This window comes from Lygodium microphyllum, chromosome 2 (assembly GCF_053477565.2).
Source record: "Lygodium microphyllum isolate KBCC chromosome 2, Lygodium_microphyllum_v1.1.10, whole genome shotgun sequence".
Classification (NCBI taxonomy): domain Eukaryota; kingdom Viridiplantae; phylum Streptophyta; class Polypodiopsida; order Schizaeales; family Lygodiaceae; genus Lygodium; species Lygodium microphyllum.
In genome coordinates this window covers 2,784,377-2,856,465 of record NC_141136.1, presented here as the reverse complement: position 1 = coordinate 2,856,465, position 72,089 = coordinate 2,784,377, and positions in this window count along the sequence as shown.

Here is a 72,089-nt window from a genome sequence, read left to right as displayed (position 1 = left end):
CATGATCTCTTCTCATCTTTTTCAATCATTACTTAATGCTTGTGTTGCAATGGTTTCTTTTTTTGGTTGCATGCTATAAGCAAAGCAAATATACTCGTATGCAATTTTCTTCATGATTCTGACTAAAACATACAATAAACAAATATGAACATGATCCAATCTCTTGGAATGGAGCCTTCGGTATCAGGAGGTGCGTGGTCTTCTGGTAATGGCGGATCTCGCAAAGAGCCAATGTGGTTGGCCTCCATCGAGACTTGTGATGTTGGTGTGGTAGTGGTGGAGCTAGGAAAGGTGACTTATGCATGGGATTTCTAGGAGGTGCCTTCGGGCTGCTTGCTTGGTGCGTGCCATGTCTTCTAAGAGAGAAAACTCAAAACTCAAAAGTGAAATATGTAAAATGAGGTGAAACTTTAAACTTATAGCCAAACTTTTTAAAAACCCTTAAACTTGAATTAATATATCCAGGCTTGGGAAAAATATGACTAGTGATCTGATTGATGTGAAATTTTACTTGTGGACTCCTCTAGGATACATCAACCACCAAAAAAAAAAATGGCCCCATTAGAAGCCTTTGGGACACCTGTCCGGAGGCTCGCCGTTTGGGGCCGTGAAGAGCTTTTATGATGCCCAACATATGGGTGAAGTTTCACCAGATTTTAATTTATAAAATTGACGATTCAATTATTTTTTGAAAATACATTAACTGGATTATACTTCATTGATAACAGAAAAACTCACCACTGAGTGTGCATAATTGCATATTAAACGTGTTGTCAACCAAACTACATGAAACATTGGAAACTTAAAAATTCACAAAAAATAAGTCATGGGTAAAATGAAATATCACATATCAGATATAGTGTTGCCAAACCACTAAATACAATAAAGATATAGTGCATTGACCCATGTACAACTGATCACTGACGTGTGCATGATTGCGCATTGAATTTATCCTCAACAAAACTACTTACAAAATTAGAAACTTAAAAATACGTACAATGTAAATCATGGTCAAAATAGAATATCACATATCGGATGATTTAGCAATACGAAATCATGAAATACATGGTAGATAGGGCAACACACCAAGTACAACTAGAGGTAGGCAAAATTTAGCTCCATTTTGTAGGCCACTGCTATCAAATACTTGAAGGTCTACTGGAAAGATATCCCCAAACTAAGCTCCTTATAATCTACAACCAAACATGAGCTAAAAACATAGATCCAATTACAAGGTAGCTTCTCAAAGCATATTGTTGACATTAAAATTAAATGCATCCTTGTTGTTGCGGATTCTACAAATAAGAGCCATATCTATGGGCTTAATAGTGATACGTTGGGCATGAATGGCTAAAAGTTGACAATCTCTCATTAGATCAATCAAGTAATTTTTAGCTGCTTCTTGGAGAGCAATCAAGGCTTGTTCGTGGCTCAGTTAGTATGATACCTTAGTTAGTTGAGTTTGGTTTGAGACCCATATATAGGGTTCTTCTATTTCTCTGTACGAGTGTTCTTTTTGGCTTACACACAACTAAGAAGAGGAAACTGTTTTCAGCCTCCACTTGTGTGTGTATTCCCCCATTGTGCAAGTAAGAAAGCTACAAGTGAGACTCCTTCCTTCTCTCCCACAATCTTGACATGGTATCAGAGCGTGGTTCGTGGTAAGGAGCTCAAGAAAGCAAACCAAGTTCGCGGTGTTCTGGTAAGAGGACCAATGTTGCTTTCATTTTTCGAGTTTGGGAGCAAGTCTCTGCAAGTAGCACAGTCGGAAAGTGCAAGAGTGCATTGTCTCGTATTGAGACGCACTTCGCGGTGTAACAAAAGGGCAGTATATGCTGTGGGACAGGGCTTTAGCCCTAGGTTGCCCTGTTTTTTTTATTGGAGGCCATTTTGGGGCCTATTTTGGAGGCAGAAGTTTTCCACACGCACTCAAGAAAAGGCCCTGTTTTTTGCTGTGTGACCACTGTTCTACAGGTCGGTGAAAAGTTACCGTAGAAATTGCATCGTATGCCTGTGCGCAGAGACATTGGGAGTTACAGAATCATCCTTGTTGCCTGTTGATGCAAAATCGTCACTAGGAAGTGGCTGTGTGGTCAAATACCACTTTCGTCAGTTTTGCAGATTTGCCCTTGTGAAGCTGAAGCTGTGTATTTTGCAGTGACAGAATTCTTTGCAATGTTCTATAATGGCGTCTGATTCTCTTTCACAGTTTGTCACTGAAAAGCTTGACAAAAACAACTTCCAAGCATGGAAGTTTAGAATGACGAATTTCCTTATGGGAAAAGGATATTGGGAATTCGTTACAAGAAATGAAGAAGAACCAGTTCTTCCTTATGTTCCCAATCAATAGCAAATGCAGGTATTTAAAGGATGGCATGAGAGAGCCAGAAAAGTTATGTACTGGCTGTCTATCAGTATTTCAGACTCTATGATTGTGCATATTCAGGATGCAAGTACACCAAAGGAGGCATGGGATACTTTGTCAAAAATGTATAGCACAAATACGCAAGCCAGGAAAATGCAGCTCAAGCAAGAGTTGCACAATGTGCAAAGAGAAAGTATGAGCATCAATGACTACCATATGAAGGTGAAAAAGATTGCAGATGCACTTGCTTCCATTGGGTCGCCAGTGGAAGATAATGATTTAGTTTCTGTGACCTTGAATGGTCTAGGAAAGGATTATGCACAGTTCCGAACATCCATTTCCGTTTGTGAAATATTTCCTGATTTTGAGAAGTTGATTGCTCTTCTAATTTCTGAGGAGCAGAGAAATGGTGGTGCATCTTCTTCAGGAGGAACTTCAAAAGAAGCTGTCTTCTACTCAAATGCTGGAAGAGGTAGAGACAGAGGTAGAGGAGGCCGATCTGGAGGCCGTGGTAGAAATCAGAATATGCAGCCAACTCAAGAAAACCAGTCCTATGGAGGAGGACGTGGTAACTCTAGAGGCAGGGGGAGCCAAAGAGGTCGTGGTGGATGGCAAAGAGGCCAAAATGCAAACAGCAATGTTGAATGCTACTACTATGGTAAAATGGGTCATATGGCTAAACATTGCTATAAAAAGCAGAATGACATCATGAATGGAAAATTGCAACAAGGGAATTATGCATCTTCTAGTAGACAGGGTGATGATAGAAATGAGCATTTGTTTATGGTGCAGCACATGACCAATTGTGTGACAAGTGCAAAAGAAAGCAACGATGTGTGGTATGTTGACTCATGTGCATCAAACCACATGACAGGTCATGCAGAATGGATGCAAGATGCAAGGAAAATGGAAAAACCAGGATTTGTGGAGACTGGTGATGATACTGCACATCCTATTGTGCAGATTGGAAAAATTCCTTTGTCTATGCAGGATGGAAAAAAGAAATACCTATCGGATGTATTTCATGTCCCGAATATTACCAAGAACCTGATTTCTGTTGGTCAAATGGTTGAGCAGGGCTTGCAGGTCAGATTTAATCCTCATGGATGATTTGTTGAGGATATGAAAAATAAAGATTGCTTGATAGCAAAAGGAAAGAAGAAGGGCAGAATATTTACGTTGAATGCAAACATGCCTGAATTGAGTGCAGCAATGTTTGCACATGGGACTGGTGTAGTTGCAAATATTGATATCTGGCATAAACGTATTGGTCAAGTTAATGTACAGTGACTTAAATCAATGCAAGCCCAAAATATTGTTGGAGGATTGCCTAAATTCAAGGTTGCAGAAATGCATAAGGTATGTGAAGCCTGTCAATTTGGAAAATAGGCAAGGCAATTGTTTCCTAGACATGTTCAAGAGAGTAAGAAGCCGTTGGAATTAATCCACTCTAATGTGTAGACTACTAAAGCTGCATCTATTGGAGGCTGTCATTATTTTATCACTTTTATTGATGACTATAGCAAAAAAGTTTGGGTGTATTTTATGAAAAAGAAAAGTGAAGTGTTTGGGCATTTCAAAACTCTTAAAGCTATGGTTGAAAAAGAAACAGGCCTGCAAATAAAATGCCTAAGGTCAGATGGAGGGGGAGAGTACCTCTCAAACGAGTTTGCAAGGTTCTTGCAAGAGCATGGCATAAAGCAGAAATATTCATGTAGTCATACCCCACAGCAAAATGGAATTGCAGAAAGAAAAAACAGGCATATTGGAGAGGTATCTCGTGCCATGCTTAATGAAAAAGACCTGCCATATTTTTACTGGGCTGAGGCTACAGCAGTCTACATAATGAACAGGACTCCCACTGCAGCAATACATGGCATGACTCCAGAGGAGAGGTATACTGGTAGGAAACCAGATATTTCTCATTTGAAAATTGTTGGTTGCATTGCCTATGTTCATGTGCCAGATGAGTTGAGATCCAAGTTGGATCCAAAAGCTGAGAAGTGCATCTTTATTGGTTACTCTCTACAGAGCAGAAAGGGTATAGATGCTATAACCCTTCTACTCATAAGTTTACAGTGAGCAGAGATATTGTTTTTGATGAGATGAGTAACTGGTATAAACCAGTCAATGTGATTGATAATGTAGATGCACAAAATGGTAATGCTGCACAGAATTCACAGTAGCAGTCACAAGATATTAGTGGACCTGGAGTGTCCTCTAGCAGTGGTTCACATTCTTCGCCATGGACAGGGAGATTGAGATCATGAGAATCTCCTCAAAGCAATGTAGATAGTGGTATGCAGGTATCACAAAAAGGAAAAGAGAAGGTAGATCAGCCCATGTTTGATGTGAATGCAGGTCACTCTTATGTGGATGGTGAATCTAGTGGCTTAGAATAGAGCATTGATGATGAGTTGGGTATTCCTTCTATTGTTACACCTGGAGTAAGGAAGACCAGGGATGTTTTGAGAGCACCTGGGAGTGAACCTACTTTGTGCAGGTCTACCAGAGCTAGGTATCCTGTGGATAGGCTGAAATATGATGGATTTACAGCCATTCACTATGCCTATATGGTCAAAGTGATACAGGAACCAGAACTCACTTCTTTTGAGCAAGCCATGGGAAAAGAAAAATGGGAGAAAGCCATGGATGAAGAAATGGATGCGTTGGAAGCAAATGCTACATGGGAATTGGTACCTTTGCCTAAAGGTAAGAATGCAATTGGCTGTAAGTGGGTTTATAAGGTGAAGCACAATGCAGATGGTTTTGTGAATAGATACAAGGCAAGATTAGTAGTCAAGGGGTATGCACAAACATATGGCATTGACTATGAAGAAACATTCAGTCTGGTTGCAAGGATGGCAACCGTAAGAGCAGTCATTGCTATGGCTGCATCAAAGGGATGATTTTTATATCAGATGGATGTAAAGAATGCATTCTTGCATGGTGATTTGCAAGAAGAGGTCTATATGGAGCAGCCACCAGGTTATGTGCATGCTGTTCATCCTGAGTTTGTTTGCAGGTTGAAGAAAGCATTGTATGGCTTGAAGCAAGCACCTAGAGCATGGTCTGACAAGATAGGACAATATCTTGTCACTATTGGCTTTCAGATTTCCAAGTCAGACTTCTCACTTTATATGAGAAAAACAGAGAAAGGTATTATGCTACTTGTCATTTATGTTGATGATTTGATTATGACAGGTGACAGTGATGAAGATATCCTTCATGTGAAAATGCTATTGAAGCAGAAGTTTGAGATGAAGGATTTGGGAGAGCTGCGTTATTTCTTGGGCATTGAGGTGATTAGATCACCAAGTGGGATATGGCTCTTGTAGAGGCAGTATGGATTGGACATGCTATCCAAATATGGGATGACAGGCTGTAAGCCTATTTCAGTTCCTTTTGAGCAGAATGTGAAGCTGAGTACAGATGCAGGTGAGCTTCTGGAAGACCCTACTGTGTACAGACGCATAGTAGGAAGTTTGATTTATATGACTATTACCAGGCCAGATTTGAGCTATGCTATTGGATTGGTAAGTCAGTTTATGCAGGCTCCAAGGAAATCGCATTTGGATGCGGCTAGACGCATACTCAGGTATGTGAAGTCCACATTGCAGTATGGACTATTTTATGAGACTGGGGTTCAGATACAGTTGCATGGATACACTGATGCTGATTGGGCTGGTAGTATTTCTGATAGACGATCTACTAGTGGATATGTATTCTCTTTTGGGAGTGCTGCAGTCACTTGGAGCAGCAAGAAATAGCCTACAGTTGCCTTGTTGAGCACAGAGGCTGAGTACAGGGGTGTAGCAATGGCTGCATGTGAGGTAGCTTGGTTGCATAAGCTACTTTATGATATGCATCAGTCTACAGATGGGCCAGTTGTCATTTATTATGACAACGTGAGTAGTATACACTTGGCAAATAACCCAGTCTATCATGCTAGAACAAAGCACATTAAGGTGCATTATCACTATGTGCGGGAGAGGGTTTTACTATGTCTTATTGATCTAGTTTATGTCAGCACAGAGGATCAGGTAGCTGACATATTTACGAAGGCATTGGATGCAGAGAAGCTATGCAGGTTCAGAGACCTGATTGGTGTGCAAGAATTGGGATTGAGCTCGAGGGGGAGTGTTGAGATATCGAGCTCCACTCGTGATATGCCAGGGTGACCGTTGTGCATTTATGTCACCGACTTGTTAACTGTAGATGCGGTTGGTACACCGCCCATGAATAATAGCTAGATAACAGCTATCCTTATCTACTCTAGTTCGTGGCTCAGTTAGTATGCCACCTTAGTTAGTTGAGTTTGGTTTGAGACCCATATATAGGGTTCTTCTATTTCTCTGTACGAGTGTTCTTTTTGGCTTACACACAACTAAGAAGAGGAAAACTATTTTCAGCCTCCACATGTGTGTGTATTCCCCCATTGTGCAAGTAAGAAAGCTACAAGTGAGACTCCTTCCTTCTCTCCCACAATCTTGACAAGCACTTGTTTGTGGAATAGACTTTCCCTCACTGGATTCTCCTCACTCGATGAGAAGACTCCCCCATGAATAGCCCAAACACCCCCCCCTCCCCAACCACCACCATCAACCCCTCCCCTTCCTTCCAAGCTACACCTTGGCAACCCTTCTTCATCTACAACTTTCCTCCCTCTTTTCCCTTTCCCTCACCAGGGTGGGTGGGGGGATGCCAAGGGTTAGTCGAAGATGAGAAACCACCTGTAATAGAAAAACCATCAATTGAATCTTCAGAAGCTGTAGCGTTTTTGAAGATCACATCCTTGCTCACCTCCATATGCCGAGTTGTCGGGTCATAGAGCTAATAGCCCTTCGTGGTTGTACTTTATCCAACGTAGAAAAGCTTTTTTGACTTGGAATTGAGTCCACTACGCCTTTAATTCTTGTTCACATGGACATATGCCTTACATCCAAAGATGCAAAAGTGGAAAACTGAAGGCTTCTTACTAAAGAAGAATTGTCCACACGGACATATGCTTTCATTATTGCGGTTAATACTATGTTCTATGCAGAAAATGCCTGTGGGCAATGGTGCATTAATCAACACAAGAACAATAATAATGGTTTTATTAAGGTTTAGAGGAGGGGGGAAAGGAAATGAATTAAAGGAAAAATTAAAATTAGAAAAAGAGAGGCCGTTGTAGGACGTCGTGGGAAAGGGGGGACTTGTGAAACAAGAAGGGGATGCCAACAAGTAGGATCTTCCAAATGCAATGAATGCTGTAGAGATTACAGATAAGCTCGGACAACATTCTCTATGATAGTGACATTGGTACATTCAGAGCACGTGTGCAACATCTGGAGAAGGCCTATATGAAGGCTTGGATTAGGCATGCGATGAGCTTTATAGAATGCTGAATGAGGATGAGCTACGGGATGATGTACTTATCGTGTTTGCCAACAAGCATGATCGAGAGAGCGAGAAGAGAGAGGGGGAAGGCAAGAACCAGCTGTAGCTAGTAAAAAGAAAAGGAGGGAAACCATTTCTATCATCTTCCATCATCGTCGCCCTTCTCTTCAATGGATGGAGTAGATGCCAATTGCTACATCAATTTCAAGATTTCGATTGTGATCTTAGATCCTCCCCTGATCAAGGCGATCATATTTTAGGTATCTGAGTACATTCAAGGATCATGGCGACGAAACCCATTGATCAAATGGCCAATATTCCCATTAGGAGCAATCTTCTTTTAAGGTTTAAAAGATTTAACTTTTAACCTTATTAAGCCCAATTCACATGTAATTATCAAAATTTGCATTATCAAAATGTGGCAAATTTGAGTTTTGAGCATGGAGAATCATCAAACTGAATGTGTACTGGGATGGGAAGAGCTGATAGATTGATTTCCTTCGCCAGACTGCAAAGGCACAGCTTCCAAAGATGTAATAGCGACTCTCGTACAATCATGTAAGTGTCTTACATCGTTTAACAAAAATAAGTGATTCAATATAAATATTTATTTGGTTTATAATTTTTATTAAATGTCTTACAATCTCATTTTCAACTCTGAATAGTTTTTAGTATTTATGTATGTCTAATTTTATATTTTAAAAATAAAAAACTATTAAAAATGCTTTAAAATAGCATAGATGAAATTTTATAAATTTTTTGATTGCGTAATTATGAGTTATAATATTTTTTCCATAATTCTTATAATTTTAAAAGTTTATAAATTTTTAAATAATATTTTTAGATTATTTAATATGTTGGAAAATTCAAAAATTGTTATTTTTTAATAGAATTTTTAGTTTTTATTTAAAAATTATGTTTTGCATCAATAAAAATTATGATCTTTCCATGGAAGAGGTGAAAGTAAAATTTTTGATGATTTATTAAATTTCTTTAAAAAACAATTTAAGGTTATTCTTGTTTTAAAAAATATCCATATAAACATGGTGTTTTTTATTTAACATAATTAAGAGTATGTGTTGTGTGTTAATCTACTACATGGGGTGAAAAAAAGAAATGTAAGGGTATTTTATGATAGTTGTTAAGTTATAAAATAACTAAAATCATTAATCGAATTATAAACAACATAAAATTAATAATTTATTTATAGGATGGCTTAAGGGGACATCTCAGGATCTATATTAAACTTTTATAGGTTATTCATTTTAAAAAATGCTTAGATGATCGTTAAGATAAAGAGTGGAGAGCCACTAGGATAATTGATAATTAAGGGGAGATATGGGGGTTTAAAATAAACAATGTATGAGTACACATAAGAGTGCAAAGATAAAAATTTTAATCCTGGTCGATGTTTAGTAATGAAGAGGAAAGAAGAATGTTTGTTGATTAATAAATAATAAAAGGAATTTATTATATAGAGGCAGAGAAGACATAATTTAAAAAGAATTTAAATGGAGATGTGTAGATATATCCATTAGATCTATGCCCTGAAACCAATTCCCTTAGAGATAAAAATCCTAGGTTTAGTATCCTAGTGTCTAGTATAGAGACATAGCCATGAAGGTTAAAAACAAAAGCGAAGTGCAATAATAAGTAAGCTTATTGAATTCTAGGTATTATGTTAGTTGGACTACTACGAATGAGTGTTGTAACTATCAAGGAAGGCTAGATAAATCATAAGAATTAGTTACCAATATCACCTATTTGGTGCAACAACTCACAGGAGTTGGCTTGGCAACCTAATTAAAAGTGACTTGGTCATGCTTGGAGCTTTGCTTCTCACCATGAAACCTACAAACACACCTCTCTTACCATGAATACACACACATAAAAGACCCAAGACACACCCTCACCAATCAAGAAACAAGATCAGGAGGCTCCTCTTTCAAGCTCACACACCAAGAATCCATAGTTGCAGTACAAAGGTAGAGCAAGAAGAAGGATGGAAAAAAAAGAGTTTGGAAAAAAAGAAAGAGAGAAGTTAAAGAGACACCACAATCTGTCGTGCTCCAACATCCTCAACCACTTTTTCCCAAGAACCTCAATTGCACCCTTTTGAACCTTTATTAAATCAAATATTTTTTAGCATACATAAAGACTAAGGTAGGAGCCTTATGTGTTGCATGTATTCTAGGCAAGATTCCTAAGGTTTGAAAAATAAATAAACCTATGCAATTGGATTTTATAACTCCAAGCCAAGCATTTACAACACATAAAAATATCAATGAAGTACAACTTAGATGCAATAGCACAAACATTTTTTATAAAGTGAATAATTTGTTGATGTAGAGCCCCAAATCTTGTAGCCTTTTTTATGACAAAATTGAAGGCTATCATTACTCCCACACTTAAGTTGGTGAGCTCCCACAAACCAAAGAACCATAGCACACTTCCATTGTAATCTTTAAGAAACACTTTTGTCTTCTTCTTCTCATTTCCTCACACTTCCATGGATCATTTGTCCACTTCTTCAACAACCACTATCTCTTCACATCAATATTTTTTCTTGATTTTAAACACCCATAAATGACTAATACATTGATATGGATTAATACCACAACACTTTGGTTTTGAGAGACACATTATCTCCGTGAAGAAAAAATATTGAAGATATGCCAATTTGACACAAAAAATGTGACCATCTTTTTCTCTTTCTTCTTTTGGTAATCCTTATTCTTTTTCTTTTCTCTCTCTCTCTCTCTCTCTCTCTCTCTCTCTCTCTCTTTCTCTCTCTCTCCCCTTCTTCTATCTCCCTCTCAAAGTGTATTAAAAATTATATTAAAAATTTTAAATAAAAAGCTTTTAAAAATGTTTAATTAAAATAAAAGTTGTAAAGGGATCTCTTGCTTAATTGCCAAGACCCACGAACTGCTTATTCCTTCAAACGTTTCAAGTCGAGCACTAATGGCTACCTCTCACATAGTCGATGTGTATCCCTCTCTACGAGTGTAGTAAGCTTATCTTGATGCTCGATTGAGTTACTTCCTCTCTCAAGCACTCTGATAGCTCTACGATTCGTGATGCAAGCTCAAGCATACTCAAGTCTCTTCCTCCAAGCTTCATCGTCCATAGCCACAAGTGAGACGAGAAAAGAGAAGAGAAGAGAAGAAGAAGAGAGGAGATGGTGGAGGGCTTCACCTCCAAGATCCCTCACCCTCACACACTTACTCCCTCACTCACTCACACTCCCTCCCTGAAACACTCACAAGCAAGCAAGCAAGAGAATAGAAGGAGAGAAGAAGAAGAGTCCACTTTGCCACACACCAAAGAATGAGTTCTCATTCACTTTTTGAACTTTATATACATGCCCTAAAATCTCTTAGGCATCCCTCCATTTTTACATGACCGGCCATTATGGTAAGGTCCTCTTTTCTATGTCCTTCTACTTGGCCTATTTCTTTAGTCTATGCTCGTCTATCCTTTTACAATTTGCACAAGAGGGAGCCTGGTGCTCTTTTACAAAAGTTTTGGGGCACCTTTTATTTAAAAATGTGCTTTTGCCTTTAACTTGACTTTTGAGGCTGCCCTTGTGCCTTTACTTGTTCTCCGTCTCGCTTCTTCCATTGCATCCGCATTTTAACTTGATTTTAGAGGCCACCCTTGTGCCTTTGCTTGTTCTCCGTCCTACTTCTTCCATTACATCCACATTTTACTCCTTTTTCTTATGTTTCAAGTTGGGGTTAACATTACCCCCTTTAGCAATCCCATGGCACTTGTTGCTGGGCTTTGTTGATGAGGGTTTAGTGCTTCGGAGGGTGGTTGCTTAAGTGGAGGATGGGACCTTGTATGGGTTGGTAGTGGTTGAGAAGCTTGGCAATGATTGCATTGTTAGAGACTGAGGGCATGTTGAGTGGATGGTGGGGCCTCCGATGTTGGTGGTTGCAACATCCATGATTACTTAAAAAGAGAAGACGTGCTCTACCTAGGGGGAGTGACTACCTCACCGTGTAGTGCATCGTGCTCGTGCTAGTGGAACAAGGAGTTCGGTCCCCCACAAGCAAGCCTGAGGCAAGCTTGGGTAATGTTCCACACTTGAGGACCCCATTTGTGCGGAAGGGAGGTGCGATGGGTGCGGCTTAGGGAGACAGGTCTAACCACGAGGTGAGATCCCTAGGTATGTCCTGCCCTTGATGTGCCCTAAGCATAATGGCAGGAATCAAAATGGGTTGGTGGGCTAGGGATAGAGCCAGCAGACCGAAGCCCCTGGGTGCACCGAACTTGAGAACCCTTAGGCGCAGTGACTATGACCTATTTGGAGTTAAGTGCTTTTCTGGTGTTTGCTTCTCTTTCATCCAGATTTGTTTCTTCCTTTTCTTTCTCTATTTTCTTCTTTTCTTTTTCTTTCTTTTCTTTCTTTTATTTTATTTTCTCCTTTTTTAAGGATTCTTTCTTTGTTTTGGATTTAAATAGTTATGATGAAAGCTAAGCTTCATCCTCAGAGTCGTTATGAGGTGGAGGAGAGGGTCTAAGAGTTTTATTGAGGAATGGGCGAGAGCTAAGCAAAATGAAGGAAGTAGTGTAGCTCGCATCATTAGTCGAGCCGTTGTGCAACTATCTATAGTATTAGGGTCAAAATAGAGGGTCAAAAGGCCACGCTCTTGTGGGGTGAGGGCTTGCCTAAGCAGTATTCTAAGTAATCTAATATAAATACAGGTGGTAATAAAGGTGGGGTCAGGGCATGAAGAGAATTCTTCGTGGAAGAGGACTAAGGAATCGTAGAGGTCTTCTGAGGTGAAGACAAGGGCATCTTCAGGAGTAGTGCAATGCACATTGTAGATTATAGGGAAGTCGTACTACCAGTTGTGGACATTGGGGTCAATTTCCACTCCTATCCTTTGAGGGTATGGCATGAATGTAGGACTATTTTGCTCGTAGGGCATGATGTTACAAAAAGCCATCCAAGTGTCCATATTTACATCACAGATATAACTCCTCCATGTAGGCTGGCACTCATAGCATGGCACTAATCTTGGGACTTCAAAAACCCTTTTTTTGCTAAAATTTCATTTCCTCAATGCCCTAGAGGGTGGGGTTCTACTCTCTCTCCTTCAGATCTGTCTCCTAGCCTGCTTCCAATGGCAATCACCTCTTCCACCACTTGAATGGGCAAGACTCAGCGCAAGTTCGTGGGAAAGTGGAAATTAAGATCAAAGGGTTGGCATGCATTCTTGTGTTGCTCCCATGTGATGAGATCTGCATGGAAGTTTGCTGGGAGTTCATCTGAGGTTGGTGGAACGGATGTAGTTGACCCTATTACTAGTCTAGCATTCAATCTTGTCCTAGCTTCCTCCACCATCTATTTCCTCTTTTCTTTTAGTGTTGCTCTCCTCTTGACAGAGGTGTCCATTGGTTGATAGTCTTCTATGGGTGGAGAAGGAGGCGGTGGGACTAATTCCTCTTCATGAGGTCCCATCTCAAAGTTCAATCCAGCCTCTTCCTCTTGCTCTTGGGTTTCCTGCTGCACCCCTTCGATGAGCCCTAATGCATTCACCTCTTGTGGGGTCAAGCCTACTTGCAACATATACTTTCTTTGTTCTTTGGAGCTTAGGCGGACTCCCACTTGTTGTGTCGACATCTGAAGGCCAGTCTTCAAGGCCCTGCATGTAGTCCCAAGATTCTTCTTGATTGCTTCAATGGCCTCCCTTTCCTCCATCTGAGTGACATCAAGTAGCGTATTAAGGAAGGTGCGTTGCTGGGCCTCAAAACTCATGTGGATGGCCACTGCTCTGCTTCCAGCCAATACTTTTTCTCCACCTGAGCTAGACAGTGCGCCAAAGTTTTAACTCTTCTTGCATTCTGATTGGCTCATTCTTTTGCTCTCTTCTTCATGCCTTCGAGGCTTTCCCCTTGCCTCTGGGCCAACACTGTGAGCCTTTGCTCCAGATTCTCCATTCTCTTTTTAACCTCTATTTCTCCTCCTGCTCTGAGGATACTTTTTTTTCAATGTCCCCACCTCTTCATATCTACATGCTCTTTCCTCTCTCACAACTTCTAGTTTCCCTGAGGCTTTTTGGAGTTTTTCTGTATATTCTTGCATGTCTTCACAAAACCCTAGAAGCTCATCATTATGACTTTACATGCTCGCTAAGGCTTCCGTTTCTTCATCTAATCTTGCCTGTCATTTAGCTTCCGTCTCCTCTTTAGCATGTAGTTGCTCTTTTAGCTCATTAATTTCCCTTTGGGCCATGGCTATTTGGCGTGTTTTCTCCAACTGCAATGCATCCATGGCCTCCTTTTCAGCTTCGAGCTCTGCTACTGCTATTTTCTTTTCTTCCTTGGCTTTTTACAACTGCGACAACAGATATTTTACATATTCATCATACTTCTTAGTTGGCAGCTCTGTTGTGGGTACGGAGGTGGTAGAGGCTTCCACCTTCTGCCTCTTCAAATCTTGCCTGGACTCGGCATTAGCTGCAGCAATCTCTTGGTCCTTGTCATTGGGGTATCCTCTCCGGTCCCTTGGGTCATATCCTTATCTACAAGGTACTGCACCCAAGCTAAGACATTGCTGGAGTCGACTTTTGGTGTGGAGCCCTGGGTGGTTGTGACTGTGGGTGTGGTTGGCACTAGGAGGGTAGGAATGGGAACAATTGGTTTCTTGCCCTTGCCTTCTTTTGGAGGAGGCAGTGTGACTTTCGGCACATGGGTGCTCAAGCCTGCTCTTTCTCTATTTGTGGGCTCATGGTATCTAGCTCATCTCTCCTACTCTATTGCTCTATTGATCGGCACGTAGCTAGAGCCATATCCTCATCCTCCTTTCTTTTTAGCTATGCCTCTTCTTCGGTTGCCTTCCTTTTTCTTTCTTCCTCAGACCTTCTTGATTCTTCCCTCAACCTTTCCGCCTCTTCTTCTACTTTCTTCTTTGGTCTTTTTAAACTCCCTGAGATCCCTCTGCAAATCTACTTTTTCATTTTTTCTCCTTTCTTCTTCCGTCATTCCCTGTGAAGCTTTCATCATTTGCTTCATTTTCCTCTGTCGGCTAGGTCTACATCTCTCCTTCCTCTTCATCATCAGTCTCCGTCTCTTCACTTGTTTGTGTCTGCTACTCTTGTTGAGGAGGTGATGTTAGTGGTGTCTCTCCAGCTCCTTCTTCTTCACCTTCTTTTTGCCCTTGCCCCAAGGCTTCTCTGATAATGGCCATAAGGACCCCACTGAATCTAATGGTTGAGGCCTTAGAAGATGAGGCTTTCCTTTTGGCCTTGGTAGCTGGGGACTCTCCTCTTGCTGGCCCTCCTCCTATTACCAGGGCCTTAGCCGAGGTCTTGATGGTCTTTCTCATGAAACCATTAAGATTTACCTCATCTAGTGATCGTGCTGCTATGCTCTCTAGCAAAGGGACATTAATGTGGCTCATGATGGTGTTGTACTTGTGACTAGAGAACAACGCATGCACCGCTTGGACTTGAATCTCAGGGTCGGGGATATCTGCCAAGCTGATGCCATCGTTGGTATGGACCTTCATCCTGTCCACTCCCAGCATGGTGCACACATCTCTCTTTGGCTTCTGTTCCACCTTAATGGCCAATCCTAGGGCCCTTTCTACCAGTTATGGGGTTAGCTCAATCTGTACTTGGCGAGTCTCTTTCCCCTCTTGCACAGTGATGGTGCCATGATTTATGCTAAAAGTTCTTAGAAAATCTTCATAGCGGGTATAATCGACTCCTTGACTCACTGCTTCCATGTATTTCTGCAAATGGCATTGGTCTATGATCTACCTTAGATCATGTTCCTCGATGGCCACGTCTTCTAGGTTGAAGACATGCTTGAACTTAAACTAGTAAAAGACTTGTGTTTCCACCAAAAGGCCGTATTTTTCCTACTCTTCTTCTGAAAAAGGCAAATTTTCAACCTTTTCTTGGCCTGCCATAATGGGTGCCTCTCATAAATCCATATTCACCATTAGTGCTTTTCAAAATAATTACAAGCAGAAGGAAACAGCTACATACTTGCTGAACTGAAATGTTTGAGTGCAGAAGTAGACTTTTCCTTCAAGTAGTCTATAGATTTCAAATTTTATTGATATTTTTCTCAATCACAAATTGTTTCATCCTTCCATTTCTATTTTTAGGCATTGATTGAGGTTTCTAATGTGTACTTTTCCTTTATTTTTTTCCTTATGTGCTTGGTTTGATTCATCTTACTCCCTCCCCCTCTGAAACGAGAAGAATCCCTCCTAGGATTAAAGGGTTAGAGGATGAAGGGCCTTCAACACATAATCTTAGTGTTTTACTTTTGCATGAGCCAATCATAGAAATTTGGATTACATTCTAAATTAACATAGCTATCCATGTCAAAAGGAAAGATGCCTACATGTGTAATGTAAGTGAGGACATCAAGCAAGAAGTCACCTGAGTCCACTTTGCTAGTAGTGTGCAGCTCCTCTTCGATGAGGATGCGATCTAAATAGGGATATCCCCTAATGTGTTCTTCTAGGGGTCGATTATGGATGGTAGTCAACACCCTATAGAAAGTTGGAGCTACATAGGTGGGTCATATTCCGATGCCTTGATTGCACACCATTGCTCAGCATTGGTTAATATTTGGCATCCCTCTAGCTCCCATTGCAATAAAAAAGCATACAATTTTTGCAAGAAAGAGGAGTCATTGTCAGTAAAATGTTTCAATTCCTTGATTTCTTGGTCTGTGGCCATGATCATGTTCTTGTTATATGACATAATTAGACGTTGTTTAATTGCTTGTTCTTTGGATATCTCAGTGGCAATTAACTCCTCAGCTTCTTGGAAGCCTTAATGAATAAAAAATTTGCCTCCTCCCAAGAGCAAGGGAGTGTATGCACTTCCGTTGCTATAGGCTTTTCCAAAAAACCAAAGTCTAGTCGATTGTAGATTTTAGCAAGTATAATGAAAGTAGCGTCCAAGCATCTAAGCCAAGCAACCAAGTCATCCCCTGCATTTTCAGTTAAGTCCATGGCTAAGGTTAGAATTGATTGCCACTCATAAGTGGATCTAAGGTCGGCAGGTGGTTGAGGTTTCACAGAACTATAGAGTTAACCACAGCTTATGGTTGTTGCTTGGTTTGCTCGTGAGGTTGTGGCTTAGCCTCATGTTTGATGGTTTGGTTGGAGCCGCGGGTGTCGCGCTACTAGGTGCTTCTGAGGACCAAGGGGCACTAGAGGGACTAGATTTGGGCAGTTTGTTAGTACCAGGTTGCAGTTTTGGGCGATAGATTGGTTTAGGCCCGGTCTAGGCTTTTGGTGACCTGAATTGGTGTATCCACATCCTTGGAATTAGAATATCATAAAATAAACATATTTTCACTTCAACTCCCTTAATGCCATTGGTGCTTCACTAGTGGTACAATTGTGGCAACAGCAATGGTAGCAATCAATACTGGTCAGAATTGCAAGCAACCATGGTAGGCAAACTTCATCAACAACCATGGTTTATGATGCACCCTAATTTACTATCTGTCACTCTATCACTTATTTTCTTTGTTCATCTCACACAGTCCTCTCTGTCCCCCCCTTCTCCCCTCCTCTCTCTCTCTCTCTCTCCCCCCTCTCTCTCTCTATGAATTGATGCTTAAGGACTGAACAACTATGAAGAATAATAACATCACAAAGATTAAAAAAATAAAGATACCTCCATTATCACTGGATTGCTTGTAGTATAGACTGTTGAAGACGGAGATTTCTTACTGCATATTTCTGAAGAGGAAGATGGCTTGTAGCAGGGTAGAGTGTGTTGTAGATAGAGATTCTTTGATTTCAACAAATGATATCAAAACTACTCCTCAATGCTGCTTCAGAAGAACTCGTATGCAAGAAACCATATTTTGGAGGGAAAGAGAAGAATGCACAAAATTTGGGACAAAACTAGAGCTTTTTGAGGGAATGAAAAAATGCCCAAAAATAGGTATATACTTGTCCAAAAAAGATGAAAATTTGCAAGGAAACTCTCGAGTCAAAAAGGTGTCTCTGGGTAAAAAATAATCTTAAAATATGATGTGTACGTCATTTTATATCGTTTTTTAACTTCCGCCCTTTTAAGAAGCGAGAATGAGAATGATTGAAAAGTCATGAGGGCACTAAAGAGGGCATTAAAGAGTCATGAGGGCATTAAAGAATGATTGGCTGCGTTTTTAGAAAAAATAGAATTGTATTTTTTTAGTTATGAGGATTTTGAGAAAAAGTGACCTTATCCTGCAGTTTGGGAATAAAATAATAGGTGAAATCTATTGAAAACACAAAAACGAGATTTGCTTGATTGTAGAAGATCTCTTTCTATAATATTATTTTGGAATCTCTTTTTAGAGAGAGAGAGGTGAGAGAAACCCCTTAAGGGGCAAAAAAGAGAGTCCATATTTCTCCTAATGAACTCTTGAGTTAACTCTTCTAATTATCCATGTACACTCCTTGTGTACTTACGGTTTGATACTCCCATGGTAGTGAATCTTCCCATGGTGCAATTTGGGGACTGCTCGTATGTGTGTAAGCGCGTGCGTGTCTTGGAAACTGATAATTTATGTGCTTTGCAAAGGGTTAAAAGGAAAATTTCTAGAAATCTTGGCCAAATGAGTTATTTAGTGAGTTTTCTTTAGTGATTAGCTCCATCACAACACCTTGTCATAAGAAATTGCATTGTAGGTGGAGAGTAAAAATAAGAAGCCCAATATATTAGTGAGTTTTCTTTAGTGATGTCTCTATCATTAACACCTTGGCATAAAAGACAACATTGTAGATTGAGAGTAAAAATAAAAAGCCAAGTCCAATAGCCCAAAAGAGATTCTCACATAGTGGGAAAAGACCGTGTGACACTATCAAGCTACATCTAAATTTTGCATAATGATCATGAAAAAGGAAAGAATCTTGAAATGTGTAACATTACATAGTTCAAAAACACTTGAAATCGGCATCATGAACTACGAAGTAACAAAGACACAAGGCATCTTTTAAGACTTCTAGAAAAAAGGAAAACTATGGCTTCTAGAAAAACATCAGTAAATCCATTTGCTGCAACTTGGTATAGCATAGAAAAATTTGAATCATCTTAGGTGACAGAATGTGAAAGCTTCATTGAAAGACTAACAATGTGCACATCCTGTGGTATAGTCACAATGCAACTTCATGCTATCAATTCGCAAAAGAACAATCCATCTACAAAAGAAATACAAGCGACAATGGCTTTATTAAGCACTATTCTCATCCTTGCATGCCAACAACACAAGGTCAACATGATGATAACTAAATGTCGACCATGTCTTGCGAAGAAAGAGAAACAAATACGTGGTGCCACTCTTACCAGGTTGCACAAAACGAATTATCAATGTAAAGTTGTTATAGCTTCAACTATTGAGCATCATTGATACATCCATCTCGGTCTGCAAAATGATAAGAGCGATTACGAACAGAATCTTGGACCGTCGATCTATTCTCAATAACCTTATGGTCTCTTGGAATGATGGATCACTTTCGTAGTCATCTGCTAGAATTGACTTGACTGCATTCGATATTGCAGATGTGTTTGCTTCAAACATGTTACATAATCCATTGATCCATAAGTACATGTCTCTAGTAGAACATCCACATCCAAGGATAGGGCTTTGCATCCTCAATATGCAATCCATCGAAAGGATTATAGAGCTCCATTGTGAAAGCTCTCTATTCAACCTAATGCTCCAAGTAGATCATGAGAATGAAAATGTTATAGTTTGCTTGAAAATATAGTTTAGCCAAGCCGAGACATGCATTCCAAAGAGTAGATCATCATGAGTTCGCACGCATCATATTATTATTCCCACTTGGCCATGGTACCTATGGCTAAAAGAAATGTGAACGTTCAAAATCATGATTAGTGACTCATTGTATATGCATGTGTATTCTCCTTTCAATATTCTCCATGTATCTAAACAATGCAAAAACTTATCTACAAACGTACTTCACTTCGAAACACGATGCATATCTAAACACCATCAATAAAATTGCTACATAGCAAACATGTAAGAATTGCATATAGAACTTCAAACTCCTTTACTGAGATACATATGTCAACCTAGTTAAACTCGAATTTGCTTTTTACAGGTAGTTAAGAAGGCTGGATCTAGGTAAGAAGAAAAATCTGCGAGGAAGCGGTTAATAGATGGGAGGAGATCCTCTAACCTAAAGACTAGGCATTCCTCGGGGCTCCGGGCATTAACATTATATATCTTAGGAAAGTCAAAATCCCCATGAATATTTCGATCATAGTCAAATCCATGCCTACAGGGGTAGGGCATGTAGATGGGATCATTGTGTTCTTCAGGGAGCGAGCTGTAGAAGGCGGTCCAGCAGTCAAAATTGGTATCCCAAATCCTCCTCCACCACTTCGGGTGTGCCTCGTAGCCTTGGATGGTTTTGGGAACCCTGTTTACCTTGTCTTGCCAGTAGTCTTCAAGCTCTTGCTTCCATCTGGTTATTATGAGGCTTCTTTCCTCTATCCACCTGTTTGCAAGATCATTCGCCAGATCCTTGATCTTGGCTAGAATACCTAGAGGCAAGGCACGGTCCAGAGAGCGTGGATAAGCAAATGAAAGTTCAAACGGCCTTGTCTAGAACTCTCGTTGATGCCATATGACCAATTCTTGAGGCCAATCGATAGGATGTGGATCCCCCCGTAGTGGCACAGTCTCTTCAGGGAATTGTCTTGGCAGTGATCATGCTCTGCGTTGGGCTTCCTCTACTAGTTCTTGTCTTATTCTTTTAGCTGCCACAATGCGCTCAGGCATATGTGCATCTTTGGGCTCTTCAGGCAAGAGGTCTAGTAGAGGCGGACTGGGCATTCTTTATTGCTCTTCTTCAGCATACTACTCAAAGTCCGGACCCTCTTCGACATTTTGCTCAACAACTAATGGAACCGCTTGTGGTGGTGGTGGTGGATGCTCATACTCTTCAAACCCAAGTTCCTTAAGCTCAACAATGGAGAGGCCGGCACAGCGTAGGTAGTGAAATTGTTGCTCTTTTGTGATTCCTATGCCTGTTGGAAGCTCCCGTTCTTAAAGGCCATACTTTAGTGCTCGGGTGGTCAGTTCTAGCTTCTTTATTACCTTCTCCACTGAATCATTGCCCTCCGCTTGGGTGACATGTAGTACTGTGCTAAGGAAGGCTTGCCTTTGTGTGTTGGCACATACATCAGCAGCTTCTACCCTAGACTTCGCAAGCACTCTCTCGACTCGGCCACCACCAAGCATTCTGTTAAATCCCTAACTCTTTCAAAATTGTTTCTTTCCCACTCACTAGCTCTCTCGTCCATCTTCTTTCTTCCCTCCTCCAGCTCACTTGCCAAGGTTGCCACAACATGCTGCTGCTCATTCGTTAAGAACCAGAGTTGGTTCCTTTCCCTAGATTTTTGAGCCAACCGTTCTTCAGCAATTTCTTTTGCCTGATTTGCAATGCTGAATCTTTTTCCTGCCTCAGCAAATAGCTCTGACTTTTCTTGCACAAGCTACTCATGACTTTGGATCTCTGCGAAGTGCAATCTTCTTTGGGTGAAGGCCATGGCCATGAGGGCCTCAATGTCTCCCTTGGTAATCTCCAATGCATCTTGCAGTCGTTGTGCCTCATTCTGCAGCCTTTGTGCTTCTGCTGCGGGAACTCCCGGCCTTTCCTGTTCTAGGAACTCTATTTCCCTCTCCAATCTGTCTTGTTCTTCAAGTTCATACCATAGTCGGAAAGCTATGGCATCTTCTTGTTGCTCACTTGGCTCGCCCTCCTAAGCTTCTATCTGTCTGTACCTTTCCAGTTTGGCAATTCTCTGTTGCAAGTCAGCATACTACTGCACTAGTAACTTCAAGCTTCGTTATTCTGCCACCAACTTTTTCTCTTCATCTTCTAGCCTTTGTCTTAGGCAACTCTCATTGTCCTGGGCTTCCTTGGTCTATGCTTCCAGCTGATCTTGTAGAGTTTTCACTTCCCTTCTTCGATTGGCTCCTTGCTTTGAAACTTCTAGCCTTAAGGCTACCGAAGTTTCCTTTTCTTTCTCTAACTCCACCAGGGCTATCTTCTTTTCTTCTTTCACCTTGTCCAATTGTGCTAGAAGCTCAGCTACATAAGCATCATAGTCGGCACCAGATGGCATATGAGGAGGGGCTGTAGTGGTTGATGCCTCTTGCTTCTGTTGTTTTGAATCTTGCCTAGACTCGACATCTGCAGAAGCAGCGGGCCTTTTTGCTCCGACTTTTGGTATAATTTCAGTCACTTTACTGATAAGTAGCTGCATCACGTTCATCAATTGGGCCATGTCTAGAGAGGGCGCGGGTGGCGGGTGTCAAGATTGTGGGAGAGAAGGAAGGAGTCTCACTTGTAGCTTTCTTGCTTGCACATTGGGGGAACACACACAAGGATGGAGGCTGAAAAACAGTTTTTCTCTTCTTCGTTGTGTAAGCCAAAAGAACTCTCATACAAAGAAATAGAAGAACCCTATATATGGGTCTCAAACCAAACTCAACTAACTAAGGTGGCATACTAACTGAGCCATGAACTAGAGTAGATAAGGATAGCTGTCATATAGCTATTATTCATGGGCGGTGTACCAACCGCATCTACAACTAACAAGTCGGTGACATAAATGTACAACGGTCACCCTGGCATATCACGAGTGGAGCTCGATATCTCAACACTCCCCCTCGAGCTCAATCCCAATTCCTGCACACTAAGCAAGTCTCTAAACTTGCGCAGCTTCTCTACGCCCAATGCCTTCGTGAATATGTCAGCTACGTGATCCTCTGTGCTGACATAAACTAGATCAATAAGACCTAGTAAAACACTCTCCCACACATAGTGATAATGCACCTCAATGTGCTTTGTTCTAGCATGATAGACTGGGTTATTTGCCAAGTGTATGCTGCTCATGTTGTCACAATAAATGACAACTGGCCCCTCTGTAGGCTGATGCATATCATAAAGTAGCTTATGCAACCAAGCTACCTCACATGCAGCCATTGCTACGCCCCTGTACTCAGCCTCTGTGCTCGACAAGGCAACTGTAGGCTATTTCTTGCTGCTCCAAGTGACTGCAGCACTCCCAAAAGAGAACACATATCCACTGGTAGATCGTCTATCAGAAATACTACCAGCCAAATCAACATCAGTGTATCCATGCAACTGTATCTGAACCCTAGTCTCATAAAGTAGTCCATACTGCAATGTGGACTTCACATACCTGAGTATGCGTCTAGCCGCATCCAAATGCGGTTTCCTTGGAGCCTACATAAACTGACTTACCAGTCCAACAGCATAGCTCAAATCTGGCCTGGTAATAGTCATATAAATCAAGCTTCCTACTATGCATATGTACATAGTAGGGTCTTCCAGAAGCTCACCTGCATCTGCGCTTAGCTTCACATTCTGCTGGAACTGAAATAGGCTTACAGCCTGTCATCCCATATTTGGACAGCATGTCCAATCCATACTGCCTTTGCAAGAGCTGTATCCCACTTGGTGATCTAATCACCTCAATGCCCAAGAAATAACGCAGCTCTCCCAAATCCTTCATCTCAAACTTCTGCTTCAATAGCATTTTCACATGAAGGATATCTTCATCACTGTCATCTGTCATAATCAAATCATCAACATAAATGACAAGTAGCATAATACCTTTCTCTGTTTTTCTCACATAAAGTGAGAAGTCTGACTTGAAAATCTGAAAGCCAATAGTGACAAGATATTGTCCTATCTTGTCAGACCATGCTCTAGGTGCTTGTTTCAAGCCATACAATACTTTCTTCAACCTACAAACAAACTCAATATGAACAGCATGCACATAACCTGGTGGCTGCTCCATATAGATCTCTTCTTGCAAATCACCATGCAAGAAGGCATTCTTTACATCCATCTGATGTAAAGACCATCCCTTTGATGCAGCCATAGCAATGACTGCTCTTACGGTTGCCATCCTTGCAACCGGACTGAATGTTTTTTCATAGTCAATGCCATATGTTTGTGCATACCCCTTGACTACTAATCTTGCCTTATATCTGTTCACAGAACCATCTGCATTGTGCTTCACCTTATAAACCCACTTACAGCCAATTGTATTCTTACCTTTAGGCAAAGGTACCAATTCCCATGTAGCATTTGCTTCCAACGCATCCATTTCTTCATCCATGGCTTTCTCCCATTTTTCTTTTCCCATGGCTTGCTCAAAAGAAGTGGGTTCTGGTTCCTGTATCACTTTGACCATATAGGCATAGTGAATGGTTGTAAATCCATCATATTTCAGCCTATCCACAGGATACCTAGCTCTCGTAGACCTGCACAAAGTAGGTTAACTCCTAGGTGCTCTCAAAACATCCCTGGTCTTCCTTACTCCAGGTGTAACAATAGAAGGAATACCCAACTCATCATCAATGCTCTGTTCTGAGCCATTGGATTCACCATCCACATAAGAGTGACCTGCATTCACATCAAACATGGGCTGATCAACCTTCTCTTTTCCTTTTCGTGATACCTGCATACCACTATCTGCATTGCTTTGAGAAGATTCTCCTGATCTCAATCTGCCTGTCCATGGCGAAGAATATGAACCACTGCTAGAGGACACTCCAAGTCCACTAATATTTTGTGACTGCTGCTGTGAATTCTGTGCAGCATTACCATTTTGTGCATCTACATCATCAATCACATTTACTGGTTTATACCAGCTACTCATCTCATCAAAAACAACATCTCTGCTCACTGTAAACTTACGAGTAGAAGGGTTATAGCATCTATACCCTTTTTGCTGTAGAGAGTAACCAATAAAGATGCACTTCTCAGCTTTTGGATCCAACTTGGATCTCAACTCATCTGGCACATGAACATAGGCAATGCAACCAAAAATTTTCAAATGAGAAATATCCGGTTTCCTACTAGTATACCTCTCCTCTGGAGTCATCCCATGTATTGCTGCAGTAGGAGTCCTGTTCATTATGTAGACTGTTGTAGCAACTGCTTCAACCCAGTAAAAATCTGGCAAGTCTTTTTCGTTGAGCATGGCACGAGATACCTCTCCAATATGCCTATTTTTCCTTTCTGCAATTCCATTTTGTTGTGGGGTATGACTGGATGAATATTGCTGCTTTATGCCATGCTCCTGCAGAAACCTTGCAAACTCATTTGAGAGGTACTCTCCCCCTCCATCTGACCTTAGGCATTTTATTTGCAGGCATGTTTCTTTTTCAACCATAGCTTTAAGAGTTTTGAAATGCCCAAACACTTCACTTTTCTTTTTCATAAAATACACCCAAACTTTTCTGCTATAGTCATCAATAAAAGTGACAAAATAATGATAGCCTCCAAGAGATGCAGCTTTAGTAGTCCACACATCAAAGTGGATTAATTCCAATGGCTTCTTACTCTCTTGAACATGTCTAGGAAATGGTTTCCTTGCCTGTTTTCCAAATTGGCAGGCTTCACATACCTTATGCATTTCTGCAACCTTGAATTTAGGCAATCCTGCAACAATATTTTGGGCCTGCATTGATTTAAGTCACTGTACATTAACATGATCAATGCGTTTATGCCAGATATCAATATCTGCAACTACACCGATCCCATGTGCAAACATTGCTGCACTCAATTCAGGCATATCTGCATCCAATGCAAACATTCTGCCCTTCTTCTTTCCTTTTGCTATCAAGCGACCTTTATTTTTCATATCCTCAACAAAGCATCCATGAGGATTAAATCTGACCTGCAAGCCCTGCTCAACCATTTGACCAACAGAAACCAGATTCTTGGTGATATTCGGGACATGAAATACATCAGACAGGTATTTCTTTTTCCCATCCTGCATAGACAAATGAATTTTTCCAATCTGCACAATAGGATGTGCAGTATCATCACCAGTCTCCACAAATCCTGGTTTTTCCATTTTCCTTGTATCCTCCATCCATTCTGCATGACCTGTCATGTGGTTTGATGCACCTGAGTCAACATACCATACATCGTTGCTTTCTTCTGCACTTGTCACAGAATTATTCATGTGCTGCACCATGAACAAATGCTCATTTCTATCATCACCCTGTCTACTAGAAGATGCATAATTCCCTTGTTGCAATTTTCCATTCATGATGTCATTTTGCTTTTTATAGCAGTCTTTAGCCATATGACCCATTTTACCACAGTAGTAGCATTCAACATTGCTGTTTGCATTTTGGCTTCTTTGCCATCCACCACGACCTCTTTGGCTCCCCCTGCCTCTAGAGTTACCATGTCCTCCTCCATAGGACTGGTTTTCTTGAGTTTGCTGCATATTCTGATTTCTACCGCGGCCTCCAGATCGGCCTCTTCTACCTCTTCCAGCATTTGAGTAGAAGACAGCTTCTTTTGAAGTTCCTCCTGAAGAAGATGCACCACCATTTCTCTGCTCCTCAAAAATTGGAAGAGCAATCAACTCCTCAAAATCAGGAAATCTTTCACGGACGGAAATGGATGTTCGGAACTGTGCATAATCCTTTCCTAGACCATTCAAGGTCACAGAAACTAAATCATCATCTTCCACTGGTGACCCAATGGAAGCAAGTGCATCTGCAATCTTCTTCACCTTCATGTGGTAGTCATTGATGCTCATATTTTCTCTTTGCACATTATGCAACTCTTGCTTGAGCTGCATTTTCCTGGCTTGCGTATTTGTGCTATACATTTTTGACAAAGTATCCCATGCCTCCTTTGGCGTACTTGCATCCTGAATATGCACAATCATAGAGTCTGAAATGCTGATAGACATCCAATACATAACTTTCCTGGCTCTCTCATGCCATGCTTTAAATGCCTATATTTGCTGCTGATTTGGAACATCAGGAAGAACTGGTTCTTCTTCATTTCCTGCAACAAATTCCCAATATCCTTTTCCCATAAGGAAATTCGTCATTCTAAACTTCCATGCTTGGAAGTTGTTCTTGTCAAGCTTTTCAATGACAATCTGTGAGAGAGAATCAGACGCCATTACAGAACACTTTAAAAAATTATGTCACTGCACAGAACACAGCTTCAGCCTCACAAGGGCAAATCTGCAAAATTGACGAAAGTGATATTTGACTACACAGTCACTTCCTAGTGACGATTTTGCATCAACAGGCAAGAAGGATGATTCTGTAACTCCCAATGTCTCTGTGCACAGGCATACGATGTAATTTCTATAGTAACTTTTCACCGACCTGTAGAGCAGTGGTCACATAGCATAAAACTGGGCCTTTTCCCGAGTGCTTGCAGAAAACTTTCGCCTCCAAAACAGGCCCCGAAATGGCCTCAAATAAAAAAAACAGGGTCACTAAGGGCTAAAGCCCTTGCCCGCAGCATATACTGCCCTCTTGCTTCACCGCGAAGGGCATCTCAACCTGAGATAATGCACTCTTATAATTTCCGGCTGTGCTACCTGCAGAGATCTGCTCCCAAAATAGAAAATGAAAGCAACACTGCTCCTCTTACCAGAACACCGCGAGCTTAGCTTGCTTTCTTGAGCTCCTTACCACGAACAAGGCTCTGATACCATGTCAATATTGTGGGAGAGAAGGAAGGAGTCTCACTTGTAGCTTTCTTGCTTGCACAATGGGGGAACACACACAAGGATGGAGGCTGAAAAACAGTTTTTCTCTTCTTAGTTGTGTGAGCCAAAAGAACTCTCATACAAAGAAATAGAAGAACCCTATATATGGGTCTCAAACCAAACTCAACTAACTAAGGTGGCATACTAACTGAGCCACGAACTAGAGTAGATAAGGATAGCTGTCATGTAGCTATTATTCATGGGCGGTATACCAACCGCATCTGCAAACAACTGACAAGTCGGTGACATAAATGTACAACGGTCACCCTGGCATATCACGAGTGGAGATCGATATCTCAACAGCGGGGTGGTTGTGGTTGTGGTGTTGGTTGGTACTGGCACAAAGGAGGAAGGCAGGGGGTGCATCAGCAGGGACTTGCCCTTGCCTACAACTATTGGGGCCATTTCCACACTGCCACTTGCTTCAGCTACTCAAAGGATCGATCTCTCCTCCCCCATGGGTTTCTTCGGCAGATCTATGAGTGGCCTCTGCCAACTCAGCAAGTTATTTCATTCTTAGTTCTTTGGCTTCCTCCTCTGCCCTTCTTTACATCTCTTCTTCTGCTCACTTTGATTCTTCTCTAAATTTTTCGAGTTCTTCCTCTTCTTTTTTCCTTCGTTCCTCCTCCACCCTTCTTGACTCTCTTTGAGCCCTCTTCATCTCGGCTCAATCTTTTTTGATCAGTCTTTTTTTCTTCTCCTTCTGGCTCTTGTCACTCTTCTTTTGCTCCCATGGTTTAGCCGCTTGAGTAGGTGGTACCTCCGGCTTTCCTTTGTTGCTTATTGTCCTTTCACTTGAGTCTTCTTCCTCGCGGTGAGGTGAGCTTTGATGCACAGCTTGCTCTTTATCTACACCAGCATCCTTGATAGCCTCATGGATGATTGCCATCAGGACACCGCCATATCTGATTGTGGAGGCTTTCGAGGCAAGCTTTTTCCTTGCGGATCTTGCAGTAGAAGCAGGAGACTCCCCACCAGCTAGTGCTGTGGCTGGAGCTAGGAGCGCAGTTGAACTCTTGATAGTTTTCTGCACAAAACCGTTCCAATCCACCTCCTATCGAACTCCTGCAGCGATGCTCTCTAGTAATGGCACCCCGATTCTGTTCATTAAAGCATTGTATCTCTGTTCTGAGAAAAGGGTGTGGACCATTTTAGCTTGCATCTTTGTTGCGGGGTCTGGAATATCAGCCAAACTGATTCCATCCACTGTGTGCACGCCATATTTTTTGACTCCCATCATGGTATATACATCTCTTCTTGGGCGCCTCTCCTTCTTGGACACAAGCCCCAGGGCTTTCTCGACGATAGCTGCATTAAGGGGTACTTGCACCCTTCTTTCCTGGTCACTAGTCCTTACTGTGACCGTGCCACAGCTCCTACCTTCATCAAAGCTCCTTAAAAAGTTAGCGCACATGCTGTAATCTACAGCCTGTCCGACCTTTTCCACATACTTTCGGAGGTTGCATTTATCCACCAACTCCTTCACTACCGGCTCTTCTAGGATGGCATCATCTAAATTCAAGGTATGTTTGAACGTGAACTGGCTAAATCCATGTGTCTCAACACTGATCCCATACTTTGTTAGCTCCTCTTTAGTGAATGGAAGTTTATCCCCTTTTTCTTGTCCTGCCATGGTAGGTGCCTGTCATTACACCATGCCAATATTAGCGTTATGAATTGACTCATCACTAACAAAAACCCAAGATAGAATGCATGTGACAATTTTCCGTGCTGCTTCAGAGGTATGAAACTTGGAAATAATTCAAAAGCAACATCTATTTCCTCCTTCAATTCTTTCCTATTTAAATTCAGTTGATCATTTTCATCCATCACTATACCTTGCTACATTACTTGGCTCTCACTTTGCTCCCCTCCCCCCCTTAAGTTTTAAAGGAATCCTTCCTAGGATTAGCAAGGGAAGAAGGAGAACTCATATGGAATTTGTGGGGCGAGTTACTTGGCCCACAACCAAGTATAGAGGTTAGGGTTATATTCAAGCTGGGCATGATGATCAAGTTCACATGGTTGTATGGAAGCTTGGGTGATATAGGTCAAGACATCATGAAAGATGTCCTCGGAGTTGAGGTAGCTAGCAACATGCAGTTCCTCTTCCGTAAGGAATTGGTCAATGTAAGGGTGGGCTAACACATGGCCATGTAAATGTATGTTGCGTGTAATGGCCAAAACCCTAAACGAAAGAGGTGCCACATAAGTAGGGTCGTGTTCAATTGTTTTGATTGCCCTTCTTTGCTCGGCATTGGTCATGATGCAGCAGCCTTTTTTTCCCCCATTGGAGTCGCAAGGCATACATAGTTGTAAGAATGAAGAATCGGAGTTGGCAAGATGCGTGAGCTCCTCCAGTTCTTGTTTAGGTGCAGAGCGAGCAGGCTTGCAATACGAGGTAATTAGTCTTCTGAGAATGGCTTGTTCCTTTGAGATTTCTCCATTAGCAATTAATTCGGTGGCAATTTTGGGAAATTTGACGGTCATAAATTTGTAATCTTCCCAAGTGCATGGCAACGCACGAACATCAGAAGCAAGGGGTTCATCGTGAAGTCCTAGGTCAAGCCTCTCATAGCTCCTAGCGAATGTGGTGAAGGTGTTATCTAACTCCCTGATGCATGTCACTACGTCATCTGCCGAGGTCTCAGCAAGATCCTTGGCCACTGAAAGGAAAGATCGTCTTTCATACGAAGGCCTAAGACCTGCTGGTGGTGATGGTGCAATTGGGATGGACAGTGGTGACTCTATTGATGGCATCACAGATGAAACTTTGCACTCAAAAGCACTTTGAGATGCTGCAGGGGGCTCCAGTGGCATAGGAGGTGTACTGCATTCTATATGAGCCGGCATGGGGGTGCTCAACTCCTCTGACTTGGATAATTCTGGGGCATCTAGCTTTGGACAATAAATGAGTTGGGATTCATTAATCACAACCGGTGCTGGTCCAACTTGCTTTGTAGCCTGGGCTCCGTATGTGCAAGCCTCTCTAGCTGGAGTGAGGTTGCTTAGAGTTGAGCCTCTTGAATTTCCACTCTTAGGCACCCATATCCAGGGGTTTCCCTCATAGTATCCTTGTGCTCACAAGAGATCTTTGGGGATCCATCGCGCCATGGTCGTGCACCTACGTCAATAGCGTCTGAGCTGCCTGTTAGGCTTTAACTGATAGTTTTTGTGTTTAGAAGCATGTTTATGCGGTTTACAAGGAGGTGGCCCTTGTCGTTTTGGCACCCATATGATCGTGGACTCCTTGGCCTTGTGAATGGCCTTGGTGGGATTGGTTCTAGCAGTTTGAGCGTGGGATGAGATATCACAACCCTTCTCCCTAGGCTTGGTCATAGGCGTGGTCGTAGGGGTCTCTATCGGTGGCTTTGCAATTGTAGAAGGATCAAGATAACCCTTGCTGAAAGTAGTCACTATGCACACAATGCCTATAGCAAGATGGATGCGATCTAGGTTATAGTCCACATTGCAGTTCGTCTGATTTTTAAAAGTGCGACCTAGTAGTGACTTATTACCGGCCCCTTTAGTGTTTGGCAACACATAAAAGAAGACTGGTATACATTCAGACTCGATAGAGACAGCCACTTTGCATTTTCCTAAGAGTGAGTAAGTGTTGCCCCCAAATGGGCTGAGTTTAGCGTTTGTGGGCTGTAATTTAGGTTGACCAATGGTCATGCGTCAAGATATTATAGTTGGCACCTTCGTCGATCAAGGCATCAAAAGAATACGTCCGTTCTGTAGTGACTGTGATTCATAGGTAGGCGGGTGCCATTGCTTCTTCATCTTGATCTGTAAGTTCGATAATAGTGGCCACACAGACGTTGACAGGGGCTTCAAGCATAGGTGGATCGTGCAACGGATGGGAAGGAGGATAGTACTTTTTCATGCGACTACCATTGAAAAAGCCTATTCCTTCACCTTCGAGCGTCTCCAATTTAACATTGCCTATTCTACTAATTGTACGTACTTAGAAAGGTCCTAGTCCTCGAAATTTCATTTTCTATTTGTAACCCTTTATAGAGTATAGTAGAACGAGGTCCCCCAGATCAAAGTTGCGCTGTTTGACATGCTTGTTAAACCACATCTTTCTTCGTGCCTTCTCACAAATCAGAGAGTGAGTGGCTAAGAGTCGAGTCTTTGTGAGACGCTCTAACTCCACTAAGTGGTTGGTCCAAGCCTCTCTTCCCTCCCAACTCTCCTTGCCTACTATCCTTAAGCTAGGGACAAGGAACTCTAAGGGTAGAATGGCCTCCATTCCATAAGTCAGCAGCCTAAAGGGCGTCTATCCTACAGCCGTCTTATAAGCTGTATGATAGGCCCACAAGGCTGCTGTTAATTTGTTATCCCAGTCACTTCGTGATGTGGATACCACCTTCGTAAGCACATTGGCCAGGATTTTATTCGTGGATTCTACTTGGCCATTTGCTTGAGGGTAGTAGGGTGAGGACCTTCTATGAATGATTAAGAAGGTTGAGAGCAGGTGGGATATCACTTCATTAATGAAGTGCGTGTCCACTTATTCAATTGGACAACCAAAATGTGAAAGGATGTGCTTCCATAAGAACTTTGCAGTGGTTCTAGCATCGTTCTTCCTAGTGGCTCTTGGCTTTGCCCACTTCGTCAGGTAATCAGTTGTCACAATGATGTAGTGCGCATGGGAGTACTATGCCACAGGACTAATAGGTCCAATGAAGTCAATGCCCCATTTTTCGAAGGGTTGCCGTGCTATTACAGGGGTCAATTCCATCTTATCCTTGCGCACAGGCACCTTAGTCCTCTGGCACTCATCGCAGTGTTTTACAAATTTAGCAGCATCATGGAATAGGGTCGGCCACCATAGTTGGGATTGTAGCACCTTACGGGCTATTGTATCCCTACTAAAGTGTCCTCCAGCTATTCCACCATGCGCTTCTCTCAATACATCGTGCATCTCATACTCACACACACATCTACGCAACAAACTATCTTGTCCTAGCCTATAGAGTTGACCGGCGATCAGTTGGTATGGCTGGATCTTTAAGATAAGTCTCCTTAGCATGGCTTTCTCAATAGATCTCTCAGATAGACCGTTCTCTAGCACTTGAACTACATCATCGGCCCAATATGGCGTCAGATTGGCTCTAAACAAGTCTCTTTCGCTAGACAAGCCAAAGAGATGAGTGTCCGGTAGGTCGTCAGGTATGCCTTGTCTAGGAGCTTCTCCTATGGGTATGCAGGACATGTGATCAGTCATGTAGTGCTACTTTCCCTTACGTACAACCATAGAGAAATTGAATTCTAACAAGAGAAGTAACCATCTAGCTATGTGACCTGTAGCGCACGACTTGTTTACAAGATAAAGCAAGGCTCGATGGTCAACAAAAAAGATGAAGGGGGTGGTCAATAGATAATGCCTAAATTTCTTTACAGCAAACACTATGGCTAACCCTTCCCTTTCTGTAGTGGAATAGTTCATCTTCGTTTCAGTGAGCTGCTGCTGGCAAAACTCACGGGGTAATCTAGATTATGCTCACCAGGTTGGCATAGAACAACTCTAATAGCAAACTTAGAGACATCTATGTGTACATGAAACGTTATGATCCTCTTCATATGCACGCTGGCATTCCTCAGTCCACTCGAATACAATCAACAGTTTGTACAATGGTCTAGCAATCAGTGCATAATTCAGTATAAAGCATCGATAGTATCCCATATGGCCTAAGAAACACTGAATGCCCTTGTGGTTAATGGGTGGTGGTAGGTCGACAATGACCCTGAATTTTGAGAAGTTAGTGGCAATGCCGTTCCTTGACATTATGTGCCCTAGGATACATCCGTGCTTCACCCAGAACTGGCACTTGAAGGGGTTCAATGAGAGGTTGTATAATCGACACCGTTCAAAGATAGCTCTCAACTTTTCTAAGTGTTCGGCCCAACTAGAGTGTACGCATAAGTCATCTACGAACACCTCTAGCTCGCATCTAAGCATATCCTTGAAGATGGTGCACATTAATCGTTGGAAGGTCGCAGGCGCATTCATTAGCCCAAAGGGCATAATGATGTAGGAAAAAACAGCCCACTTTGTGGCAAAGGTAGTCTTGTGCCTGTCGTGAGGGTGCACTTGCACTTGATTATAGCCAGAGAAGCCATCCAGGAAACTATAGGCTTCTTTTCCTGCTACCCTCTCCAGATGTGCTCGGTATACGGTAAGGGGTAGTTGTTCCTCTTCGTAGCGGCATTAACTTTCTTGTAATTCACGTACACTCGAATTTTACCATGCATTTTCATAATGATCACTATAGGTGATACCCAATTTGTGTGCTCAATCTCATATATAAATCCCGCCTTCATGAGCTTATCGATTTCCTCCTTCACTGCATAAGCATGTTTGGGATTCATAGGGTAAGGTCGTTGCTTTGTTGGCACCGCATCTGGAACCATTGGGATATTATGGGTCACAAACCTAGGATCGACTCCTTTAAGTTCCTCCAAGGACCAGGCAAACACGTCGACATATTCTCGTAAGGAGAGCAACAAGTTTAGCCTCCTCATCCTTGGTCAAGTCGTCAGCAATGAACATAGGTCGAGGCTTCTCGCCTTCCCCTACCAAGTTGACTTCCTTAACCTTGGCGGGTCCTTCAATTGGCTCACTGGTTTGCCCTTGTCTCTTTGCTCCTAGCAGAATCACCACTCTATCACCCTTCTTAAACTTTGTGAAGCGTTTGGGGAGATCCTGCGGCTTCTTTTGCCTCTCTGCTTTTGAGTCCTTAGTTCGCTTCCTGGCCTCCTCCTTTAGCCGTCTGCGCCTTAGGTGGACTGGCAAGTCCCCTTTGGTGCGTTTGACCTTAGAGGGTTGGGGTATTTTGGGATCACTCTCTGTATTGAATTCTGACTCCGAGTTAAACTCACATCCCTCGATTGAGGAAGGAGTTTTGCCAGGGGGTCGTAATTCAGTAGGTGTATCCATCTTAAGTATTGGAACTACCAATGGTTGCGCCACTCCTGCCTGCTCGTAATTCATGGCTCCTATGTGTCCAACCAGGATCTATCGCACTCCATCCACATGACTCCTCTTTCATTCCAGCTTGCCCTTTCCCTTCTAGGCCTAGAGTCTACCTTGATCAGTTCGATTGTTCTCCCTTCAGTGTCATATTCTATCGTGTCTAACTCTTCTTCACTCTCGTCTCCAATAGAGCAACAGTCCTCATACTCCTCATCATCAAAGCCTTGCCCCTCTTACTGGTCGTCATCCCCCAGGATTTCCTCTCCAATATCCTTTTCGTCAGTGATTAAAGCCCAATTGTATAATAGCTTCAGATCGTGAATTTTGATCCATTTCCACTCAGGCTTAGCCAAAATATCACTTAGGGGTTTTAGATTGGTAGCCATGTTGCCCTTCAGTTTATCGGTCAGGTACTCTATGATTTCATGAAGCTCAAGCTTGTTGGTGGGGATATGGAACGAGACCGGTTTCCCTAGGTTACGTGAGCTTCTTGCCATCATGCAGAGTGGCACGATGGGCTCCCTTGCTGGCATGCTTGGGAATTTAGTAGCTTGCCTATATAGCTCTTCCTCATCTGAGAACGGTAGGTCAATGGTTGCCAAGACGTGCATCCAATCCCGCTTGTCCTCAGGGCAAGGGATGTACTTGGTCAATGACCCATAGGGTTTGCTTGCCTGTGCATCACCTTTTAGCATGGTTGAGATAGCATCAAGGTCAGTTGGGTTAGTCTTCTAGGTATCCATCTCAACCCTTACCACTTCTGTTCTATTCCCCAAGAAGATGAGATTGTTATCCCAATCTTCAATAACTCGAGCGTTCCTCATCCAGGGTCGGCCTAGCAGTATGTCATAGTCCACTCCCTTCATGACAATAAAGTTCACAGTAAACTGCACCCCTGCGATCTTCACTGGCCAGTTCTTTAGGACCCCGAATGGTCTGACCTTCATTCCATTGGCCAATGTAACATTGAACCTAGCCATTTCCATGGGTGGGTTTCCCCAGGCTTGTAGAACTGCGTGGCTTAAGAAACTGACACCAGCGCCTGTGTCTATGATTCCTTTTCGTGTTACATCCCCCAAGGCTAAGATAGGTAAGTCTCCATGCATCTCAGTGCCTTCCCAGAAAACATTGACATGCAATGACCTTGGAACTGAGTGTAGCGTTAGGCTTGGAATCTGGGTGACTGCATCCTGCTCTTGCAAGTCAGCGGCAGTGTGCTCCTCTTTTCCCTCCACCAAGTTCTTTAATTCTTACCATAAGGAAGGGTGCTGCCGAAGTAGATCTCCTAGGCTCAAGGTTACTGGTGTGGTTACTAAAGTGATGAGGAGGTTGCTGGGTGGTTGCCTTCCTCCTTGGTCAGCACTCTTTGGCCATATGTCTTGGTTAGCTTGCTGACATGCTTCTTCCTGGTCTTGCCTCTGTGGTATCTCATGTGGTGTGGGTGCATTCCCCAATTGAGGTTGCGATGGTGAAACGGGTGTACTCACACTAGAGAGATCTTCAATTTGGTCTTCCAGTATGGGCTCTACGTCCTTAAGGTGTTCCTGAGGGTCCTTGACCCACTCCTTGACTTTGGCTATAGCCTCGAGTTGGCATTTAGGGTGGGGGTATTCCCTTGCTATCTTAGGAGCTGAGCCCAGGCAATGAGATGCCTGCCTGTTTTGTCTGTGCTCGTGTCATGACATGTAGTGGGATGGGCGTATCCTCACTATCAAAGGTCTCCACACCGAACAGCCCCAAGGGTACTGAGGGCACGTTGGCAGAACTAGTTGATGGTTTCTATCTAGGACAGTCAGGAAATAGGTGTGTGATTCCACACTCGGTGTTAGAATATCAAGCTCTTTCATATGCGTTTGACCGACATGAGCTGGACACAGCTAGTCTAGCTATATTAGTCAGGTATATTAAATAAGTCGATACTCTAGTCTTTATGGTTGGTGTGAATGGTCCTTTTGGACTTGTAAATACTTGACTTATGTTCTTTCAGTAAATGAGGAGAATTAGAGAGGAAGCATGTTGCTTCACTCTGTGTGTTGCTCTCTATCTGCATCCATGAAAGCTAACATGGTATCAGAGCCATGAATGGGCTCACTGGTGGAATGCACTGAAGAAGAAGACTTGAAGATTGACCTGAAGGGCTGGAAAAAGAAGAGGACCGACTGTCATTTCCATCAATGGTCACACAGAGGTATGCATTGTTGAGCATTGGATTCTCATTGCTTGAAGGAGGAGCTGTGGCTTGCTGAGGAGTCTCCCAAGGATTAGTTGAGCACTAGTGAGTGATTCATCATTAACATAACCATCAAATCGTGCAGCAGCAAATGTCAGTCTTGGCAGCGTGATTGCACTTGTTTTGCAGGCTGAACTCCATGGCTGGGATCTATCATATGGACTGCTCATTTTGTGGTATAAGCAATGTGTATGACTTGTTTGGAGGCTCACCAAGGCTCCATTGAGCATCAACAAGTGGGCATTCATCATCATTACAATCAAATCTGATCTAAATATACTCTGAACTGTCTGCGTGGACTGCGCCTGTGAACAGGTTGCTCTCATTGGCAGAGATTTAAGGTGAAAAGCACTTGTCAAGTGGCATAGAGCATGGATGCATACCAAGGAAGGTTCTTGAAGGGTATACTTTGCTATTGCTCTTGTGGGAGCTCATGTGTGAGCTGTAATAGAGTTGTACAGATCTGAATACACAGGGCTGAACTGTTATTGGAGTTACAGGGACATTATACACTTGTGGTGTCTGCATTTTGGATGCTCTTTGGATTGTACATTGAGCTTGAATGTAGCACATGATGCTTGGTAGAAGACATGTCATATTTCTTGGGTATTTTGACATAAATTTGGAGCTTGGAATGGCCTGATTTGAGAGCTTGTGACAGGCTGAAAACTGTAAAAAAAAATTTGCAGACATAAAGCACTAATTGGTTACTCTTGTTCTTGGAAGAACTAGTTGATTTGGTTAGCCACACAAGTACTTGAAGACTTGGTTTGTGACTGTTAAATGCTTTAGCATTGGAAACGGAAGTGATGCAAATGTTTTATGGTTTTTTGGGACTGAAATCAATCCATGTTGCCAGTGCATTGGCTGTTTGAAATCTGGGAATGTATTTACGACATTCATATCTGCTGGTTATATACTGTTTTGTGCTTCTATGCCTATGTATGGCTTGACACATATACTAGCAGCTATCTATGAAAGTTTGGGACATGTATGACATGTATACCACTTAGCTTTGGGCTTGAAACCACTGCTGGTCACTCACAGAATTACAGTTTTCAGACTGCATGTATGTACCCTGACAGTGAGGTTGCAGGAGTTCAAATCGAAGTAAATACATAGCATTTGTATTGACTGTTTAACTACAGGTTAGGCCACTTGTTTGTGGGCTGTTTTGGGTTGTTAGTGGGCTGAAATACCCTGGTTTTTTACTGCAATTAATTGCAAAAAACTGTCATAAACAGTTGCGGGCTGAAGTTGAAATGTTAAGAAGATCTTGGTTTGCAGGTAGTCAGGCAAGGTCTACAACATGGCAAATGCTGATAGAACTGATAACATAACCCAGATTGTGGGAGAAAAGCTTGATAGCAACAATTATGCATGTTGAGTGTTGAAATGACTTGTTTTTTGGATGATTTTTGTTGTTTTTGAGAGCTGAATGGTTGATTTTTTTGAGATGATTGATTGATTTAGAAGTGGTTTGAGAGTGTTTTAGATGATAATGATTGTGTTTTGGAAGTTCATGATGTTTGTTGATGGTTCTGTATACCTTCTGTTTTGTTCTGTTTTGGTCTGTTTTGTTCTGATTGTCTTCTGAAAGGAGGGAAGGAGTATTGATTGATGAAGAATGAGATATTGTGAAAGTTTATTGAATGTTTTGTGAGAGTTTGGAATGATTTGAGAATGAGTTATGAGGTTTTGATGACCTTCTGTAACCTTCTGTAGGTCTTCTGTAGAGCTTCTGTAGACTGTTCTGTTCTGTTCTGTTCTGTACTGTAACTGTTCTGGTACTGTTCTGTAGACTGTTCTGTATGCTTCTGTAAGTGTTCTGTGGAATGTATGTGTGACTTTGGGGAAAGTTTTCTAGCCTTGGAAAGAGGTGAATACAAGTGCAAAAGAGCTGGAGGAAGTGGAAGAAGTAGCTGCTGAAGACTCAAGAGAAGACTAGAGTGAAGTGACAGTAGTGAGCTGTGAAGAGACACTGTAGTGGCTCTGGTGACTTTTCATATCAGATACACCTCTTGGGAGGGGTATCCACGACCTAAGAGTGATTATTGAGTGTGATTTTGAGAGATTGTAGTGAGGATATGATGTATTATTGATGGAGTGAGATAGAGAGAGTTAGAGATAGCCAATTCTACTCAAACAGAGTGATTGTATATGAGAGATTGAGAGAGAAGACTATGAAGATATTGAAGATGAATACTATGAGATGTATTTCCATTCAAAGATGGTGTACTTCTTTGCTTTCTTTGTTCTATTGATGGATTTTGTGAAGATATTGAAGAATATGGTTGATTCTATTAAAATCCGTGGGAGATCTACATGATGCTGCATGAAGATTTGTTGTGCCTGGTGTTCTTTTCTTCATTGTGATCATATGAAACATGATAAACAAGCTTGTTGATGTTACAAGATAGATTTTCTTGCAAGAGAATTCCCTTTTCCTTGGTGTTCCTCTCGGGGCTCCATGTTTTTGGTGCGCAGCCGGGGAAACTTGCCATCAACAAGCACCAGAAGAGGCTGAAAATGAAGGAAATGGAATTGCCAAGAAGAGAAGAATTCAATGGATGTTTGTAAAATTCCTTCTTCCACTGAAGAAATGGAATTTCTCATAATCAAAGCCACTTTCCACAAGAAGTTCATCCCACAATGGCGGAAACACATCACCATCATGATGCATGCTCTATGTGGTGGACAGTTTCCTCTTCCTGTTGAAGCAGCAGAAACTTGCATCTTGGTGGCAAACTGTTTGGGAACAAACTAAAGAGCAGAAACAGAGAGAATGACCATCCATGGAAGATTTGGCATTCATTGAAAAGTTTCCAGACAACATCAAGTGGGAGATTGTGAAGAAGCTTCAGGAGTCTTGGTCTGTAGAGGTTCACAGGGACAAGAAGGAAAAGAGTTGGAATTTGTTCGTGGATGCTCAACAACAAGATACATGGGATGCTTGGTGTACTGATAATCTTCTGTTTGTTCAATTAGCAACCCACTGGAAGTTGGTAGACAGAGTGTTTTTCACAACATACACTGTTGAAACCATCAGAAGCTGGCATTACTATGATGATGGCACCACCACAATGCTCAGACGTATGCATTTTGACACCTTCAGAACCGAATACCTTCCTTTGTGCAGTGGCATGAAAGCAGAATTCAGGGACGTTGAAAAGAAAGAAGTAGAAGAAATGTTGGCAAGAGGGTCCTCCAGAGACTGAAGCCTTCTGTTAACCCTCTGTGGAGCACTAACAACATAAGTGGAGCCAACCCCCTGATGAATGACGCAATAAAGAGGCAAGCGAAGTCCCAATGGCACATCAAGCCCTTCCTCCTCCTGCTGGAGGTCCACTTCCAAGCCAGATCCGTCCTGGAAATATTGATGATAGACCAGCGAATGTAGTTCCATTGCCAGTTTTTAAGGGAGAGTACAATGAAGACCCCGATCTTCATGTAGCAGAGTTTATGGTAGCGTGTGTGGCTAACAATGCCAGAACCCCTGAGCATTGGTTAGCAATATTCCCCGCCACTTTCAAGGGCGCGGCGTTTCAGTGATATGAGAGACAAGCAGCAGGAACTTTTGGCACATGGGACGACCTGAAGTTGGCCTTCCTCACTAAATTCAGGCGAGAAGGTTTTGAAGAGCGGATGAAAGAGGAATTTATGAACCTAAGTCAGTCCTCTGGAGAAAGAGTGGAAGCCTATGTCTCACGAATGGAATCCATCCTGAAGAGATGGACTAATCATAATCTAGATGATGGCATTCAGAAGGGAGTGTTTCTCAAAGGATTACAACCAGAAGTCCGTAAGTTTGTGGAGCTGCAAAGACCAGCCACCCTGCAAGCTGCAACAGAAGGTGCAAGACTGTACGATGAAGTGGAAGCTCGATTAGCGATGAATTCGGGAAGAGGAGTCCTACCTCCTCTGATGCCAGGAATGATGTATCCACCAAATGCAGTTTCAGGGACTGTTCCCTACCCCTACCAACAGATGCCCCCGGTATCACAGTACAGTGCACCAAATCCACAGTGGCCACAATCCATGCCTCAAATGATGGCTCAACCACAACAACCATGGTCTCAACCAATTTCCTCAATGCCAAATCAGCAGCAACAGTGGAATCCTACCAACTGGAGCCAACAGCCAACAGTTCAAACAGGAGCTCTGAATCAGAACTAGAACAGAGACCCCTCTGTACCAGCCCAACCCGTTTATGCAGTGATTATAGAAACTCCTCAAAACCCTCCTGCCAGTGCCTCAAGAGGTGAAAGCTTGAAGGACTATTTATCTAACTCAGTTGCAAATATAAAAAAGGAGTTGATGGATGTGATTACAGAACAACTACAGACGCTGAAAGTGAACACAGCGAGCATATCCAATGTTGCGGGAGCAGGAAGAGATGTGATGCGGTCAAATACTTGGTGTGGTAAGTGTCATCAAGCAGGCCATTTAGCCACTGAATGTACACGGAAACCAACCATCCCTGGAGCCTTCTGTTCCTACTGTTTGCGGAAGAATCATACAGAGGACATTTGCTCTCTGAAGGAGATGCATGATAGGAGAAGGAAGGAAGAAGACGCAAGATTCAACTTGCTGGAATCCAAAATGACAACACAAGATATTGGACCCAAGCCTAGAGAGTTTGGTCCTAATTTCAGACCCAGAAGATTTCCCTCTCAAAGTTACAGAGGAAGACAGTCTGGCGGTGGTCAGAGATCAGAAGTGAAGTGTTACAGATGCGGAGAAAAGGGACACATTTCACCAAATTGTCCAAATCCTCGAAGGTCAGTGGATTACAAGCCCTTATGCAGTCGATGCAAAGGAGAAGGCCACACTGCAAAAGACTGTCCAAGCCCAGCCCCAGTGAAAAACAGTGCTACTGATAGTCTAGGCAAGGCCCAAGAGCCTACCTCCAATTTGGTGGAATTGGAAGTTGCTGCCATCACGCGTGCAAAGCAGAAGGAACCACCTATCCAGAAAGAAAATAACCCTCTTGCCAGAACAGTGAAGTTCAATCTTCCACCAGAAGAACAGAACAGAACAGAGCCTAACAGTGCCGTACAGAGCCCTACAGTGCCACAGAGAGTTACAGAGACAGTTACAGAGGCAGGACCAGAGGTCCAGGAGACAGAAGAGGAGGAAGTGCCACAATTGGCAGAAGAAGCTCCTGTAATTCCTCTGATGGAAGAAAGAGGGAAAATGAAAATGGGTGTTGCCCCATTCTCTAATCGGTTAGAGAAGCCAGTGGATCCTATTAAGGAATACGATCTGGTTAGAGATCTCGATACCTTTAGACCAAACCTCACATTCCGACAATTATTGATGTTGTCTCCCAGTTGTCGAAAAAGATTCAAAAGTATACTGACAAAAAGACGTGGTTTAAGGATTGCTCCCTCAATAGCAACAAAGTCCAACAAGGCTCCAGAGCCTGTAAAAGAAGTGGATGTGGCTAATGCTTTTCTAGATCCGGGTACTCCAGAGACTGGCGTATGGATAGAAGGCTGCTTCATTGCAAATGCACTGATTGATGGAGGCTCATCAGTGAACATTATGACGGATGTGACAATGAAGGATCTAGGCTTACAAGGTGTGCAACCCACCCAATGGCTCATCAGACTGGCGGATCAGAGTAGAATCAAGCCTTTGGGCATTCTCCCATATGTGAAGACTACAGTGGCTGGAAAGGATTATTGGCTGACCTATTTGGTGGTGAAGCCAAACTCTTATGGTACATCCTATCCTCTGTTACTGGGCAGACCATGGCTTTTTGAAGCCAGAGCAAGGACGGATTGGTTCAAAGGAACCTTGACCTTGGGTAGAGGACCCAACAAAGTGGTGCTGAAACTGTATGGTTCTCAAAAAGGACATGGATCCACCTCCTTGGAATTATCTTCTGACTCCCCTAATGAGGCTACAGATGGAACATCAGCAGACGAAGATGCTGTCAAACAGATCCTTCCTAAGAAAATAGTGGCACATTCCTTAACAGTGGATACTGTAAGCCGACTTCCAAAAGATGCGAAGCCATTATCAATGGGTGAATACTTCCTGCCTGAATCGGGAATGACTTCTGAAATCACTTCTGATAGTGAGATAGAAGCATGGATGTACTGCTCTCCCTGTTATATGGCCATAGCAGAGCACGAGACAGAGGCAGGAGAGGAAACAGAGAATCTCTTCTTCTGTTACAGAGCTCCTACAGAAGCAGAAACAGAAGCAGAAGCAGAAGCAGAAGTAGAAGCAGAAGCAGAAGCAGAGACAGAGACAGAAGAGGATGGATATAATATGGACGAAGAGAATTATGAAAGTGAAATGGAAGAGTCTATCCCACCAGAACAGGATACATTTGAAGAAGAAGTTCCAGAAGCATCAGAAGCCGATGAGCTCATGCTATGGGACAAAATGGTGATGATACCATTTGGTCTGGCAAATGGATCTTCTCATATACAAAACCTTTATAAGAAATGGATTAAGAAGAGCAAGCCGTCTTTTAAGTGTGGCTCCTTCCGTCCTAACCCATCCTTGCCAAAGAAAGATGATGATGATGCACCGTGCCAACAAGCACCAGTCCCACTAACCCAACAGGCATCAGAGGGTCCCTGTTATGTGACGTTCCTGGATGTATCATCAGAAGAGGAGTCTTCAAGCCAAGAGGTAATTAATTTTGAAACCAAACCCGAAACGGCTCTTATCCCATTCCAACATCTCAAGGAGCAACCTAAGTCTCCACCAAAAGAAGAAGTGAGTTCTAGTGGGACATCAGACGAGGACACCACTCCCTTGAAGGAGTCGGATCTCTACCCAGAAGCAGTCCGCGGGACCTTCATCCGTGAAGTAGAAGGTGAAAGGCAGTTAACCTTTGTGGATTCAGAAGGCACTGAACGTCACTTGAAGGTGGGTAGCAGTCTCCCAGAAGAGGAGTTGTTAACCTTGTACAACTTGTTGAAAGAAAATTTGGACGTGTTTGCATGGTCCTACAAAGACCTAAAGGGGATTGATCCCACAATATGTCAACATCATATTGACTTGGAGCCTGATGCCAAGCCAGTACGGCAACGACAGAGGCGAATGAACCCGAATTATTCCACATTGGTGAAAGCGGAGCTGCTGAAGCTTCTGGAAGCCGAGTTCATCTATCCAGTGGCAAATAGTGAATGGGTTTCACCCATCGTGGTTGTACCCAAGAAGAATGGCAAATTGCGAATATGTGTGGATTTCAGAAAGCTTAATTCCAAGACGAAGAAGGATCATTTTCCTATCCCTTTCACAGATCAACTGTTGGACATAGTGGCAGGACATGAACTTTATTCTCTTTTGGATGGATTCAGCGGATACAACCAAGTCCAAATCGCAGAAGAAGACCAATCCAAAACAACCTTCACCACAGAATGGGGGACCTACGCTTACCGAGTGATGCCATTTGGGCTCTGCAATGCCCCTGCTACTTTCCAACGAGTTATGATGGCCGCATTTCAAAATCATCTTCACGACTTCATTGAGGTATATTTAGATGACTTCTGTGTCTATAGCTTGATCCGTGAACACTGGGAACATCTGGAACAATGCTTTGACCGATGCCGGGAGTATGGGATTTCCCTTAACCCCGACAAATGCATCTTTGGGGTTTCTTCTAGAGTCCTGTTGGGCCACATTGTCTCTGCACAAGGGATATCAACAGACCCTGCAAAGATCGAAAAGATCGCAGCTCTGACAGCACCCACCAACCTCAAACAGTTGAGGGGATTCCTAGGCCATGTGGGTTACTACAGAAGGTTCATAGCCCATTTTGCGACAAAGGCAACTTCCTTGCACAAGCTCCTGAGGAAAGATGCAGAGTTTACTTGGACGGAAGAATGTGACAAAGCCTTCCACACTCTGAAGCAGTGTCTGATAGAGGCACCCATTCTGCAACCTCCTGATTGGACGAAAGAGTTCCATGTACACACTGATGCATCTATTGAAGGCTTAGGTGCTGTCCTCTGCCAAAAGGGCTCCTCGAAGCTGGATCAACCGATCTATTACGCAAGCCGAAAAGTCACTGATAGGGAACGGAACTATACAGTGACAGAGCTGGAGTGCTTGGCAATGGTGTTTGCCCTGGAGAAGTTTCGCCATTACCTCCTATCTACCCACTTTAAATTTTATGTGGATCATGAGGCCCTGTCCTTCTTGATGAACAAAGCAGATGTGAAAGGATGAATGATGAGATGGCTCCTTTTATTCCAGGAGTTCGACTTTGAGGTGATTACTAAGCCTGGTCGTTCCCATGTTCTGGCTGATCATCTGTCGCGTATCCCACAAACTGCAGACGAGGAGCAAGATGATCCAAACCTCCCTGATGCTTCCCTATTCTTGGTAGAAACTGTAACTCCCTGGTATGCAGACATTGCCAATCTGCTGGCAACCCAACAGTACCCTCCTGGTATTTCTAGTCGGGAAAGGAAGAAGCTCATGCTAGAATCCGCCCCATACACCCTGCTAGGCGGTGCACTGTACAAGAAAGGCAAAGATGAAGTACTCAGAAGATGTGTTGCAGGAGATGAGATTGGGATTGTTCTGAAGGCTTGCCACGACGAGCCATGTGGAGGTCACTTTGCAGGAGAAGCTACAGCCAGGAAGGCTCTGCTAGCAGGTTATTGGTGGCCTACCATTCATAAGGATGCCTATGATTACTGTAAAAGATGTGATGCTTGTCAAAGAATGGGGAAACCCATGAAGACAAGTGCCATGCCACTGCAACCTATCCTTCCTTTGAAGCCGTTTGAGAAGTGGGGCATTGACTTCGTAGGTCCAATCGACCCTCCCACCAGAAGGAAACAGAACCGATACATCCTCGTATGTACAGATTATGTCACAAAGTGGTGTGAAGCTAAAGCCCTAAAGCGGGACGATGGTAACAGCGTGGCCCTGTTCATGTACGAGAATATCATCACCCGTTTTGGCAGTCCCTTAGAGCTGGTAAGTGACAGAGGCACTCATTTCCTCAACAAAGTCATGGAAGAGTTGACAGAGTTGTATAAGATCCGCCATCGCAAGTCCACTCCTTATTACCCAGAGCCAACGGCCAAGTCGAAGTCATGAATCGTATCCTCTGCTCGATTCTGACAAGAACAATTGCCGCACATCGTCGTGATTGGGACGATCGACTTACAGAGGCCCTCTGGGCGTATAGAACCTCCCATAAAGCAGCAACGGGATAGACACCTTTCCAGTTGGTGTATGGTACAGAAGCTATTTTTCCTGTTGAACTGGAACTACCCTCTTTGAGAGTGGCTATCAAAGAGCGTTTGGGGGACGATGATTCACTGCAACGCCGTCTTCTGCACTTGGAATGTTTGGACGAAATTCGCAGGATGGCTCTACAGTGCATGGAAGCCACGCAAGCTCGACGTAAGGCTTACCATGACAGCTTCATCAAGCACAAGGAGTTCAAAGAAGGTGATTTGGTCCTAGCCTATGATTCACGCTTTGGCAAGTTTCCTGGCAAGCTTCAACAGCGGTGGATGGGCCCCTATAAGGTACTTGCCGTCAACCCTAATGGCTCTGTCCAAGTGCAGACCGTTGATGCCTCTGATGATCCCTTTCTGATCAATGGATATCGCCTGAAGAAGTACTTCCCTCCTTGGGGATCTTGACAATTACGGACACTTGATCCTTTCCCTCGTTGGCACGGCATTGTACTTCTTATGATGCTACTTCTAATAGCCATTCTTCAATCACTCCTGATGAAGTGGACGCAACCCTCTATCTCCTCAAACCCCCCTTCTAGCCTTGATCTCTTATCCTCTATTTTCCACCAGCGACAGTGGCGAGGTGGGTTCTGACACATGGTCTTTCTACCATTCCCTTGCTCAATTTGCAGAGAAAAAAAAAAGAAAAAAAAAACAAAACATATCGGTCATGGGAGAAAAGGACTAAGGTCCCTGTCATGCCGACCTATTCTTCGAGAAAAGGTGGAAACACCCTCGGGAATAGGGAAAAAAAAAGAGAGAAAAAAAAAACAACAAACAAACAAATCTGTTATGAGAGAAAAGGACGCAATTCCCTGTCATAGCAGGCCTCGTTCCAAGAAAAGGTGGTAAACACCCTTGGGCGGGAAGCTGGCTGTGGAAAAGGTGGTAATACCCGGCAGTCCAGAAAGTGGATTCATTAATTGATATTCCTAGGATTCAATTCCGAGGCTACCTCCCTTGGTACGCTGTGTCATGGGTCTCTCTGCAAAGCGTCTAACTGTCCTCTAGCAGACAACATGTTCCTATCCAATACAATAATCGATTTGATGGCTACCTCCCTGGGTACGCCTCTTTAACAACTGATGACGCGATCTTCATCGACAAACGATCGAGTGATGTGAGCTTTCATCCTCACCGGATGGGGAAGTGAGTATGGTTGCCCTCTGTATCTATCAACAACGAGTGAGACAGAGGGTGGGGCGAGAGACCAGTCTTTTCCCTTCAAATCAAATGAGAGGTGAGCAGTGTGAATGAAGTGTTGCACGCACGGGATGGGCCTCTCAATGCCCAAAGCACAATTTGTTTCTGTGCACTGCACCATAAGGCTCCCTGGCCTTCCTTCTTGCACCGTATGCCGGCACAGGGCGGGATGCACAGTTGCACCATCAAATGTGCACAGGGCATACAATCTTTGCACAAGTGACTGTGAGGATGACATCAACGGGTTTCAGGAAAAGGCTGCCCTTCTGTAACTATCAACAGAGCGTGAGACAGAGGGTGGGCTGAGTGTGACTGGAGTTTCTTCAATCAAATACCGAGAGGTGAGATTGAGGGACGTTACGACACTTGGAGTCAGGTATGTTCCCGTTTCCCTATGCACCCACGGGATGGGTCTTTACCGTCAACACAAGACACATCACCCTGTTCTGTACACTGCACTATAAGGCTCCCTTGCCTTCCTCCTTGCACTTATGCCAGACGGGTTGGACGCACTAATGCACCATCAACTGTGCACCCTGGCATACTCCTTCTACACTATTTCCCCCTTGTTGATTCCTCAACCGGGTATGAGATATGGGTTTTAATCATTCTTCCACGAGTGATATTAGTCATGGGGCGAGTGACTGTTCTTTCATTTCATTTGAGTGACTGTGAGTTGAGTGTAGTATCCCTCATCATCGACGAATTTCCTGTGATTCCTTTCATCAGCTACCTCCCTGGGTACTGCCACGTGGTCCCTGCCATGACGAATGTGCGCTGTAAAGATGCCTTGGTCCCTCCAGCGCCGACAACAACACTGGACGTACCATTGATACTCAACCTTGATTCTTGACGAAACGGGCCAAGTTTTTCTAACCCTACACTTTGGTTTCTTAGTGCCAGTCATGTTTTAAGTGTGGGGAAGTTAGTGGATGGTCTGTGGCGTGGTCTTAGGTCCCTGTTGTTCAGTTAACCCTATCCGTTAAGGTCTTAAGTGTGGGGACGCGTCCCTGTGCATCTACCGTGCATACCTTTCTGCATATGCCTTAACCTGTTCATGCATGCATACCATGCCTTACTTTTACCCTAATGGGATCCCTTCCCACCCTTCCGGTTATGTTCCACCCACCCTTGGGGCTGTTCCCTTGCAGTTTTCCTTCATTCCCTGATTATGAGGTTTTTCCATGAGAATGTACCCGACGTTCACCAAAATCCAAATCCAACCTTATAGCCCTGTTCCCCCCATTGAACTGATCATTTTTCCTTTTTACCTACCCCTGTTCCGGTGCACGGTTTTTGAGTTATTAATTTTTGAAGCATTTTACACAAATTAGCCGGTTTCCCATGTGAACGCGTTTCTCTTGCTTCGGAACCATGATCTGATGTCATAGCCCGGTCAACCACTTTTCCCCTGACATTTTTCCTTTTTATTCCACATCATTTCGATACATGGTTTGTCCGTTATTAATTTTCCGGGTTTTCACGCTTTTTCGTGTGTATTTTTGACATTTTTCCATGTGAACCTGCCCTGTTTGCATCGGAATTCCAATTTGATTTGACAGCCGTGTCCCTGTGCCTTCCCCTACCTTTTTCCTTTTTCCTCCACCCTCTTTCGACTTCTGGATTTTTTATTATTCATTTTTACATGTGTTTTCGGGAGTATTTTTGGTGTTTTTCACATGTGAACCCCTCCTCCTTCCACCGGAACTACGGTTTAACGTGATAACCCTGTGCCACCCCTTCCTTCGGACATTTTTCCTTCTTACTGCATGTCATTCCGGTGAACGGTTTGTCCGATATTAATTTCCGATCCCATTTTCGGGTTTGTTTTTTGGGTTTTTCCCATGTGAACGCGTCTTATCTCAGTCAAAATTATGTTTTGAGGTGATAGGATTGTCGGGCACATCTTTCTGCATAGTTTTCCTTTTTTCTGCACCTCATTCCGATGCACGGATCTTTCGATATTAATTTTTAAATTGCGTTTTTAGTTCGTTTTTTGTGTTTTTTGCACGTGACCGCCCTTTACCCCTCCCGGAACCCCCGTCCCATATTTTCCTTGTTTTCCCCCTGTTGTCCTGCCCACTTTTTGTTTTTACGCTATTTCGTTTTGACGTCCGGATTGGGAGTTATTAATTTTTCTTTCTTTTTACGTTTTTTCTCGCGCCCGTTTTGTGCGTGAACGCGCGTTTTCGATTTTACGAGTCTCCACGCGCCCCGGTCGTGTCCGCGTAACCCGTACCGTCTTCCCCGTGTCATTTCAATCCCGTCACGGCAAATTTTTTTACCCCGCCCCGCGCATGCGCGCGGGACGGGGGTACGCGCCCTTGCCCCCCACCCCTTCCCCCCACCTGCCCACCCCATGGCCCCCCCCATGGGCCCCCCACCCCTTCCCCCCAACTGCCCACCCCTTCCCCCCAACTGTCTTTCTCCCTCTCTTTCTCTCTCCCTTTCTTTCTCTCTCTCCTCCTGCGTGCCCTGCCCTCTCCTTCTCCCCTCCTCCTCTTCGCCATTTTTGCCCCCTCCTTCTCCCTCTCCTCCTCCCCCGCAGCCCTTCTTCTCCCTCTCCTTCCTCCTTCCCCCCCTCCTCCTACTCCTCCTTCCTCGTTCCCCCCCACCTTCCTCCTCTTCGCCTCCCCCCAGCCCGTCTCCGCCTCCCTCCTTCCCCTCCCGCCCTTCTGCCCCCCCGGCGGCGTGTTCTTCCCCCCCCGACTTCGCTGCTCCCTCCCCCCAACCCCCCGCAGCCTTCGCCATCTTCGCCTCCCTCCCAGCCCGTCTCCGCCTCCCTCCTTCCCCTCCCGCCCTTCTGCCCCCCCGGCGGCGTGTTCTTCCCCCCCCGACTTCGCTGCTCCCTCCCCCCAACCCCCCGCAGCCTTCGCCATCTTCGCCTCCCCCCCAGCCCGTCTCCGCCTCCCTCCTTCCCCTCCCGCCCTTCTGCCCCCCCGGCGGCGTGTTCTTCCCCCCCCGACTTCGCTGCTCCCTCCCCCCAGCCCCCCGCAGCCTTCGCCATCTTCGCCTCCCCCCAGCCCGTCGCCGCCCTCCCCCCTCCCTCCTCCTCCTCCTCCTTCCTTTCTTTTCCCCTCCTCCTCGTAGCCGCCGCCGCCATCGGACATCGCCACGCTGCCGCTAGGAATCGCCGCTGCCGCCATCGGACATCGCCACGCTGCCGCCAGGAGTCGCCGCCGCCGCCGCATCTGCCGCCACCACCACCTCCTCTCCCCACCACCACCACCACTACCCTTCACTGCCTCCACTAACCCTCTTCTGGTTAGTACACTAACCTTAGTTAGTTTTAACCTAACTAACCTAACTAAGAACACTAACCTTAGTTAGTTTTAACCTAACTAACCTAACCTAACTTAGTTGACTAACCCTAACCTAGTTAACTTACCTTAGTTGACTAACCTAACTTAGTTAGCTAACCTAGCCTAATTGACTAACCTAAGCAACCTAGACTAACCTGACTTGACTTAGGTAGACTAACATGACTTACCCCACTAACCATACTTAATTGACTTATGCCTAACTGACTTATCTGATTAATGTGATTTATGTGACTTAATTAATCACTACATTCATTTTTCCATTAAAAATTTTCAGAAAAAATTCTAAAAATTCCTTTTGCCTTTTGTCAATTTTTGGGAATTTGTCTGCTGGCAATTGCCTATCCTAAAATTTCTGAAAATTAAATATTTCCTAATTTCACCTCCAAATTGCCAATACATGTAGAAAATTTATTTAAAAATAGTAAAAAATTCTAAAAAAATTCTAAAAAATTCTAAAAAAATTCCCCTCACCTCCCTTGCTCATTTTCCATTTATTCAACCCTAAATAATCCCAACTTACCACAATAAAAAAATTAAAAAAAATAAAAAATAAACATAAAAATAAAAATAAAAATAAAAAACCCACAAAAAAGAAAACAAACCAAATTAACACATCTGCTAAGGTGTTGACATTGTTGTTTCATCAGTGATCTTTCCTTTTCCTTTACTGGATTCCCTTCTTTTGGTGGACTCTTCTGTGCGCATTCCTGCATTACATACACACCCCTTCCAGGCATTCTCCTTGATTGTCTGTGTTTGTGGTGTGTGTGTAACCATCTGAATGGCGCCTTCTCATGCTCCTCCCCCTATCCAGTATGTCCCATTAGTTAGTAGGGATTACTCTTCCCTACTTACTTTTGAGCCCCTCACAAAGGCGGGACTTGCTGCTTTTGTGGCCACTCCTTTTCCATTGCTTCCAGAGGATCCGTCCTTATGTGATGAGTTCCTTGCCTCTTACAGCAAGAAGACAGGAGTAGTCCAAGGCATGTCTATGACTTTGACATCTCGAGGCTTAGGGAAGGCTCTGTCTCTTCCCTTCAAATGAGAACCTTTTGTGACCACTCGTCAGCTCTTCTCTAATGAAGAGATTCTCAAGCTGTTGCAGAAGCAGACAAGGGAAGTCCTTCATGTTAAGAAAGTGATAAACTCTTCAGGAGTTTCGTTTTCTATGATTACTGATCCCGTATGGAAGACGATGTGTCAGTTCCTTCAGGACAGGTTTATGCCTGCCAAAACGCCATCCCACTATTTGTCCAAAGAGCTTTTCACAGCCTCCAGGATGGTGCTAAAAGGAGTTGCTATTGATTGGAGCACTTACCTCCTTACTAAAATGGATCAGCATTTTGTTAAAGTCACGAGGGGTAATGTTACCAATGTCACATATGGATCATATTTGTCTGCCTTCTTGACCTATTCAGGTTTACAGAAGACTGTGCCTCCACCTCCTCCATCAGATCCAGTACCTCCTCCTCCACCTTCAGAAGAGTCAGCACCCATTGACATTGAGGATGATGATTCTCCGCCTCCCCTGGTCATACAGCGCAAACGCTTGAAGAGGGTAGCGGATAAAGCCCCTGTTGTACTTCCCTCAGTGCCTATCCCTGCTACTTCTAGCAGTGAACTCCCTGGGTATCTCACTTGTAATAACCTGTTCAGAGCACATCGAGAAGGATCCTTGGAGATCTCAGTTCCTTCCCTGAACAGTCTCGTTTCAGGAGATGCCATTCCTTTCCTCTGCAAGGATATTCAAAGTTCCATTGAGTTGTCAGTGACAGCCTGTGTTCAACAGCTGTACGCATCTTTCTATGAGGAGCTCATGCAGTCCAAAGACCAGTTGCATAAGGCAACCTCTGAGTTAGCTTCTGCTAAGGATACCCTAGCAGATTTATTTAAGCAAATGGAACAGTTTGGCTGATTTTTGTTGTTTTGGAGAGCTAAATGGTTGATTTTATGGGATGATTGATTGATTTGGAAGTGATTTGAGAGTGTTTTAGATGATAATGATTGTGTTTTGAAAGATCATGATGTTTGTTGGTGGTTCTGTGATGTTCTGATAGGTTCTGAATGGTTCTGTATACCTTCTGTTTTGTTCTGTTTTGGTCTGTTTTGTTCTGATTGTCTTCTGAAAGGAGGGAAGGAGTATTGATTGATGAAGAATGAGATATTGTGAAAGTTTATTGAATGTTTTGTGAGAGTTTGGAATGATTTGAGAATGAGTTATGAGGTTTTGATGACCTTCTGTAACCTTCTGTAGGTCTTCTGTAGAGCTTCTGTAGACTGTTCTGTCTCTGTTTCTGTTCTGTACTGTAACTGTTCTGGTACTGTTCTGTAGACTGTTCTGTATGCTTCTGTAAGTGTTTTGTGGAATGTATGTGTGACTTTGGGGAAAGTTTTCTAGCCTTGGAAAGAGGTGAATACAAGTGCAAAAGAGCTGGAGGAAGTGGAAGAAGTAGCTGCTGAAGACTCAAGAGAAGACTAGAGTGAAGTGACAGTAGTGAGCTGTGAAGAGACACTGTAGTGGCTCTGGTGACTTTTCATATCAGATACACCTCTTGGGAGGGGTATCCACGACCTAAGAGTGATTATTGAGAGTGATTTTGAGAGATTGTAGTGAGGATATGATGTATTATTGATGGAGTGAGAGAGAGAGAGTCAGAGATAGCCAATTCTACTCAAACAGAGTGATTGTATATGAGAGATTGAGAGAAAAGACTATGAAGATATTGAAGATGAATACTATGTGATGTATTTCCATTCTAAGATGGTGTATTCCTTTGCTTTCTTTGTTCTATTGATGGATTTTGTGAAGATATTGAAGAATATGGTTGATTCTATTAAAACCGTGGGAGGTCTACATGATGCTGCATGAAGATTTGTTGTGCCTGGTGTTCTTTTCTTCATTGTGATCATATGAAACATGATAAACAAGCTTGTTGATGTTACAAGATAGATTTTCTTGCAAGAGAATTCCCTTTTCCTTGTGTTCCTCTCAGGGCTCCATGTTTTTGTTAGAAATGCGGGATCTAGAGCATGACATAACCGGAAGCTATGGAGGATGGAAGGAGAAGTGTAGACTCATGATGGAATGGACACTGTTTGTTACACAAGTGAATTAGGTTCCAAGATTGAGACTTGGACTCATAAACACAATCTTGTGTATGTGGACAATGACATTGACACTTTACTGAAATGAAAAGAGTACTATCATTGCATTAAGAAAGGAAGCAAGTACAATGCTTTATAGGAAAGTAGGAAACTGCAGTAGGCACCATTGTGCATATGGGATAATGTACCCTGCATGTCCTTGACCCTGAGACTCCATACAAAGAGGCTGTTTGAGTGTGATTGCTGATTCTCAACACCCCTCCTCAATCACAACTAGGAAAGGCACAAAGTGTGTAGAGGCTGTAATGAGAACCACCTGCAAAGTGTGGGTATACCACAGACATGGCAAAACACCAGAGGCTGTCGCAGAAAAAACTAAGTGTGGGTACCATAAACATGGTGGACATCCAGAGGCTGTAACAGGGGCCTCACAAAGTGTACAGGGACTGTAATGCCAAGTTACATAAGGAGTTTACAAAGCTTATGGCAGGAAACATTAGGGCAAGGAAAATACAAGGCTATTAAAACAGTCTATCAGAATTATGAGAGTACAAGGACTGATGAGTCTTGTCCTTCCGATCCTGGTGGTCTTCATCTTCATCTTCCTTTGCTTCATTTTCTTCTTCTTCTTTGACTGCGACTAGATAGGCCTTTTGGGATCTCTTTCTTGCGTGGCAGAACTTCTCGGTGTGTCCGGTCCTTTTGCAGAAGTCACAAAAGAGCTGATCTTTCTTGCCTTTGTACCTGTTGCCAACATATAATGCATGCTCATCTCTAGAGGTACTTGGTTCTTCCTTAGTTTTTAGCTTCTTTTCTTCTTCTAACAGTGATGCCTGGATATCAACAAGTTCAGGATTTGGCATGTTGATTAAAGTTGTTGATACGTTATTATATTCAGGAGGCAAGCTCTTAAGTAGAACACCGATGCAAACATCTTCATCCATTTTAATGTTGATTCCTGCAAGTTGGGTTAGGAGTCCTTCCATGTAATTAAGATGTGTGGCAAGTGATGTGCTGGACTTCATTTCAAGCCTGAAGAATTCAATTAGGAGACCATACTTTGATGATTTAGATTGTGCACCGAACAGGGTGTCAAGTCTTTTCCATGTATCCTGTGAGGTCTCACAGTTATCCACATGATGGATATAACTGTCGTCTAGCTCCAATTTGATAATGGCATGGGCTCTGTCATCATTATTTTGCCAAGTAGTTGCAAGGTCCGCGTCCCGCGGTTTCTTCTCTTTGCCATTTGTGATGGCCCAGAGACCCTTCTTCATCAGAATGAGCTTGATGCGGGTTTGCCAAGTGTGGAATCCGACTCCTTTGAATCGAGCATTTGGCGAGTCTTTGCCCATGTTGGATTTACGGGAACAGTAGCAAATCAACTTCAGACTTTATTAGATTTGAGCAACAGAAGAATTGATTGAGAGACACAAGTGCTAAAAAGCACTAACTGAGTGTCAATGAATACCAAATCTGCAAAAGTATTTTTCTCCAAGTGATCTTCCCCTTCTTGATTTGATGCTGATGTCTTCAGATCTGAGTGACAGTACTTTAACGAACTTCAGAGAGTATTGCTCAGTGATTAAAATCACTGTTGATAACTGCAGTGAGAGAAACAGTGAAAAATGTCAAGATTTTGAAGCTTTTGGCTATGGTGGAATTAGGGTTTCTGAGACAGGGGCCTGGTTTTTTGCTTATTGCAGGAGCTACAGTGCATCATTTTCAAAACTTTTTACATATCTAGGAAGCTTATGTCATGGGCTACCAAAGCCCCATGGAGATTGTGCAGATCGTGGTCAGTATGCAGCGCGCAGGTGCCGCGAACAGAATCGGCGCAGATCTGGACAGCGAGGTCGAATTTCTGCAATGCTGGAGCCAGGGAGCATCAATGTCATTGATTATTGTGCCAAGATGAAGCGCCTTGAGCAGAGGAACAACTCTCCAGAAGAAATCGTGGGCTGAAATGGCCTGGCTGAAGAGTTATGGAAGCTCCAAGCAAGGTAGGTCCTGTCTGGCTATGGCAGACACAGAACAGAGATTGGGGATTTTCACAATGCTGAGCTCCAGATGGTCCAACGTCCTGGATTGATGTGATACAGGGAAGCTTTATGAGTTGGGGAATACTTTTCCAGAAGGAAGCTCCAAGAGATTTGACCTGTGGAGTGAGATATAAGCAGTTCAATCTGACAGGGTGCTGCTGGCTATGGCTGCCATGGAAGCTTCAGTGAGAGTAGAGTTGAGAAAAGAAGTCATACACTGACACTGAGCTGGATGGAGGTTCAGAAGAATCAAGAGAGGCTGGAGAAGCAATTCCATGCCCAACTGGGCTCTGATACCATGTTAGAAATGCGGGATCTAGAGCATGACATAACCGGAAGCTATGGAGGATGGAAGGAGAAGTGTAGACTCATGATGGAATGGACACTGTTTGTTACACAAGTGAATTAGGTTCCAAGATTGAGACTTGGACTCATAAACACAATCTTGTGTATGTGGACAATGACATTGACACTTTACTGAAATGAAAAGAGTACTATCATTGCATTAAGAAAGGAAGCAAGTACAATGCTTTATAGGAAAGTAGGAAACTGCAGTAGGCACCATTGTGCATATGGGATAATGTACCCTGCATGTCCTTGACCCTGAGACTCCATACAAAGAGGCTGTTTGAGTGTGATTGCTGATTCTCAACAGTTTTTGGTGCGCAGCCGGGGAATCTTGCCATCAACAAGCACCAGAAGAGGCTGAAAATGAAGGAAATGGCATTGCCAAGAAGAGAAGAATTCAATGGATGTTTGTAAAGTTCCTTCTTCCACTGAAGAGTTGGAATTCCTCATAATCAAAGCCACTTTCCACAAGAAGTTCATCCCACAATGGCGGAAACACATCACCATCATGATGCATGCTCTATGTGGTGGACAGTTTCCTCTTCCTATTGAAGCAGTAGAAACTTGCATCTTGGTGGCAAACTGTTTGGGAACAAACTAAAGAGCAGAAACAGAGAGAATGAACATCCATGGAAGATTTGGCATTCATTGAGAAGTTTCCAGACAACATCAAATGGGAGATTGTGAAGAAGCTTTAGGAGTCTTGGTCTGTAGAGGTTCACAAAGACAAGAAGGAAAAGAGTTGGAATTTGTTCGTGGACGCTCAACAGCAAGATACATGGGATGCTTGGTGTACTGATAATCTTCTGTTTGTTCAATTAGCAACCCACTGGAAGTTGGTAGACAGAGTGTTTTTCACAACATACACTGTTGAAACCATCAGAAGCTGGCATTACTATGATGATGGCACCACCACAATGCTCAGACGTATGCATTTTGACACCTTCAGAACCGAATACCTTCCTCTGTGCAGTGGCATGACAGCAGAATTCAGGGATGTTGAAAAGAAAGAAGTAGAAGAAATGTTGGCCAGAGAGTCCTCCAGAGACTGAAGCCTTCTGTTAACCCTCTGTGGAGCACTAACAACATAGTGGACCCACACCCCTGATGAATGACGCAATAAAGAGGCAAGCATTGGAACGAGTCCAGAGGTACGTGAGAAGAGAGAAAGCAAGAATCAGAGCCGAGAGCAAGCTCGCAGCAGAAGCCGCCTTTGACGCCCTTGCGGAACTCTTTACAGAAGTCCCAATGGCACATCAAGCCCTTCCTCCTCCTGCTGGAGATCCACTTCCAAGCCAGAACCGTCCTGGAAATATTGATGACAGACCAGCGAATGTAGTCCCATTGCCAGTTTTTAAGGGAGAGTACAATGAAGACCCCGATCTTCATGTAGCAGAGTTTATGGTAGCGTGTGTGCCTAACAATGCCAGAACCCCTGAGCATTGGTTAGCAATATTCCCCGCCACTTTCAAGGGCGCGGCGTTTCAGTGGTATGAGAGACAAGCAGCAGGAACTTTTGGCACATGGGACGACCTGAAGTTGGCCTTCCTCACTAAATTCAGGCGTGAAGGTTTTGAAGAGCGGATGTGAGAGGAATTCATGAACCTAAGTCAGTCCTCTAGAGAAAGAGTAGAAGCCTATGTCTCGCGAATGGAATCCATCCTGAACAGATGGACTAACCATAATCTAGATGATGGCATTCAGAAGGGGGTGTTTCTCAGAGGATTACAACCAGAAGTCCGTAAGTTTGTGGAGCTGCAAAGACCAGCCACCCTACAAGCTGCAACAGAAGGTGCAAGACTGTACGATGAAGTGGAAGCTAGATTGGCAATGAATACAGGAAGAGGAGTCCTACCTCCCCTGATGCCAGGAATGATGTATCCACCAAATGTAGTTCCAGGGACTGTCCCCTACCCTTACCAACAGATGCCCCCGATATCACATTACAGTGCACCAAATCCACAGTGGCCACAATCCATGCCTCAAATGATGGCTCAACCACAACAACAATGGTCCCAACCAATTTCCTCAATGCCAAATCAACAGCAACAGTGGAATCCTACCAACTGGAGCCAACAGCCAACAGTTCAAACAGGAGCACTGAATCAGAACCAGAACAGAGACCCCTCTGTACCAGCCCAACCCGTTTATGCAGTAATTACAGAGACTCCTCAAAACCCTCCTGCCAGTGCCTCAGGAGGTGAAAGCTTGAAGGACTATTTATCTAACTCAGTTGCAAATATCAAAAAGGAGTTGATGGATGTGATTACAAAACAACTACAGACGCTGAAAGTGAACACAGCGAGCATATCCAACGTTGCAGGAGCAGGAAGAGATGTGATGCGGTCAAATACTTAGTGTGGTAAGTGTCATCAAGCAGGCCATTTAGCCACTGAATGTACACGAAAACCAACCATCCCTGGAGCCTTCTGTTCCTACTGTTTGCGGAAGAGTCATACAGAGGACATTTGCTCTCTGAAAGAGATGCATGATAGGAGAAGGAAGGAAGAAGACGCAAGATTCAACCTGCTGGAATCCAAAATGACAACACAAGATATTGGACCCAAGACTAGAGAGTTTGGTCCTAATTTCGGACCCAGAAGATTTCCCTCTCAAAGTTACAGAGGAAGACAGTCTGGCGGTGGTCAGAGAGTAGAAGTGGAGTGTTACAGATGCGGAGAAAAGGGACACATTTCACCAAATTGTCCAAATCCTCGAAGGTCAGTGGATTACAATCCCTTATGCAGTCGATGCAAAGGAGAAGGCCACACTGCAAAAGACTGTCCAAGCCCAGCCCCAGTGAAAAACAGTGCTACTGATAGTCCGGCCAAGGCCCAAGAACCTACCTCCAATTTAGTGGAATTGGAAGTTACTGCCATCACGCGTGCAAAGCAGAAGGAACCACTTATCCAGAAAGAAAATAACCCTCCTGCCAGAACAGTGAAGTTCAATCTTCCACCAGAAGAACAGAACAGAACAGAGCCTAACAGTGCCGTACAGAGCCCTACAGTGCCACAGAGAGTTACAGAGACAGTTACAGAGACAGGACCAGAGGTCCAGGATACAGAAGAGGAGGAAGTGCCACAAGTGGCAGAAGAAGTTCCTGTAATTCCTCTGATGGAAGAAAGAGGGAAAATGAAAATGGGTGTTGCCCCATTCCCTAATCGGTTAGAGAAGCTAGTGGATCCTATTAAGGAATACGATCTAGTCAGAGATCTAGATACCTTTAAACCAAACCTCACATTCCGACAATTATTGATGTTGTCTCCCAGTTGCCGGAAAAGGTTCAAAAGTATACTGACAAGAAGACGTGGTTTAAGGATTGCTTCCTCAACAGCAACAAAGTCCAACAAGGCTCCAGAGCCTGTCAAAGAAGTGGACGTGGCTAACGCTTTCCTAGATCCGGGTACTCCAGAGACTGGCGTGTGGATAGAAGGCTGCTTCATTGCAAATGCACTGATTGATGGAGGCTCATCGGTGAACATTATGACGGATGTGACAATGAAGGATCTAGGCCTACAAGGTGTGCAACCCACCCAATGGCTCATCAGACTGGCGGACCAAAGTAGAATCAAGCCTTTGGGCATTCTCCCATATGTGAAGACTACAGTGGCTGGAAAAGATTATTGGCTAACCTATCTGGTGGTGAATCCAAACTCTTATGGTACATCCTATCCTCTGTTACTGGGCAGACCATGGCTTTTTGAAGCCAGAGCAAGGACGGATTGGTTCAAAGGAACCTTGACCTTGGGTAGAGGACCCAACAAAGTGGTGCTGAAACTGTATGGTTCTCAAAAAGGACATGGATCCACCTCCTTGGAATTATCTTCTGACTCCCCTAATGAGGCTACGGATGGAACATCAGCAGACGAAGATGTTGTCAAACAAATCCTTCCTAAGAAAATAGTGGCACATTCCTTAACAGTGGATATTGTAAGCCGACTTCCAAAAGATGCAAAGCCATTATCAATGGGTGAATACTTCCTGCCTGAACCAGAAATGACTTCTGAAATCACTTCTGACAGTGAGATAGAAGCATGGATGTACTGCTCTCCCTGTTACATGGTCACAGCAGGAACAGAAGCAGAAGCAGAGACAGAGGCAGAAGAGGAAACAGAGAATCTATTCTTCTGTTACAGAGCTCCTACAGAGACAGAAGTAGCAACAGGAACAGAAGCAGAAGCAGAAACAGAAGCAGAAGCAGAAGCAGAGACAGAAGAGGTTGAATATGATATGGACGAAGAGAATGGTGAAAGTGAGCCAGAAGAATCTATCCCACCTGAAGAGGATACATTTGAGGAAGAAGTTCCAGAAGCATCAAAAGCCGATGAGCTCATGCTATGGGACAGAATGGCGATGGTACCATTTGGTCTGGTAAATGGATCTTCTCATATGCAAAACCTTTATAAGACGTGGATTAAGAAGAACAAGCCGTCTTTCAGCAGTGGCTCATGCCGTCCTAACCTATCCTTGCCAAAGAAAGATGATGATGATGCACCGTGCCAACAAACACCAGTCCCACAAACCCAACAGGCATCAGAGGGTCCCTGTTATGTGACGTTCTTGGATGTGTCATCTTCAGAAGAGGAGTCTTCAAGCCAAGAGGTAATTAGTTTTGAAACCAAACCCGAAACAGCTCTAATCCCATTCCAACGTCTTAAGGAGCAACCTAAGTCTCCACCAAAAGAAGAAGTTGGTTCTAGTGGGACATCAGAAGAGGACACCACTCCCTTGAAGGAGTCGGATCTGTACCCAGAAGCAGTCCGCGGGACCTTCATTCGTGAAGTAGAAGGTGAAAGGCAGTTAACCTTTGTGGATGCAGAAGGCACTGAACGCCACTTGAAGGTGGGTAGCAGTCTCCCAGAAGAGGAGTTGTCAACCTTGTACAACTTGTTGAAAGAAAATTTGGACGTGTTTGCATGGTCCTACAAAGACCTAAAGGGGATTGATCCCACAATATGTCAACATCATATTGACTTGAAGCCTGATGCCAAGCCAGTACGGCAACGACAGAGGCGAATGAACCCGAATTATTCCACATTGGTGAAAGTGGAGCTGCTGAAGCTTCTGGAAGCCGAGTTCATCTATCCAGTGGCAAATAGTGAATGGGTTTCACCCACCGTGGTTGTACCCAAGAAGAATGGAAAATTGCGAATATGTGTGGATTTCCGAAAGCTCAATTCCAAGACGAAGAAGGATCATTTTCCTATCCCTTTCACAGACCAACTGTTGGACACAGTGGCAGGACATGAGCTTTATTCCCTTCTGGATGGATTCAGCGGATACAACCAAGTGCAGATCGCAGAAGAAGACCAGTCCAAAACAACCTTCACCACAGAATGGGGGACCTATGCTTACCGAGTGATACCATTTGGGCTCTGCAATGCCCCTGCTACTTTCCAACGAGTCATGATGGTTGCATTTCAAAATCATATGCACGACTTTATTGAGGTATATTTGGATGACTTTTGTGTCTATAGTTTGATCAGTGAACACTGGGAACACCTGGAACAATGCTTTGACCGTTGTCGGGAGTATGGGATTTCCCTCAACCCCGACAAATGCATCTTTGGGGTCTCTTCTGGAGTTCTGTTGGGCCACATTGTCTCTGCACAAGGGATATCAATAGACCCTGCAAAGATCGAAAGGATCGCAGCTCTGGCAGCACCCACCAACCTCAAACAGTTGAGGGGATTCCTAGGCCATGTGGGTTACTACAAAAGGTTTATAGCCCATTTTGCGACAAAGGCAACTTCGTTGCACAAGCTTCTGAGGAAAGATGCAGAGTTTACTTGGACAGAAAAATGTGACAAAGCCTTCCACACTCTGAAGCAGTGTCTGATAGAGGCACCCATTCTGCAACCTCCTGATTGGACGAAAGAGTTCCATGTACACACTGATGCATCTATTGAAGGCTTAGGCGCAGTCCTCTGCCAAAAGGGCTCCTCGAAGCTGGATCAACCGATCTATTATGCAAGCCGGAAAGTCACTGATAGGGAATGGAACTATACAGTGACCGAGCTGGAGTGCTTGGCAATGGTGTTTGCCCTGGAGAAGTTCCGCCATTACCTCCTATCTACCCACTTTAAATTTTATGTGGATCATGAGGCCCTATCCTTCTTGATGAACAAACCAGATGTGAAGGGACGACTGATGAGATGGCTCCTTTTATTCCAGGAGTTCGACTTTGAGGTGATTCCTAAGCCTGGTCGTTCCCATGTTCTGGCTGATCATATGTCGCGTATCCCACAAACTGCAGACGAGGAGCAGGATGATCCAGACCTCCCTGATGCTTCCCTACTCTTGGTAGAAACTGTAACTCCCTGGTATGCAGACATTGCCAATCTGCTGGCAACCCAACAGTTGTTGAGATATCGAGCTCCACTCGTGATACGCCAGGGTGACCGTTGTATATTTATGTCACCGACTTGTCAGTTGCAGACGCGGTTGGTACACCGCCCATGAATAATAGCTACATGATAGCTATCCTTATCTACTCTAGTTCGTGGCTCAGTTAGTATGCCACCTTAGTTAGTTGAGTTTGGTTTGAGACCCATATATAGGGTTCTTCTATTTCTTTGTACTTGAGTTCTTTTGGCTTACACAACTAAGAAGAGGAAAACTGTTTTTCAGCCTCCACCCTTGTGTGTCTTCCCCCATTGTGAAGCAAGAAAGCTACAAGTGAGACTCCTTCCTTCTCTCCCACAATCTTGACATGGTATCAGAGCCTTGTTCGTGGTAAGGAGCTCAAGAAAGCAAGCCAAGCTCGCGGTGTTCTGGTAAGAGGAGCAGTGTTGCTTTCATTTCCTGTTTTGGGAGCAGATCTCTGCAGGTAGCACAGCCGGAAATTGCAGGAGTGCATTGTCTCAGGTTGAGACGCCCTTCGCGGTGAAGCAAGAGGGCAGTATATGCTGCGGGAAAGGGCTTTAGCCCTTAGCGACCTTGTTTTTTTGATTTGAGGCCATTTCGGGGCCTGTTTTGCAGACGGAAGTTTTCTGCACGCACTCAAGAAAAGGCTCAGTTTTATGCTGTGCGACCACTGTTCTACAGGTCGGTGAAAAGTTACTGTAGAAATTGCATCGTATGCTTGTGCGCAGAGACATTGGGAGTTTCAGAATCATCCTTGGTTCCTGTTTATGCAAAATCGTCACTAGGAAGTGACTGTGTGGTCAAATACCACTTTCACCAGTTTTGCAGATTTGCCCTTGTGAGGGTGAAGCTGTGTTTTTTGCAGTGACAGAATTTCTTGCAGTATTCTGTAATGGCGTCTGATTCTCTTTCACAGATTGTCACTGAAAAGCTTGACAAGAACAACTTCCAGGCATGGAAGTTTAGAATGACGAATTTCCTTATGGGAAAAGGATATTGGGAATTTGTTGCAGGAAATGAAGAAGAACCAGTTCTTCCTGATGTTCCCAATCAACAACAAATGCAGGCATTTAAAACATGGCATGAGAGAGCCAGGAAAGTTATGTATTGGCTGTCTATCAGTATTTCAGACTCTATGATTGTGCATATTCAGGATGCAAGTACGCCAAAGGAGGCATGGGATACTTTGTCAAAAATGTATAGCACAAATACGCAAGCCAGGAAAATGCAGCTCAAGCAAGAGTTGCATAATGTGCAAAGAGAAAGTATGAGCATCAACGACTACCACATGAAGGTGAAGAAGATTGCAGATGCACTTGCTTCCATTGGGTCGCCAGTGGAAGATGATGATTTAGTTTCCGTGACCTTGAATGGTCTAGGAAAGGATTATGCACAGTTTCGGACATCCATTTCAGTTCGTGAAAGATTTCCTGATTTTGAGGAGTTGATTGCTCTTCTAATTTCTGAGGAACAGAGAAATGGTGGTGCATCTTCTTCAGGAGGAACTTCAAAAGAAGCTGTCTTCTACTCAAATGCTGGAAGAGGTAGAGGCAGAGGTAGAGGAGGCCGATTTGGAGGCCGTGGCAGAAATCAGAATATGCAGCAAACTCAAGAAAACCAGTCCTATGGAGGAGGACGTGGTAACTCTAGAGGCAGGGGGAGCCAAAGAGGTCGTGGTGGATGGCAAAGAGGCCAAAATGCAAACAGTAATGTTGAATGCTACTACTGTGGTAAAATGGGTCATATGGCTAAAGACTGCTATAAAAAGCAGAATGACATCATGAATGGAAAACTGCAACAAGGGAATTATGCATCTTCTAGTAGACAGGGTGATGACAGAAATGAGCATTTGTTCATGGTGCAGCACATGAACAATTCTATGACAAGTGCAGAAGAAAGCAATGATGTATGGTATGTTGACTCAGGTGCATCAAACCACATGACAGGTCATGCAGAATGGATGGAGGATGCAAGGAAAATGGAAAAACCAGGATTTGTGGAGACTGGTGATGATACTGCACATCCTATTGTGCAGATTGGAAAAATTCCCTTGTCTATGCAGGGTGGGAAAAAGAAATACCTGTCCGATGTATTTCATGTCCCGAATATCACCAAGAATCTGGTTTCAGTTGGTCAAATGGTTGAACAGGGCTTGCAGGTCAGATTTAATCCTCATGGATGCTTTGTTGAGGATATGAAAAATAAAGGTCGCTTGATAGCAAAAGGAAAGAAGAAGGGCAGAATGTTTACGTTGGATGCAGACATGTCTGAATTGAGTGCAGCAATGTTTGCACATGGGACCGGTGTAGTTGCAGATATTGATATCTGGCATAAACGCATTGGTCATGTTAATGTACAGCGACTTAAATCAATGCAGGCCCAAAATATTGTTGCAGGATTGCCTAAATTCAAGGTTGCAGAAATGCATAAGGTATGTGAAGCCTGTCAGTTTGGAAAACAGGCAAGGAAACCATTTCCTAGACATGTTCAAGAGAGTGAGAAGCCATTGGAATTAATCCACTCTGATGTGTGGACTACTAAAGCTGCATCTCTTGGAGGCTGTCATTATTTTGTCACTTTTATTGATGACTATAGCAGAAAAGTTTGGGTATATTTTATGAAAAAGAAAAGTGAAGTTTTTGGGCATTTCAAAACTCTTAAAGCGATGGTTGAAAAAGAAACAGGCATGCAGATAAAATGCCTAAGGTCAGATGGAGGGGGAGAGTACCTCTCAAATGAGTTTGCAAGGTTCTTGCAGGAGCATGGCATAAAGCAGCAATATTCATGCAGTTATACCCCACAACAAAATGGAATTGCAGAAAGGAAAAACAGGCATATTGGAGAGGTATCTCGTGCCATGCTCAATGAAAAAGACTTGCCAGATTTTTATTGGGCTGAAGCAGTTGCTACAGCAGTCTACATAATGAACAGGACTCCCACTGCAGCAATACATGGAATGACTCCAGAAGAGAGGTATACTGGTAGGAAACCAGATATTTCTCGTTTGAAAATTTTTGGTTGCATTGCCTATGTACATGTGCCAGATGAGCTGAGATCCAAGTTGGATCCAAAAGCTGAGAAGTGCATCTTTATTGGTTACTCTCTGCAGCAAAAAGGGTATAGATGCTATAACCCTTCTACTCGTAAGTTTACAGTGAGCAGAGATGTTGTTTTTGATGAGATGAGTAGCTGGTATAAACCAGTAAATGTGATTGATGATGAAGATGCACAAAATGGTAATGCTACACAGAATTCACAGCAGCAGTCACAAAATATTAGTGGACCTGGAGCGTCCTCTAGCAGTGGTTCACATTCTTCGCCATGGACAGGCAGATTGAGATCAGGAGAATCTTCTCAAAGCAATGCAGATAGTGGTATGCAGGTATCACGAAAAGGAAAAGAGAAGGTTGATCAGCCCATGTTTGATGTGAATGCAGGTCACTCTTATGTGGATGGTGAATCCAGTGGCTCAGAACAGAGCATTGATGATGAGTTGGGTATTCCTTCTATTGTTACACCTGGAGTAAGGAAGACCAGGGATGTTTTGAGAGCACCTGGGAGTGAACCTACTTTGCGCAGGTCTACGAGAGCTAGGTATCCTGTGGATAGGCTGAAATATGATGGATTTACAGCCATTCACTATGCATATATGGTCAAAGTGATACAGGAACCAGAACCCACATCTTTTGAGCAAGCCATGGGAAAAGAAAAATGGGAGAAAGCCATGGATGAAGAAATGGATGCCTTGGAAGCAAATGCTACATGGGAATTGGTACCTTTGCCTAAAGGTAAGAATGCAATTGGCTGTAAGTGGGTTTATAAGGTAAAGCACAATGCAGATGGTTCTGTGAACAGATACAAGGCAAGATTAGTAGTCAAGGGGTATGCACAAACATATGGCATTGACTATGAAGAAACATTCAGTCCGGTTGCAAGGATGGCAACCGTAAGAGCAGTCATTGCTATGGCTGCATCAAAGGGATGGTCTTTACATCAGATGGATGTAAAGAATGCCTTCTTGCATGGTGATTTGCAAGAAGAGGTCTATATGGAGCAGCCACCAGGTTATGTGCATGCTGTTCATCCTGAGTTTGTTTGCAGGTTGAAGAAAGCCTTGTATGGCTTGAAGCAAGCACCTAGAGCATGGTCTGACAAGATAGGACAGTATCTTGTCACTATTGGCTTTTAGATTTTCAAGGCAGATTTCTCACTTTATGTGAGAAAAACAGAGAAAGGTATTATGCTGCTTGTCATTTATGTTGATGATTTGATTATGACAGGTGACAGTGATGAAGATATCCTTCATGTGAAAATGCTATTGAAGCAGAAGTTTGAGATGAAGGATTTGGGAGAGCTGCGTTATTTCTTGGGCATTGAGGTGATTAGATCACCAAGTGGGATACAGCTCTTGCAGAGGTAGTATGGATTGGACATGCTGTCCAAATATGGGATGACAGGCTGTAAGCCTATTTCAGTTCCTTTGGAGCAAAATGTGAAGCTGAGCACAGATGCAGGTGAGCTTCTAGAAGACCCTACTATGTACAGACGCATAGTAGGAAGTTTGATTTATATGACTATTACCAGGCCAGATTTGAGCTATGCTGTTGGATTGGTAAGTCAGTTCATGCAGGCTCCAAGGAAACCACATTTGGATGCGGCTAGACGCATACTTAGGTATGTGAAGTCCACATTGCAGTATGGACTATTTTATGAGACTGGGGTTCAGATACAGTTGCATGGATACACTGATGCTGATTGGGCTGGTAGTATTTCTGATAGACGATCTACCAGTGGATATGTATTCTCTTTTGGGAGTGCTGCAGTCACTTGGAGCAGCAAGAAACAGCCTACAGTTGCCTTGTCGAGCACAGAGGCTGAGTACAGGGGTGCAGCAATGGCTGCATGTGAGGTAGCTTGGTTGCATAAGCTACTTTATGATATGCATCAGTCTACAGATGGGCCAGTTGTCATTTATTGTGACAACATGAGTAGTATACACTTGGCAAATAACCCAGTCTATCATGCTAGAACAAAGCACATTGAGGTGCATTATCACTATGTGCGAGAGAGGGTTTTACTAGGTCTTATTGATCTAGTTTATGTCAGCACAGAAGATCAGGTAGCTGACATATTCACGAAGGCATTGGGCGCAGAGAAGCTGCGCAAGTTCAGAGACCTGCTTGGTGTGCAGGAATTGGGATTGAGCTCGAGGGGGAGTGTTGAGATATCGAGCTCCACTCGTGATACGCCAGGGTGACCGTTGTATATTTATGTCACCGACTTGTCAGTTGCAGACGCGGTTGGTACACCGCCCATGAATAATAGCTACATGATAGCTATCCTTATCTACTCTAGTTCGTGGCTCAGTTAGTATGCCACCTTAGTTAGTTGAGTTTGGTTTGAGACCCATATATAGGGTTCTTCTATTTCTTTGTACTTGAGTTCTTTTGGCTTACACAACTAAGAAGAGGAAAACTGTTTTTCAGCCTCCACCCTTGTGTGTCTTCCCCCATTGTGAAGCAAGAAAGCTACAAGTGAGACTCCTTCCTTCTCTCCCACAATCTTGACAACAGTACCCTCCTGGTATTTCTAGTCGGGAAAGGAAGAAGTTCATGCTAGAATCAGCCCCCTACACCCTGCTCGGCGGTGCACTGTACAAGAAAGGCAAAGATGAAGTGCTCAGAAGATGTGTTGCAGGAGATGAGATTGGGATTGTTCTGAAGGCTTGCCACGACGAGCCATGTGGAGGTCACTTTGCAGGAGAAGCTACAGCCAGGAAGGCTCTGCTAGCAGGATATTGGTGGCCTACTATCCACAAGGATGGCTATGATTACTGTAAAAGATGTGATGCTTGTCAAAGAATGGGGAAACCCACGAAGACAAGTGCCATGCCATTGCAACCTATTCTTCCTTTGAAGCCGTTTGAGAAGTGGGGCATTGACTTCGTAGGTCCGATCGATCCTCCTACTAGAAGGAAACAGAACAGATACATCCTCGTATGTACAGATTATGTCACAAAGTGGTGTGAAGCTAAAGCCCTAAAGCGGGACGATGGTAACAGCGTGGCCCTGTTCATGTACGAGAATATCATCACCCGTTTTGGCAGTCCCTTAGAGCTGGTAAGTGACAGAGGCACTCATTTCCTCAACAAAGTCATGGAAGAGTTGACAGAGTTGTATAAGATCTGCCATCGCAAGTCCACTCCTTATTACCCCAGAGCCAACAGCCAAGTCGAGGTCACCAATCGCATCCTCTGCTCGATTCTAACAAGAACAATTGCCGCACATTGTCGTGATTGGGATGATCGACTTACAGAGGCCCTCTGGGCGTACAGAACCTCCCATAAAGCAGCAACGGGACACACACCCTTCCAGCTGGTGTATGGAACAGAAGCTGTTTTTCCTGTTGAATTGGAACTACCCTCTTTGAGAGTGGCGATCAAAGAGCGTTTGGGGGATGATGATTCACTGCAACGCCGTCTCCTGCACTTGGAATGTTTGGACGAAATTCGTAGGATGGCTCTACAGTGCATGGAAGCCACGCAAGCTCGATGCAAGGCTTACCATGATAGTTTTATCAAGCACAAGGAGTTCAAAGAAGGTGATTTGGTCCTAGCCTATGATTCACGCTTTGGCAAGTTTCCTGGCAAGCTCCAACAGCGGTGGATGGGCCCCTATAAGGTACTTGCCATCAACCCTAATGGCTCTATCCAAGTGCAGACCGTTGATGCCTCTGATGATCCCTTTTTGATCAATGGATATCGCCTGAAGAAGTATTTCCCTCCTTGGGGATCTTGACAATTACGGTCACTTGATCTTTTCCCTCGTTGGCGCGGCACTGTACTTCTTATGATGATACTTCTGTTAGTCGTTCTTCAATCACTCCTGATGAAGTGGACGCAACCCTCTGTCCCCTCAAACCCCCCTTCCAGCCTTGATCTCTTATCCGCTATTTTCCACCAGCGACAGTGGCGAGGTTGGTCTTGACACATGGTTTTTTCTACCATTCCCTTGCTCAATTTTTTTTTTTAAAAAAAGAAAAAAAGAAAAAGAAAAAATAACAACAAAACAAAATAAAACAATACATATTGATCATGGGAGAAAAGGACTTAGGTCCCTGTCATGCCGACCTATTCTTCGAGAAAAGGTGGAAACACCCTCGGGAATAGGGGAAAACAAGAAAAAAACAAAGAAGAAAAGAAAAAAAAAACAAACAAACAAATCTGTTATGAGAGAAAAGAAAGCAATTCCCTGTCATAGCAGGCCTCGTTCCAAGAAAAGGTGGTAAACACCCTTGGGCGGGAAGTTGGCTGTGGAAAAGGTGGTAACACCCAGCAGTCCAGAAAGTGGATTCATTAATTGATATTCCTAGGATTCAATTCCGAGGCTACCTCCCTTGGTACGCTGTGTCATGGGTCTCTCTGCAAAGCGTCTAACTGTCCTCTAGCAGACGACATGTTCCTATCCAACACAATGTTCGATTTGATGGCTACCTCCCTGGGTACGCCTCTTCAACAACTGACGAAGCGATCTTCATCGACAACCCCTTGAGTGATGTGAGCTTTCATCCTAACCGGATGGGAAAGTGAGTATGGGTTGCCCTCTGTATCTATCAACAGAGAGTGAGACAGAGGGTGGGGCGAGAGACCAGTCTTTTCCCTTCAAATCAAATGCGAGGTGAGAAGTGTGAATGAAGTGTTGCACGTACGGGATGGGCCTCTCAAAGCACAAAGCACAATTTGTTTCTGTGCACTGCACCATAAGGCTCCCTGGCCTTCCTTCTTGCACCGTATGCCGGCACCGGACGGGATGCACAATTGCACCATCAAATGCGCACAAGGCATACAATCTTTGCACAAGTAACTGTGAGGATTACATCAATGGGTTTCAGGAAAAGGCTGCCCTCCTGTATCTATCAACAGAGCGTGAGACAGAGGGTGGGCTGAGTGTGACTGGAGTTTCTTCAATCAAATACCGAGAGGTGAGATTGAGGGACGTTACGACACTTGGAGTCAGGTATGTTCCCGTTTTCCTATGCACCCACGGGATGGGTCTTTACCGTCATCACAAGACACATCACCCTGTTCTGCACACTGCACTGTAAGGCTCCCTTGCCTTCCTCCTTGCACTTATGCCAGACGGGTTGGACGCACTAATGCACCATCAAATGTGCACCCTGGCATACTCCTTCTGCACCATTCCCCCTTGTCGATTTCTAAACCGGGTACGCGATATGGGTTTCACTCTTTTTTTCTCGAGTGATGTCAGTCATGGGGCGAGTGACTGTTCTTTCATTCCAATTGAGTGATTGCGAGTTGAGTGTAGTATTCCTCATCATCGACGAATTTCCTGCGATTCCTTCCATCAGCTACCTCCCTGGGTGCGGCCGCGTGGTCCCTGCCATGACGAACGTGTGCCGAGAAGATGCCTTGGTCCCTCCAGCGCCGACAACCACACTGGACGTGCCATCGATACTCAACCTTGATTCTTGACGAAACGGGCCAAGTTTTTCTAACCCTACAACTTCTGTTTCTTAGTGATGGTCATGTTTTAAGTGTGGGGACGTTAGTGGATGGTCTATGGCGTGGTCCTAGGTCCCTGTTGCTCGGTTAACCCTATCCGTTAAGGTCTTAAGTGTGGGGACGCGTCCCTGCGCGTCTATGTTGCATACCCCTCTGCATATGCCTTATCTTGCTCCTGCATGAATGCCATGACTTGCTTTTACCCTACTGGGGTCCCTTCCCACCCATCCGGTTATGTTCCACCCACCCTTGGGGCTGTTCCCTTGCAGTTTTCCTTCATTCCCTGATTATGAGGTTTTTCCATGTGAATGTATCCTACGTTCACCAAAATCCAAATCCAACCTTATAGCCCTGTTCCCCCCATTGAACTGACCATTTTTCCTTTTTACCTACCCCTGTTCTGGTGCACGGTTTTTGAGTTATTAATTTTGAACCATTTTGCATACATTAGACGATTTTCCATGTGAACGCGCTTTTCTTGCTTCGGAACCATGATCTGATGTCATAGCCCGGCCAACCACTTTTCCCCTGACATTTTTTCTTTTTATTCCACATCATTTCGATACATGGTTTGTCCGTTATTAATTTTTCGGTTTTTTAAGACTTTTTCATGTGTATTTTTGACATTTTTCCATGTGAACCTGCCATGTTTGCATCGGAATTCCAATTTGATTTGACAGCCGTGTCCCCTGTGCCTTCCCTGACCTTTTTCCTTTTTCCTCCACCCTTTTTCGACTTTCGGATTTTTACTTATTAAATTTTAAATGAGTTTTTGGGAGTATTTTTGGAGTTTTTCACATGTGAACCCCTCCTCCTTCCACTGAAACTGCGGTTTAACGTGATATCCTTGTGCCACTCCTTCTTGCGGACATTTTTCCTTCTTACTGCATGTTATTCCGGTGAACGGTTTGTCCGATATTAATTTCCGATTCCATTTTCGGGTTTGTTTTTTGGGTTTTTCCCATGTGAACGCGTCTTATCTCAGTCGGAATCCTGTTTTGATGTGATAGGATTGTCGGGCACATCTTTCTGCACAGTTTTCCTTTTTTTTGCACCTCATTCCGATGCACGGATCTTTCGATATTAATTTTTAAATTGCGTTTTTGGTTCGTTTTTTGTGTTTTTTGCAGGTGACCGCCCTTTACCCCTCGGATTGGGAGTTATTAATTTTTCTTTCTTTTTACGTTTTTTCTCGCGCCCGTTTTGCTCGTGAACGCGCGTTTTCGATTTTACGAGTCTCCACGCGCCCCGGTCATGTCCGCGTAACCCGTACCGTCTTCCCCGCGTCATTTCAATCCCGTCACGGCAAATTTTTTTTACCCCGCCCCGCGCATGAGCGCGGGACGGGGGTACGCGCCCATGGGCCCCCCACCCCTTTCCCCTAACTGCCCACCCCATGGCCCCCCCCA